This window comes from Aethalodelphis obliquidens, unplaced genomic scaffold (genome assembly GCF_003676395.1).
Source record: "Aethalodelphis obliquidens isolate GAN/ISIS:26980383/991018 unplaced genomic scaffold, ASM367639v1 scaffold66, whole genome shotgun sequence".
Lineage (NCBI taxonomy): Eukaryota > Metazoa > Chordata > Mammalia > Artiodactyla > Delphinidae > Aethalodelphis > Aethalodelphis obliquidens.
Window position 1 is genome coordinate 1348320 of NW_020838010.1, and position 72089 is coordinate 1420408.

The 72089-nt window shown below is 42.4% G+C and overlaps 2 protein-coding genes and 1 long non-coding RNA gene across 5 annotated transcripts in view; 1 reads left to right on the top strand and 2 right to left on the bottom strand.

Moving 5' to 3' along the window:
• The first annotated feature begins 31133 nt into the window (after positions 1-31133).
• Positions 31134-55099, top strand: VSIG1 (V-set and immunoglobulin domain containing 1). Its single transcript, XM_027089529.1, has 7 exons — positions 31134-31151; positions 32193-32396; positions 42537-42735; positions 48513-48668; positions 49061-49180; positions 52711-52858; positions 53621-55099. Exons 1-7 carry the CDS (start codon positions 31134-31136, stop codon positions 53922-53924), a joined length of 1149 nt encoding a protein of 382 aa, XP_026945330.1. The 3' UTR covers positions 53925-55099.
• A 3744-nt stretch (positions 55100-58843) lies between these two features.
• Positions 58844-69680, bottom strand: LOC113610956 (uncharacterized). Of its 2 annotated transcripts, XR_003429306.1 has the most exons (4): positions 68484-69680; positions 67794-67938; positions 66781-66978; positions 58844-58887 (listed from the first exon to the last, which is right to left on the bottom strand). It is a non-coding gene; the product is annotated as an uncharacterized LOC113610956 (long non-coding RNA). The 2 variants fall into 2 exon arrangements; XR_003429305.1 differs by lacking the exon at positions 58844-58887 and having other exon boundaries at positions 66466-66978.
• A 102-nt stretch (positions 69681-69782) lies between these two features.
• Positions 69783-72089, bottom strand: part of PSMD10 (proteasome 26S subunit, non-ATPase 10) — a 7142-nt gene continuing 4835 nt past the window's right edge. For both annotated transcript variants that reach the window (XM_027089508.1, XM_027089507.1), the window contains exon 5: positions 69783-70611. In XM_027089508.1, the coding sequence (XP_026945309.1) occupies positions 70604-70611 (8 nt within the window). In that variant the 3' untranslated portion in view covers positions 69783-70603. The remainder of the gene's footprint in view (positions 70612-72089) is intronic.

The window sequence follows — 72089 nt, forward strand, 5'->3', positions numbered from 1 at the left end:
CTTTGGGAATTATATAGTGGTGATGGTTGAACAACTTTGTGAATATACAAAAAATGGCTGAACTGTTCACTGTAAAACATAAATGTTATGGTATATGAATTATATCTCAATTTTGAAAAAGAGTATGACTCCTTGAGAAGGCAATATGAGCTGAAGACAGAAGCAGCAGTTCATGGGAAGTGAGTCTGAAAGCAGAAAAATGTTGAGTGTTTTTGGTGAGAAGAATTTGAACTGCGTGAGGTACCAGTAGGTGGAAAGGTGACCCCAAGATCAAATGCAGCTGCAGCTGTTGCTCTTAGACAAGTGGGATATGTTTAACTACCGAATAGGGAGAAAGATTGTAATACCAAATGAGTCTCTGATTTCCATTATGTTTCTGAGATAAAACACAAAGAACTTGACCATCCCTTTTATGTTTAAAGAGAAAAAAAGACTTTGTAAAATTTGGGGGTGACCCAGAATGGTAGGGTTGTGGATAGTAGCCTTGAGTTGGTCAAAAGCTAACTCTGTAGTACCCTCTGAAGGCAGAGGTTCAGGGATGTCATTTTTAGTCATGTCATAGATGGTGGCAGGTGATTCAGAAAAGTTGGGAATCCACTAACTGCAATATCCCTAAAGGCTCTAAATCGGCTAAGTTGCCTTTTAGTAATAAGGTGAGGGCGATTTTGAATGGCTGTACTTCTGTCTGCTCAGAGAGATTTGCCTCCCTAGGATATACCATGGCTTAGGTAGTGAATCTGAGTGTAACAAAATTGTAAGTTATCCTTACAAACTGTATGTCCTTTTATAGCCGAAGTTTCTAAGAGATAAAGAGGCCTCTTGCGAAGAGGTTATATCAGGTGAATATAAGAGCAGCTCACCTGTATATTGGATCAAGTTAGAGGAACAGGGAAATTGTAATTCTTCGAGATTATGATTGAGAACCCGAGATAAGTATGAAGGGGCTTCAGTGAGGCCTTGTGGCATCACAGTCAAGGTGTAATAATTTTTGTATGTTCAAGTGAAAAGGTATTGGAAATCAGGATGTAAGGGAACACCAAAGAAGGCTGAAGAGACATCTAATGCTATGAAGTATGTTGAATTTGGTGGTATAGAAACCAGGACAGTGTTGGGCTGAGAACCATAGGGAAATGTGGGACCCTGTACAGTTTGTAGCCTTACATCTTATACAAAGAGGTACCTATGTCCATTAGGATGTTTTTACTGGATGGATAGGAGTGTTGCAGACACTAGTACAAGGAATGATTAAGCCTTTAACTATGAAATCTGTCACAATGGGTCATACTCCTTCTAGTGCTTTGGGTTTTAGGAGATATTGGCCAATTTAGGCAGAGGGATTGTGAGATCAATATTGACTCGTAAGGGTTCTATATCCTTTATTTTTCCCATATCTGTAGATGAGGGGGCCCTGACGATATTGGGTAATGAAGAAATTAAATCAGAAAACTGAGGTAATTTTAGGGAGAAAGTGAATGGAGGACTCAGGAGTAGTCCTCAGGTACTACTCAGGTAGTTGAGGACAGCCAACATAAGATGGCATACTGGGTTATCAGAGTCTAAGAGATCAAGAAAAAGTCCTTTGGGGGTACACCTAATAGTAGTTCCCCATCGAACCAAAAAGTCCCATCTGAATTGGTTAGAGAGGGTGGAAGGACAGAAGAGAAAGGTACATTGAGCAGTTAAGGGTCCCAAAGATATACGCAAAGGGCTAAGCAAGAGGGAGAGAGTGTATTCAATTGGTAAATCCCATCACGGAGATTTTTTATTATCCCAAGGGAGGGTGGTGGGAAACTAGAAGGAATTAATGGTAGAGAGTGTGGCTCCAGTGCCTACTAAAAATGAGATTGAATGACCATTTGTGAATAAACAGTTATTTCTCCTTGTTGATCCAAAGGCAATTGGGGATACTCTAGGATGACTTTCTTGGAGGGGAGGAATCACTTTGTTTCTGACTGAGCAACCTGTATAGGGTTGCCAGGTAAAATACAGGAAGTCTAATTAAATGTGAATGTCAGATAAGAAACAAATCACCTTTTAGTGTACGTGTGTCCCAGATATTTCATGAGATACACTCACACTAAGATATTACTCGTTGTTTATCTGAAATTCAAAATTTCCTGTATTTTATTTTGCTAAATCTGGCAACCCTAGTTCAGTGTCTTGTTTCCTGGCCAAAGTGGGACATTCGCAGGCCCAGTGTCATTTTCTCTGCAATATCTACAAGTATGCATGTCTATCTGTGTTGTATTTGTGGAGGGCCGTTTATTTCCTTCAAACTGTTTAAGTCATAATGACATAAATTTGCAGTGTGCGGTTTTCTCTGTGTTTATTATGCTCTCCTCAAAATGCTGAACAAAAAAGTGCTGGACACAAAGTGTAACTCATGAATGGGTGTAGTCTGCCAGGCTATTTTGTGCTTCTAAATATCTGATATTTCAGGCTTAAGGACATTAACAAAGAATGTGAGAGAGTGGCATGGACATATATACACTACCAAATGTAAAATAGATAGCTAGTGGGAAGCAGCAGCATAGCACAGGGAGATCAGCTTGGTGCTTTGTGACCACCTACAGGGGTGGGATAGGGAGGGTGGGAGGGAGATGCAAGAGGGAGGAGATATGGGGATATATGTATGTGTATAGCTGATTCGCTTCGTTATACAGCAGAAACTAACACACCATTGTAAAGCAGTTAGCATTAATGCCCAACCCTGAATATTCTTTAAAAGTGGTTTCTAATTGGTCCATAAAGTTAGAGACAAATTCATTGCTCCCTTGTTGACAGGTTTGAATTATTCCTCAGTCAGTGGAAGAGGGAAAACCTTCAGGGATTGTCTTGAAAAGAGTTTCTCCTATCTCTATGCCTTGCGCGTATCTGGAGAGTTCTGAAGGTAGGGGTCTAAAGGTGAGAGGAAGCTAAGAAAGGGAAAGAGGAGGAGAAAGAGGGCAGAGTAGAGGGCAGAGAGCAAGAGAGGAGGAAGGCCAGGAGGGAATTGGTTTATAAGGGGCAGGCACAGAGTTAGAAAGGAGAAGGTCTTTGGGAAGAGAGAAGGCTGAGGTTGTTTTAAGAGAGGACTCAGTAGATTGGAATCTTTCTATACTGTTTCTTTTCTCAGCTTCTCCTTACCAGTTAAAGAAAGCTGCCATCTTGTTTCCTTTTATTCTAAGGCTCAAGTCTTGACGGGTCCCAAGAGTCCCAAATGGACCACTGTGGTTCAAAATTGTCTTCCTCTACATACAGATGGCCGAAAAGCACATGAAAAGATGTTCAACATCACTAATATTAGAGAAGTGCAAATCAAAACTACAATGAGGTATCACCTCACACTAGTCAGAATGGCCATCATCAAAAAATCTACAAACAACAAATGCTGGAGAGGGTGTGCAGAAAAGGGAACCCTCTTACACTGTTGGTGGGCATGTAAACTGGTACAGCCACTATGGAGAACAGTACGGAGGTTCCTTAAAAAACTAAAAACAGAGCTACAATATGATCCAGCAATCCCACTCCTGGGCATATATCCAGAGAAAACCATAAATTGAAAATATACATGCACCCCCAATGTTCATTACTGCACTGTTTACGATAGCTAGGACATGGAAGCAACCTAAATGTCCATCAACAGAGGAGTGGATAAAGAAGATGTGGTACATATAGACAATGGAATATTACTCAGCCATGAAAAAGGACAAAATAATGCCATTTGCAGCAACATGGATGGACCTAGAGATCGTCAGACTGAGTGAAGTAAGTCAGACAAAGACAAATGTCATATGATATTGCTTATATGTGGAATCTTAAAAAAGGATACAAAAGAACTTATCTACAAAACAGAAATAGGGTTACAGGTGTAGAAAATAAACTTATGGTTACCAGTGGGTAAAGGGGGGAGGGATAAATTGGAAGATTGGGATTGACACATACACACTACTATATATAAAATAGGTAACTAATAAGGACCTACTGTATAGCACAGGGAACTCTATTCAACGCTCTGTAATGGCCTACATGGGAAAAGAATCTAAAAAAGAGTGGGTATATGTATATGCATAACTGAACCACTGTGGTGTACACCTGAAACTAACACAACATTGTAAATCAACTATACCCCAATAATAAAAAAAAAAACCTAAAAATAGAACTACCATGTGATCCAACAATCCCACTCTTGGGCATATACCCAGAGAAAACCATACTTTGAAAAGATACATGCAACCCGATGTTTATTGTAGCACTATTTACAATAGCCAAGACATGGAATCAACCTAAATGTCCATCGACAGAGGAATGGGTAAAGAAGATGTGGTACATATATACAATGGAATATTACTCAGCCATAAAAAAGAATGAAATAATGTCATTTGCAGCAACATGGATGGACCTAGAGATTATCATACTAAGTGAAGTAAGTCAGACAGAGAAAGACAAATATCATATGATTTCACTTATATGTGGAATCTAACAACTAGTACAAATGAACTTATTTACAAAACAGAAACTCACAGACTTAGAAAAATTATGGTTACCAAAGGGGAAAGGTGGTGGGGGAGGGATAAATTGGGAGATTGGGATTGACATATACACACTACTATATATAAAATAACTAACCAACAAGGACCTACTGTATAGCACAGGGAATTCTACTCAATATTCTGTAATAACCTATATGGGAAAGGAATCTGAAAAAAAATGGATATATGTATATGTATAACTGAACCACTTTGGTGTACACCTGAAACTAACACAACATTGTAAATCAACTATACTGCAATATAAAATAAAAATTAAAAACAAAACAAAATTGTCTTCCCCAAAGTCACTCCATTCAGCCCATAATAAAAGAGATCAACACAGAAGAAGAAAGAAAGGCCTTGCTCAACCTTAGGATCATCATCCCATTCTCTGCTCCCAGAGAACCTGAAAGGCCAGAAAACCTCAAAAGACGAAAAGGAAATAGAGGCAGTGACTTCAGTCATACAATGGGTTAACCCTTTCAGAGAATCAAAGCCTGCAACTTGCGTGCAACCAAAAAGAACATGAGTGGGAACAGGACTTACCATTCGACCCACCAGGGGCTTCCAAGAAGGGAGGAAGAGGTTCCCCAGCTTGCTCTGTCCGTAGCTGAATCTCAGTAGGCCCAAGGGTTATCCAGACCCAATCCGAGTCATAGCACCAGACTGTCAAAAATAGTTACAGTGACTCAAATAGAGGTTACAGACTTATTCAGTTGATATGCATCCAGGAGCACCTCAGCATCAGGTAACTCCCTGAGCCGAAGTAGGATTGGGGTTTTTACAGGACGAGCAGAAGAGAGGGTTATAGGACTGTGGTCTTGTTTCAGGTTGCAATTTTCTTTAACTGTTAGTGCTGCACAACTTGAAGTTGGAATGGTTGGAGATGTTCTGGTTTACGGCAACTCTCTGGGCATTGTTGGTGCAATCTCATTTTGGCTGCTCTCAGAACAGTTCTTTGGAAAGCTGTCTTTTGTAAGCCTGTGGGTCCTCTGTTAACTCTCTAATGCCAGTTAAAGTACAGGGGACAGAGGGCTAGAAAAGAAAGAAAACAAGAAGAGAAATAAAAAGAGACAACATTCCAAGCAAGGAAAAAACTGGGATCTGTTTTACTTCTTTCACAGTTGTCTCTCAGCTTCCACCATTTATGCACTCTCCACTCAGGTACACAGATTCTTAAGTTCAAACCTCAGATTTTTCCTTCCCCCTACAGCACAGCTCGAACCATCCCAGTGCTCCCTACAATACGCCCTTGTACCCCAGGTTTGTTGCCTTCATATCCTCCACCCCATAGCCACCCCATGGCCACAGCCATAGTCACATCTCTTGGGTGAGGAACATGAAATCAGGGAAGGCTTCATGGAGGAGGCCGTATCTGAGCTGGGCTGAGAGATGGGGCAGGATTTGCCTAGGCAGAGACAGTGGGAAAGACTTTCTAGTAGGAGACAGTGGTATGAATTTGTTCATTCTTCAAATAAAGTATTATGGAGGGCCATTTTTATGCCAGGCATTAATCGGTTAACTGGGTTAGAGTGCGGACTCAAACCCCAAGCCTTGCCACTTTCTGGCCATACTAGGGGTTGGGGGATCAGCCATAACATAATCAGTGAAGCAGGCTGAGTGGAGACTGACAAATTGGAGAGCAAAAGCCCTGTTTAATGAGGACAACTGCTCAGATGCTGACAGTCATAGCCATGTGGGCTAGTTGGGTGTGATATTCTGATAGTTCAAGAAAAGCTAAAATTCTGGATTTTTATGTGAAATACTTTAATTTTTAAAATATTGGCCACTACATTTAAAATAATAAGTTTGTAACTCAAACTATATACATCTGTAGGCTGGCTCTCTCCATGGTTGACAAGTTTTGTCCCCTCTGACTTAAAGGCTTAACTCTGTACTTAGTACAGCAGGCAAGACCCTATAGCTAGCACCTCTGCTTCATCCCCTGCCTTGATTCTCCCTACATCTCTCCTTCCCTGCCACTCTGTGGCCCAACACAGTAAAGTTTTTCTCCACATGGTTCTCTATGTTCACGCACATGTTGAAATGCCCTTCTCCACATCCTCACCTCAATTTTCTTCTCTTAACATCTCCTACTCTTCAAGAGCCATCTCCCTTTAAGAAGTAAGCCTTCACCAGCTCCTTCTCTGTGCTTCCAAAAACACTGGGTAGTACTTACTGCACTGTATTGTCATTCCCTGTCTACACATCTTTCTTTTCCACTAGTCTGAATATACAGTGCCTGGGACATAAGGGCATGCAATGAATATTTGTTTGGTAAATGAATAAATGGAATGAATATGTGTTTACAATGTCACTTGCTATATGTAACCACACACCAAGAAAAATATGAAGTCCCCTTTCTAGCCACTCATCCATTTATCCAGCAGATACTTATTGAGCACCCGTTACGTGCCGGGGACTGTTCTCAGTGATGGAGATTCAGGAATGGACATGCCAGAGAAAGTCCCTATCTTCACATATCTGATATTTTAGTGTGGGACGACACTAAATAAGATGTGTAATATAAGGTAAGATGGTGATAAATGCCACGAGGAGAAAATAAAAGCCGGTAAGGCCTTAGAGGGTGTCAGGTGCACTTTTAGAGTAGTTGGGGAAGGGATCTCTGGGAAGGTGACATTTGAGCAAAGATTTGTGGGAAGGGTGGGAGCAAACCATACAGATAGCTGGAGGAGAACAGTAAGTACAAAGGCCCTGGAGTGGGAGTATGGTTGGCATGTTCGAGGAATAGCAAGGAGGCCAGAGTGGCTACAGAGGAGTGAGCAAGGGGTAGAGTGGTGGGAGGTCAGAGAGGCAACGGAGGGCTAGACCATGTTATCATCACCCTCCTCGACCACCCATTGAGCACAAAGCCTTAGCTGAGAAATGGGGTAAGGAATTTCAGACTTGCTGGGTTGTGTGGTGGTAGCACCTGGAAGATATGCATGGGTCAAAACAGCTTCCCCAGAGACACATGCTTCTCTTAGTGCCCTCTCTACCCAGAGTCCTTCCCGCAAGGCTCTCAGATGCTGGTCCCACCTGAGACCAGGCACTGTTTGCCTTGGGAGGGTCATGAAGTAGTGGAGATTGGCCAGAGTTATTTCCTGATGGTTTGGGGCTGGGACCAGGCTGCGTGCCTCCGCCCAGCTGGAAAGGGCTCCCGAGCTGTTATTCATCAGATACGTGGGTGTTTAGAACAAGTCTCGAGTTTCCCACTTCTACACCTTTTCCTCTCCCAGGAAGTCATACCAAAAGCCAGGAGACCTGTGTTCTACTACCTGCTCAGCCTCTACAAGGAGCTGTGAGACCCAGGGCGAGGTTGGTGCTCCATGAAATGAAGGATTTGGACTCGATGGTCCAGAGGTGTCACATCATGTCTTTGTATTAACTCCTCCTGCGTGATGGGCAACAGGACTTCTAACCCTGGAAGTGGGCCTCCTGTGGCCCTCTTCGCGAAGCCGCATGCAGGTGTAATAGCCGTGGCGCTTATTCAAAGGCAGTGGCAGCGGCGGGGTTTGACTGAAGCCCCAAGGTCTCTTTCCCCAATTATCTCCTCCCACAGCTTTTCCTCTCCTGCATGCCCTGACATTCCCACCATTAATCATTCCTCACAAGCAAAGGTGGTGACACCTGGGAGCGGCCAGGCCTGCACACCCACCCCGCCCAAGCAGGACTCAATCACTCAATCCTGCTCCTGGAGGGCGGAAAGTACATCTCCTCTGAGCGAGAGACACACCGACTTCGAGACTGTCGGAAAACCACTGCGGGTGGCTCAGGCCAAGGTCTCTACTGAGTGGTCCTGAGCAGCTCCAGCACACGAAGAGCCAGGGACCACTAGGAAGCCGACTGCCTGGGAATGCTACAATGGATGGTGGCTCTGAAGGAAAACTTGGTTGACCTCGCAGCGTGGTTTGGGGCTAGCTGCTGTGTAAATTCTTCCTGAGTCGTGGAGCTTTCGGACCTTGAGGCACAGTTTAATACTCTAAATGAGCATAGGAGGAGGACATAACTTGTCAAGGCCTGGTCCCTCAGGGGAAGCGTACCCATTCCTGCTTTGCTGGTCTCAGCTTTGTGCTTCCCACACAGTTGCTGCTGCAAAGGATTATGGGAGCCCTAAATCCTTCTTCCCATGAGAAGCGCTGAACTGGGCGGGAAGATCTGAGTCAGTGGAGGAGGCTTTGGGGATGCGGGTGCTGGTGCCTCCCAGTGGCCCAACACCTGAGGCAAAGGAGGGACCCCAGCTGGGGAGGAGGACAGATACTTCCCTTAGACTCTAAGGGTGAGAGCATCCTGTGAGCTCAGCCAGGCCTGGGATCCTGGCCCAAATTGCTTCCTTTATGAGCTCTCTTTGTAAATATAGGGGCTTATTAGGAATCAGGATGTCCCTTTCACTTTAAACCGGGAGTCACAAGAGCACGTGAGGTGGGCCAGGTGTAAGCAGTTGGGGGTGATGGGAACTGTGAGCCCCATGTGAAGGCATCAGCCACTCCTCAGCTGTCCTCAGTTGATGCCATGCTGCAATCTGCCTGGATGGCCTCATCTACCAGTTGTTTTAGGATAAAGATCTTGACACAGTGATTTTAGAAATTTCCCACATATTTCAATGTTGATAAGAAATTACATTTGTATTTATACAAAAATCACATCTATAGTGCTTACTATATGTAGGCACTGTTCTAAGCACTTTGCAAATAATAACCTGTATGATTCTTATAGCAATAACAATCTCATGAGATAGGTCTTCTTTTATCTCATTTTATGGGTGAGGAAAATGAGGCACAAAGAATTGAAATAACTTACCCACAGTCCCTCAGCTGGTAAGTGGCAGAGCCCGGGCTTAAAGCCAAGCTGCCTGACTCTGGAGACTGTGCTCTTTGTTGCTTTGCTATGCTGCCTCATTAAAACTAGCAAACGAGCACACTATAAACAGCAAAAACAAAACACCGCGCAGGTCAAAAAACAAGCAGACAAGCAAACACAAAAAGAGGCCTTTCATTTGCTTCCCTACTTTAAACCAAATCTGACAGAATTTGACACCTTTGCCATTTTTCCTGCTTTTGCCATCTATCTTCTTTGTAAGCTCCTTCATGCCCGACCTCCACTTAACAACCTTTTTTAGATATTCCCAATGATCTTTTTTCCAGCCCTTCCATAAAGCAACCTGACCTCCTTGCCTTATTGTCTTTCTTGCCCTCTGAAACACTACCTCTCTCTTTTCATTGTTCATTATAGATCTTTACCTTCAAAAATCCTACTCAACTCCTCCCAGAATCCCTCTCTCCTGCCATGGAGCTCATTCTGCAAGGAAGATTTGGGGGCTTACCACCATCCCTTGCAGTGGCCCACATTCTGCTTTCTGAACTTGTATTTATTTGTTTTCTGTGTTGCATAATGTGGGCTTTCATAATCTCATACTTCTTAGCATCAATCCCTGTTTGGTGTGTATTTGTCTTGTCTTCCCAGCAAGAGTGTGAGCCATGCAAGCAGGAGCTGTGTTACCTATGTGTTTTACTGTCCCTTGTTCGCGGCTGGGAGGTCACATCACATAATTGGCAAGGGCATGGGCTATGGAGCTGTCACACTTGGGCTCAAGGCCTCACTCTGCCACTTACAAAGTGTGTGACCAATGAAAGCTCATTTTACCTCTCTGAACTTCCTTTCCCTCATTTGTAAAACGAGGAGCATAACTAATACTTCCTTCATAGGATTAGTGTGAGACACAATGCGTATTAAATGCTTAATGCAGGGCCTATCAGCTAGTAAGCCTTCAGCATTTGGCGACTCATTACTATGTCACAGTACCATTAATCGCCTCCCGCAGCTGTGAAACTCTTCAATCTCTCGGCTCCAAAAGGACCTCTGATTTTTAGGGTTCATTTCACTCAGGTATGGCAAATTTAGGAAGTGTTGAATAAGACTGGCTAAAAAAAAAAAAAACAACCAACCAAACCAGGGCCCTGCAATTGTACAGTTAGAATGTGATTTTTCTGGATTCAAGTCAAACTTGACCTCTCCCAACTGGAAGGAATGGGATGGTCTGAGGCCTCTTTGGGTTGGATAGGTGTGTGCCTGTGTGTGCGCTCATGTGTGTGCGCTTGCGCCTGCACATACATGCATTTTCTTTCCGAAGCAGAGCCTAGGACATGTGTTTATACAGTGCGTCAACACAAACTGCCTAGGAGTAGGCTTCCCCAAACACATTAATGTACACAGCAGGTTGAGTCACACTATCGGTTAACATAGGGTTCCTGGTACTAACTCTTTCCAGCCTCCCTACTATCGCTGGGTAAGCAATCCCAGGCTACTCAACGCAATCTGACTCATACTTCTTGTTAAAACATGACTTACCAAAGGAGAACTTTCTACATGATTCTTCCCTCCAGGACAGGAAACAAAGATTTCCCAAATTCGACATGACAGGAACCTCCATAGTCCTACCTAAATATATTCCTGACGTGCCCTTGCTTCACAGCTTTACTGAAAGCTGCTGCTGGCCGTTCTCTGGAGGCCTCTGGGAGGATTCTCAGCAAGGTGGTCAGAGAGCATATTTAGGGGTTGCGAGTTCACACGGGGTTGAGTGCCGAGGGAAATTCCTGTCCTTACACACAGGGATGGGAGGCAGAAGGAGGACTCTTTCACTGAATTACACCATCACGGAATTTCCTTGAGAGTCTCCCTTTCTGGAATCCCTAGTCTGGGACTCCCAGCCTCCTGGTGTGGAGAATTGTAGAATTCCGTGCCACTTCTTTTTATTGTTTTTAAGGCAATTCAGTGTTAACTTGGAATAAGGACGTTTGCTGTTGTTGATGATGTTATTCTAGATTTATCAACAAGTATACGAGATCGTGTACATCCAAATGAATGCTACCTTTCAAATACTCACTTTGATATACCATGAACTTGAAAAAGTGAATTCACCAAACATTACTAGGCCGGTTCCTTTAACTCACAGTCTACCATGAGTTAAGAGCATGTGTCCCAGAGCCAGCTGACTCGGGCTGAAGTCGTCTCTGGCATTTATGTGATCTTTGGAAAAATTCTCTCTGAGCCTCATTTTCAGCCATAGGTGGTTACCAGGGACTGAGGTTTTGACCAACAACAGCTTTGCTTGTGAGGAGGATGACTGGCAGCCATTTCTCAGCAGGGAACTGGTTAAGCAAGATAAACATGGCTGCTCAGTAGATGTGTGCAGTAAAGGCCGGGGAGGGGGGCCAGGAGCCAATAGGTACTGCCCACTGAAGAGGGCAGAAGACCATCTAACTGTGCATGTGAAATAGGATGCAGGCTATATAACAGGAAGATTTGAAGCCAGTTGAGAGGGACGAGAATATGAGTCCTGAGTCTATCTGTTGCTATATGTGAGATTTGTGCAAATTGCTGGATTTCCCCGTGCTTCTGTTTCTTCTGCTATAAAATGGGCATAATAATACTACCTATATATCATAAAGCTTTGAAGAAGATTGTGATATAATACATATAAAGAACTTAGCATAATGCCTGGCCCATAACAATCTCAGTGTGTGTGTGTGTGTGTGTGTGTGAGAGAGAGAGAGAGAGAGAGAGAGAGAGAGAGAGAAATCACCTAAACACAGTCCTTATCCTCCTTCAGAGCTTGCACTCTTAGAAGCATGAAGAGGACCAGTACACGAGTAGCTGCATTAACCTCTAAGTGCTGGGCAAATGGTATTCACTAGTGCTGTAAAGATGAGATCACATCGTATGGGAATCAGGAGACAATCTATGGAGGAGTTAGCATTTGTGATGAGGCTTATAGGATGAGTAGATATTTGACAATGAGACTTGGTGGGGTGAGTGATCTAGAAGGAGGCAATAGCTTTGTAAGGGCACAGGGATGAAAAAGTGAGGCATATGTTCAGGGAACAGAGAGTATTTTTTTTTTTTTTTTTTTTTTTTTTGTGGTACGCGGGCCTCTCACTGTTGTGGCCTCTCCCGTTGCGGAGCACAGGCTCCGGATGCGCAGGCTCAGCGGCCATGGCTCACGGGCCCAGCCGCTCTGCGGCATGTGGGATCCTCCCGGACCGGGGCACGAACCTGTGTCCCCTGCATCAGCAGGCAGACTCTCAACCACTGCGCCACCAGGGAAGCCCAGTATTTTGTTTTGTTTGGAGACTACTCGTAAGACTTCGGCCAGCTCTGACATTCTTTGGTGTTACAAATAGCAGAAAATAGACAGGAAAGGTAGATTGGGTACCTACTGGATGCCAGATAAAAATGTTTATGTCTTGGCAAAAAGATGATGGGGAGTCATGAAAGATTTTTGATTATAAGAATAGCATGATTACATTGGACTTTAGGAAAACTTATCTGGCAGGGTTTTAAAAAATGGATTTGAGAGGAAGATTTGAGGCCAGGAGATGGGCTAGGAGGCTACTGCAACCATCTAAATGAGAGATAACAGTGACTGAGCTGGAGTAAAGCAAGAGATGGAAAGAAGAAGATAGACTATTAAAGACGTTCTCAATAGGATTTGGTACTGGTGGATTGGCAGGGTGAATAAAAGTAGAAGCCAACGAATACCCCAGCGAAGATTTATAATGGGAGCACCAGCAACAGTGGCTGGGAAGTGGCACAGATTTGGAAACAGAGGATGATATGTGTGAGGTAAAGTTTGATGCGCAAGGTGGGGTATCTAAGCAGAGATGCCTGGCAGGCAGTTGGAAAAAGCAATGAAGCTTCAATGGTGCTGTGATTGCACAAGGAATTTTTGAAACAACTTCTTCAGAACCGTTCCAACAGGAATGAATTAAAATCTTAAGACTCAAAGCACTGACTATATGGTGCCCTTCTAAATATAATTCAAAATTTTAAAAATCATACAAAAGTGTAAAGAGTGTATAAGGAACTCCAATAAATTCTGATTTTCCCATGTTGACTACTTCAACTATCAAAAAATATATATGTCCCAGGGAGGCAAGGATTCTTCAATACATGCAAATCAATCAATGTGATATACCATATTAACAAATTGAAGAATAAAAATCATATGATCATCTCAATAGATGCAGAAAAAGCTTTTGACAAAATTCAACACCCATTTATGATAAAAACTCTCCAGAAAGTGGGTATAGAGGGAACCTCCCTCAACATAATAAAGCCCATATACAACAAACCCACAGCAAACATCATTCTCAATGGTGAAAAACTGAAACCATTTCCTCTAAAATCAGGAACAAGACAAGGATGTCCACTCTCACCACTATTATTCAACATAGTTTTGCAAGTCCTAGCCACGGCAATCAGAGAAGAAAAAGAAGTAAAATGAATACAAATTGGAAAAGAAGTAAAACTGCCACTGTTTGCAGATGACACGATACTATACATAGATAATCCTAAAGATGCCACCAGTAAACTACTAGAGCTAATCAATGAATCTGGTAAATTTGCAGGATACAAAATTAATGCACAGAAATCTCTTGCATTCCTATACACTAACAAGAAAAATCAGAAAGAGAAATTAAGGAAACAATCCCATTCACCAGTGCAACAAAAAGAATAAAATACCTAGAAATAAACCTACCTAAGGAGGTAAAAGACCTGTACTCAGAAAACTATAAGACACTGATGAACGAAATCAAAGATGACACAAACAGATGGAGAGATATACCATGTTCTTCCATTGGAAGAATCAGTATTGTGAAAATGACTATACTACCCAAAGCAATCTACAGATTCAATGCAATCCCTATCAAATTACCAGTGACATTTTTTACAGAATTAGAACAAAATATCTTAAAATTTGTATGGAGACACAAAAGACCCCTTATAGCCAAAGTAGTCTTGAGGGAAAAAAACGGAGCTGGAGGAATCAGGCTCCTTGACTTCAGACTACACTACAAAGCTACAGTAATCAACACAATATGGTATTGGCACAAAAACAGAAATATAGATCAATAGAACAGGATAGAGAGGAGGTGTGGAGAAAAGGGAACCTGCTTACACTGTTGGTAGGAATGTAAATTGATACAGTATCTATGGAGAACAGTATGGAGGTTCCTTAAAAAACTACAAATAGAATTACCATATGACCCAGCAATCCCACTACTGGGCATATACCCAGAGAAAACCATAATTCAAAAAGACACATGCACCCCAATGTTCATTGCAGCACTATTTACAATAACCAGGTCATGGAAGCAACCTAAATGCCCATCGACAGATGAATGGATATAGAAGGTGTAGTACATATATACAACGGAATATTACGCAGCCATGAAAAGGAACGAAATTGGGTCATTTGTAGAGACATAGATGGACCTAGGGACTGTCATACAGAGTGAAGTAAGTCAGAAAGAGAAAAACAAATATCGTATATTAACGCATGTATGTGGAACCTAGAAAAATGGTACAGATGAACCAGTGTGCAAGGCAGAAACAGAGACACAGATGTAGAGAACAGACATATGGGCACCAAGGGGGGAAAGCAGGGTGGGGGGATGGTGGTGGTGTGATGAATTGGGAGATTGGGATTGACATGTATACACTAATATGTATAAAATAGATAACTAATAAGAACCTGCTGTATAAAAAATAAAATTAAATTTAAAAAACATATATATATGAAAAGCTTTACTCCCAGATCTCTCTGTCTGTCTGTTTGTCTCTCTCATAATGGTGCCATAAGAATGGCCTTGGTCTGTCTTTTGGAAACCTGAGATTGACTTCTGAGCCAGCTCCCAAGCCACACGAAGACAGCAGGCTCATTACCTTATAATTATGCCTCATTTCTTGACCACAAAACAGCATTACTGAACTTGATCACCTACCTTCACTATTAGAATTAGCCTCAAATGAACTAGCTATTTTCAAAGAGAAAATTCCCTTAAAGGGTAAGGATTTGCTCTAATTTAGGACATTAGGGCGTTAAAAAAATATTTCGCCGTATGTCACACAATACACAAAAATAAATTCCAAATGGATTAAATCCAAATTCACAAATTTGTTCTTTTAACAAAAAATTATTGAGTACCTGGTACGTGTAAGGCACCATTCTAGGCCCTTGGTAAAACAGACAGAAATTCCTGCCCTCTTGAAACTTACTTTCTAGTTGGGTGAAAAAGTAAACAATAAGTAAGCTGTATAGTATGTTGGACGTTAATGAGTGCTATGAAAAAAGGAAAAGCTAGTGGGGACTGGGAGGGCTGGAGTGGAGACAGCTGCAGTTTTAAATTGTGTGAATAAGGGAGACGTTGAAAACTGACATTTGAGCAAAGACGTGAAGATGAGGGAGTTTGCCCTGTTGATATCTGGGGTTAGAGTGTCACAGACAGAGGCAACTGCCAGTGAAAATGCCCTAAAAAGTGGGAGCATGCCTGGCTGGTGTGGAAGGTCAACAAGAAGAGCAAGTGGCTGGAGCAGAGTGAGAGAGGGAAGAATGGTAGGAGATAAGGTTGGAGAGGTGTGGAATGGGTGATGCAGATCACCTTAGGGTCTTCTAAGTCATTTTAAAGACTTTGGCTTTTACTGTGAGAGAAATTGGGAACTATTGGAGGATCTTGAGCAAAAGTGAGACGTAATCTGACTTACATAGAAAAGAATCACTCCAGCTGCCGTGAGAATAGACAAGGGGGACAAAGGCGAAGCAAGGAGACCAGTTAGGGACCTATTGCAGTGAGCCAGGCAATTGATGATGGCGACTGAGACTCAGATGGTAACAGTGAAAGGTGGGAAAAGTGGTCAGAGCCTGGGTATATTTTGAACACGAACCCAGAAGAATTTGCTGATGAATTAGTTGTGGTCCATGAGGGAAGCAGAGGAGTCAAGGATAACACAAAGGCTTTTGGCCTGAGAAAGTGGAAGGGGAGAATTGCCATAACTGAAAGATGGGACAAAATGATAGAAACACTAGAAGAAAGTATAATATTATATATTAATATTAACATTATATAATAATATTTCTATAGTCTTTGATTAGAGAAGGATTTCTTAAAGAAGACATGAAACTCAGAAGCTGCAAAGAAAAAAAATTGCTAGATTTAACTACGACAAAATGCAAACTTCTTTATACTTAAAGACAAATTTTTTTAAAAAGTGATGGGCTGGAAGAAAATATTTGTAATGTATGTACCAAACTCAGATTAAGATTCATAACTGTAAAGAGTACTTCTACAATATGCAAAGATAACTCAGTGAGAAAATGGTATAAGGTCATAAAACGGCAGTTTACAGGAAAAGGAACAGAAATTAGGCCAGTAAATCTATGAAAAGAGGCTTAACCTCATTAGAGAAATACAGATTAAAACAACAATGCAATACCAGTTTTCATCCATGATACTAATAAAATTAAAAGACTGATAAATTTCATTGTGGACAAGGCTGTGGAGAAACGGGCACTCTCATACGCTCTTAATGGAGGTGTAGATTTGTAAAGAATTTCTGGTGAGCAATGTTTCATAATCTGCCCCAAATTAAAATGTTCATACCCCTTGATCATCCAGCAATTCCATTTCTAGGTACCTAATCTACAGAAATAATCACATAAGTGGGCAGAAATATAAGCAAAAGGATGTTCATTTCACCATTGTTTATAATAGTGAAATACTGGAAATGACCTAAGAATTCACCAAGAGGAGAATGGTAAAGTAAGTTGTGGTATTGTACATTCATACTATGAAATACCATATAGCCTTAAAACGGATAAGGTAGATCTATAGATGTACTTGTACATGGTGACATAAAGAGATAACAAAAGCGCTTTCTGGGGGGAAAAAAACCAACTTAATAGAACAATACATATGTTATGATTACCTTAAAAAAAAAAAAAGAAAAAACCCACCTTATGTGCATGTGTGTAAATTCATAGAAAGGCTGAGAAAAATGAAAAACTCCCATTGCTTGGGAACATGGCATGAGATTACACATGTGGGTGAGAGAATGGAGACTTTCTTTTTATCCTCTGTATGCTTCTTTGTTCTTTGAAATCCCTTTACAGTCAAAATGTATTACTTTTGTAATTTTTAAGTATAAAAAAAATGAGGGATAAGTCAGATAGTGCACGTTTCTGAAAGTTCCCAGAGAAGAACCCTGAAGGCAGTGGCATGTTTGTTACGATACAGTTACACTGTGCAGTGTGACAGGAAGGACAGCATCTAATCCGTGCTCTGTGGCCTTGGGAAAGACACAACGTTTCTGAGCCTCTGTTTTCTTATACAGAGAATGTAGATAATACCTGCCCTATTTTATTATCAGTTGTGAAGATAAAATGGAAAAGCAGTTTGAAAATTGTAAAGCTCTGTAAAACTCTGCAAGATATTTGATAATATTTCACATGCCAGTTAATGACTCGCTTCTTCTGAGCAATAGTCAATGACATCAAAATTCAGTCCGAAGTGGAAACTTTAGATGATCTCTTATTTTAACAGAGCTCTACCTGTCCAAGTTAGTTCCCACATAGCAACAGTGTAAGCATTTTACTTAAATTTTCTAGAGTGTTTTGTGTTTGTATGAGAGGTTCTGGTGCAGATGGATTTTGGCAATAGCTTTAAGCTATACCCTCCACTCCCCATCTCAGGGCCAATCACCCTGGACATACTGAATTAATCAGCAGCCTCTTATTTAGCACCTGCTTTGTGCTTAGCACTCTCCTGGGGGCAGGAGGCCAGACGTTCAGGTTTGCCTGGGACTGTCATGGTTTACACTATCTGTCTCATGTAATTGCTAATAGCACCACTTTCACTCTCAAAACTGTCCTAGTTTTATGATTAATTATATAATCACCCTACTATATCATCTATGGCACACGGAAGGAAACACAGGAAGTCCTTAGCTGATAAACACCGGACTCAGAGATTTCTTTCCCCATTCCAGCTCCCCACCACTGGAAAAGCCAGTATTACTTCCAGAGGAGCCATTATGAAAACTATGGGTCTCTCGGAGGCTTGGTGGCTCAGAGGTAAAGGCAGAACCAAGGCTGAGAAGAGCTGGTGTGGACCTCCAGAAGGCTGCCCTACAAGTTGTCCTCCTCTGCAAAACCTCCCTCAGACCATTTGTCTTTATTCATTGCCTGATACTCCTGTTCAGAGATTTACCTGGGGGAAGACAAGCGTTCTATTTTCAATAGTGTAAACAGGTTGGTGAATGTTCATGGCAATTGATTTTGTTCCCTCCTAGTATGGAGCTGATACCTGCTTATACAGAGGAGGGAGTGTGTTTCTTGGAGGAATAGGATTGGAAAGAAAACAGTAATTTTTCCGCACAGGATTTTGGGGGAGTAAGACCCTCCCTTAGGGAAGCCTAGGTACACAAGGGGCCAGTGGACCACGAGGGTGGGGGGCAGAAGGGAAGGTGGGTGACAAAGACATGTAATAGTTATTTGGGAAAAAACGTTGCCTTGTGCTCAACCTGTGTCTTGGGAAAGGAAAGGAATGTTCTTTCTCTGCCACCTGCTGCCCCTTCTTCTCCTCCCCTCCCCTACATTGCCCAGCACCCAGAATTCAAGCCAGCGCTAGACTATGCTCTGCGTAGGTTTGGGAATGAGACTTCATTTATAGCATTGCTTTAGCAGGAATGTGTACTCCTGGGTTCAAACAATGGGCTTACCAATACATTCTGGGGCATACCCTTTCTTAAGTTGGGAACTCTTTGTATAAGACCTGGTCCCTGCCCTGGAGGGGCTCACAGCCAGTGGATTTAGGGGAGACCCCATTAATAAACAGGAGACTACTGAAGAGTAATCAGGAGCCAACTGTAGGGTATTGGATCTAAGTACAATACAGATTTATCCAAGAGGGAGCCCAGAGAGGGGCGGTTTGCGGGCTCTTCAAAATTTTCACATAGGACAGCATGACTGATCTGTGCTAAGAATATGCTTAGAGAGCAAAAGCAGGGAGGAGAAAGTTCTAAGTAGTGATGGAATTCACCTGAAGCCAAAGTTTGGCATCAGACATGAACATGGACAGAGAAGGCTTTGAGAAGGTATCATACCTGATGAGAGCAAAATGGCTTTCTGAGGAGCAGTGGGAAACCGGCTTGGCTGAGATGAGATGGTGTCAAATATTTCCTGTGAATTAAAATTCATAAAACATCTCACTGCAACTTGCACATATTTCATGGGACTGAACACTTTGAGGCAATAACCTTTGACAGCATTTTTCAGGTGGATGACTTAACATGACTTAAGCTCAGATGAGGTGAGGACCAGAGGCTGGAAGGCTGGGAATTCAGAATAAGGACTTTGGACTTGATGAAAGAGTCCATAATGGTGTCATTGAAGATGCGTGATCAAGATTGGAACATTGGCATGTGGCTGGTACACGGAGTGAAGGGGGAAGGAGTCAGGGAGACCATTTAGGAAGCTGCTACAGTAGACTAGAGGTGAGGAGCTGCGTGCCTGGACCGGGATGGAAGCAGCAGACTGGAGAAGGGACAAATCTGAGAACTACTGTAGAGACAGAAACACCAGCATTTAGAGCTTGCAGGTGAAGAGCCAGAGGAAGCCCTTATGTATCTCAGGGTAACATAAGCATGAGAGCAACTTTGTTAGAAGTTCATGTTCAATTGAAGGCCTCTCATCTCTGCAGCCTGCCATTCCTTTCTAGTGAACCCCCTTTCCAAGTTAACTCTGTGGTACCTATTCAGTATCCTAATTCTGCAAAAATTCAGGCTCATCCAATGGAAGTCTTAAAGCATTTATTCATTCACCTGATTTTGCAAAATTAGGTGGATGAATAAATGCTATAGGGTTTCTAACTTGGAAGACAAAAGCATGCAATTCATCCTACTGCTAGGGCTTCACAAAAGTGTGACATGTCCAGAGTTTGTTCTCATAGAAATGAATGCTTTCTTACTTCATGTCCGCTGTGCCCTTCCTGTGAACCCTGTCCCTTGAGAAAATCTTAGAGCACCAATTTGCTAACTTAATTTGTAAAAGGTTAGTGAATCAATGCCCTGAGACTTTTATAGAAGTATTTGAAATTAATTAGCCTTGTCAACTTTTATTTATATAGGCTCTCTTCCAATTATATCTTTCCCCCCCAAGTATAACTTTTCAATAAGATTGATTTTAAACAATAAAACTTAGAGAATCTGTGTAAGATTGAAGAATTTAAATATGTGGGTTTATTATTAACACAGTAGCAAATATGTCAAGGAAACACGCCCCATGAAAAGTGTTTCAAAGAAACACACATCTGCTCTGAGAAAGGTCTGTACCCAATAAGTAAGCCCGAAGAGGCTTGTTTGCTTGGTGATGCCAGCAGATAAGACTGGCAAACCTCGGTGTGACTGAAGAAGCCAGTTTGAGACTCAGCCTAGCCCAGGAGAGCTACTGGACCCTGGCCGCGCTCAGCGAACCTTGGCACGATGGTGTTCACATTTTGGAAGGTCTTTCTGATCCTAAGCTGCCTTGCAGGTAAGGAAAGGATCTCCAACCGACCACAGATCATTGGGAATAGAGTTTCTTTTTAAACTGAAATCACAAATTTTTACATAGACTATTCCCCTCCTGTGCTTAAAAGGAACTATGATTCGTATGCTGAGTAAAATAATTTTCGGAAATCTTGCTCAGCAAATATGTATCATGCCGATATTTTGGGGGCCCAGCCTGTAAATAGAATTGTTTTATGTAGTTTCTGAATAAGGATTTCTTTCACAGGAAAATCACAGTATCTCCCTTTTTTTCGTTTGAAAGTTGAACAGATGAATTTACTCAGAAGCTGAAGTTTGTGCCAAGGATACATTTTTCTCTGTTTTACTTCAGCATTTCCTTCAAACTCATTTTGATTGACTTGCTAAGCCTGGCCGGGAGTGCCTGCCATGCTTTACTATCTAACATTTCTTAAGAGTTGTCCTTTTCCAAACATAAGACTGTGTTTAGGAAAATATGTGAGTGTTTTATCATTGTGCACACTATGGGTGTTCTTAGGGGTTTGAGTGGAACAAAATTATTTTTAGAGTCAAAATCCTAATGTTGGTAGGCCCAGGAGAGATCACTAATTCAGAAAAACCCCTTGGCCAGTTTTTTCAAATACCGGATACATTTTGAATCTGTTCTTATGATAAATTAGGTCCATGGTAGATACAAGAAGGTTGTTTACCCAATAAATGATATTTTTAAGCCATCAGTAATATTAGGCAGTTATTAGAATGAGGTTTACTAAACATATTTAATGACATAAGAAAATGCTCAGGATAAAATATTGAGTGAAAAAGCAGGATATACCCACATTCCTAGAATAAATTATTAGAAGGTTATATACCAAACTGCTCATGGTGATTGCCTCTGGCTGCTGGGATTATAGATGTTTTTTTATCTTATTCTCTGCCTTTTTCATATTTTCCATGGTTTCTACAAAGAATATTACATAATTTTTATAATCAGAAAAAAGTGTTACTTTTCAAAACTATATGGTATTTAGTAATAGCTCTCTAAATGTTCGTTACTGTTTAAACAAACGTGTTCCGTGGAGTCACCAGAAGGCAATACTGCATTTATCCAGTGATCTAACCAGGACTTAGAGCTGGAAAAAGCCGCCTTTCTCAATTTCCATCCTGGTGGGAACATATGTTACTATTTTCCCTTTCCCCCAGGGATATTCATTTTAAAACCTTAACTTTAGACAGTGAAAGTCTTTGTTCCTTTTAAAGAGCTTCCAGTCATTAGCTAATTGGGTCGCCCCTGGGCCTTCTGCACTAGCCCTCTAAAAATCACACCTGTAGTCAACACCTACTTCCCTATGTGACGCCTTTCTCTGGCCTATACTAGATGCCAGTTTCAGAACAGTTGCAAGAGTGGTTGTTCACTCTAACAAACATATATATATATATATATATATATAATTTTTACCGATTATAAGTGTAATGTATGGTCTTTGTAGAGAGGTTGGAAATACGGAAATGTATAAATAAGAAAATAAAAGTCACCAGAAATCTTACCAGAGATTTGGGTGAATTTCTTATTTTTTTCCTTTGCAAGTGTATGTATTACATTACAAAATTGGGTTTATACCTTGTATACATTTTTTTTTATTGTTTAAAACTTACTTATATGATGTCAGGATCTTACTTGATTATGACTTTTGGAACAAAGCCCAATCAGAGTGACCAATAAATACTTCAGAGACTTTGTTTTTAAATTACTGTATAACTGGTTTTGTTGGTGTATAGTGTACATATACAATTTAGGTAGCCCAAAGCAAAATGTGGTACTGTCAGTCTAGTAGATAGAATGGAAATATGGTATAATATATGGTACAATATATTGTTGTTTGCTTACATGAGTATGGAAGTCAGAGAAAGAAAGAGTTCAGTAATGTATGCCTGGCGTTAGTAGTGTCCATCAGTTGATCCAGAAATGGCTGTGAGGTAATGTTTCCATCCATGTGTAATTTGATGTCCTACTTGGACTTGTTCCCTGGTCAGGAAGAATGTCACATTTTTGGTGTCAAGCATGGTGCTTGGCACATGGTGGGCACATAGGAAAGGTTTACTGAAAGAATTAACTACCTTCCGAAATCTTGCCATTCGTGACATGGATGGACCTTAAGGGCATTATGCAAAGTGAAATAAGTCAGAGAAAGACAAACACTGTATGATCTCACTCGTATGTAGAATTGTATCTAAAAACAAAAAACTGAATTCATAGAAACAGAGAGTATAGCAGTGGTTACCAGGGGTGGTGGGTGTGCAGTAATGTGGAGATGTTGTTCGAAGGGTATAAACTTCCGGTTAGAAGATGAATAAGTTCTGGGGATCTAATGTACAGCATGGTGACTATAATTGACAATACTGTATTATATGGTTGAAAGTTTTTAAGAGGGTAGATCTTAAATATTGTCACCACAAAAAAGAAAACATAATTATGTGATGTGATGGAAGTGTTAGTTAATGCTATGGTGTTAATCATTTTGAAATATATATCAAATCAACACTTTGTACAGCTTAAACTTACACGATGTTATATGTAAATCATATTTGAATAAAGGTGGAAAAATAAAAGAGTGGATTACCTCCTTAAACCCCAAGCATCCAGAAATGATTTTCACTTACATATATAAAATGAATTTTTTGTACAGGTAAGCATGACTGATTTTATTTAATGAAAACCTTTCTGCTGACTTCTAAGGAAGTTGGGTTAAATTCTACTTCAGGAAAATAATGTTAATCAACAATGTCTTCTGTAAAAAAAAAATGTCTTTTGCAAAAGTTCAAGCATATCATTTTAGATGCTTGTAATATATATTAGTCACCTGTTGGAAAGATATGTTAATGTTGTTTCCATTCTCGGAAGGTACGTGCTATGCATTTTAATGCCGTAATATATTTGAACTTTGGTTTTGCAGTCAGATCCATAAAGTTAGTGATCATTTGGTTATATTATTCCCTAACTCAAAAATGAAGCAATTTTGCATGAAGTTGCTGGAAATTAAATCACTTCAAATGCATCAGGTCAAATATGGCTATTTGGTATAATAGGAGAATAATAATCCCCCTACAAGCAAAGTGCCTTCCACATTGTAGGCATTAAATAGATGAATGAACAATCATTACCAAAACATGAGGCATTTAAAATCTTTCTAGAGTGTTGATTAACTCAAGTGTATACAACTTGGATTATTTTCCTTTAATAGTATTCACTGATTTTTAAAAGCAGTCACACATATTTCAACCATGTATGTGTTTTTTTTGGGGGGTGTTGTTTTTAATTCAGCCAGGTCAGTGAGTGAAATTGCAATTCTGAGTTTTGTTTAAATCAGGTACTAATCTTTATTTTGCTGTTTATTCACAGTCTTGTCAATGTGGAGATTTTTTCTGACTTTTTCAATTTTTAAATAATTTCTCAATTTAAACTAAATGAATCCAAAGGAAGGGAACATTTTTTTTTCCTGACACACACAGAATCACTTTCAGTTTAAGACTAAACTTGTACTGTTCACTATCCACATGTGGCTATTTAAATATAAATGAATTCAAATTAAATAAAATAAGAAATTCTGTTCTTCAGTCACACTAGTCACATTTCAGGTGTTCCATAGCTACACGTGGGTAATGGCTACTGAACTGGACAGCACAGCTGTAGAACATTTCCATCATCACAGAAAGTTCTATTGGACAGTGCTGGGATAGACAGTGGTCTCAGAGGTTTAAGTAGTGAGTGTGCACTAATTGAATGATGTGACATTTTTTTTAAAGTTCATCTGGAAATATATAACTCAGCTCTGAAATGTATTGTCATTATATTAGAGATGGACAGTTTCTGAAAACTGTCTTTTCTTCAGAATTTAAGGATTGATTATGGTGCTGAGTATTGGGAATCAGGGCAATAAAAATGGCCTGGAAATATTGCCTTGCCAATTGTTACCTATTTACAGAACAATGTGTCGTATTCTTAAAAATATGTTGTCTCACAGTAGATCTGGAGGTTACCATACTTATTCCGAGGTGATATTGTTGAGCTTTTACAGATCTCAATTTACATATTTATATGTCTTCTATTAAAAATACGTTGAAAATCCCAAATCCTTGATTTTCATTTGCCTCCATTCTGGTCTGTACTATAAATGGTTCCTCATGCGTTGACATGGCAGGCAGAGATTGTGTCTGTCTTGTTCATTAGTATTTCCCCAGTGTTAGCACTGTTTGTGGCAGAAAATAGGTGTTCAACAGATACTAACTGATAGGCATCAAGACTTCTTCCATGGCTTACCTTGTGTGAGAATTGTGTTTACTCTGCCTTCAGGCACTTTTGTCGAGGGTAGCCCTTAAAGGCTTTTTTGGTTTGTTTTTGGTTTTTGTTCTTTTTTTGCCTTACCTATCATAAATTATTACCTTTAGCCAATCCCATAATAGATACTGGGACATAAAATAGAGGACAAAAATGATGGCCAAATAATACCTTCAAAACCCCTTTTTTAGGGGAAAGTTTATGGGAACTTTAATGGTCACCGAATCCCCATTCTATCCCTTTAATTTTGGATGCTTTAAAGACATTTGGAAGTCACTATTTGGGCATAGCCAGGGATGGATGTGGCTAACTTCCAGGAGAAATGAGATGGGCCTCTGAGGGCAGGAGAGAGTCACTTAGCTTTCTCCAGTGAACTTTCCATCAGAAAATGTAGCTGATTTCTGCAGGCCAATTTTGTTTTGGGGATACGCATTATGGGAACCAGAAACACATAGGGAGGAGAACATTGGGAAAGGGAAAACTGCATGGAGTTAGAAGGTGCTGCCTTGGTGTCTACCCTAAAACACTTCTCTCAATTCATCAAGACATTGGTTGCCATGTAAACAGCCAACTCTAACAGAGAAGCAGCTGGACCAGATGGCCTGGCTGTGACAAAGGACATGGCTATTGAATCCAGGAAACCAAGGGTTATCAGTACCATGGTTTGCTTTTTCTTTAAAATTTTCAAAATGTTTAATTCTCTGAGTTCCTTTTGCCTGACCACTGTCATTAAGAAAAAATAAAATTAAAGTCGTCTTTGGGAAGGGGGCCAGGAATTTGTCTTTCTGTACTATTTCCTCTGATCTTCCCACCATCTTTGTATCCTCATCCTGTCCCAACCTGGAAGGCAGCTAGCATTCTCACTCTAGCCCCCCTGCAGCATAGAGAGCACCTCTTAAACTTGACCTTTTCTAATACTTGCCTGACAGTCTTATGTTCCATCCGGGAAAGCTTCTATACTCTGACTTCGCAATGGATAATAACCAGTTATTATGATGAGCCAATGCCTCTATAGTGTTACCCAAAATATTGTCCCCTATAACATCCCTTGGGAAAATGTTTACATAGTACTAAGGATTTCAAGTACAGTGGTAGGCTGGATTTTGGGGTAGGGAGCTCTTTGGTATTCCTCTAAATCGTATGGGAAGCAGATCCTTTTCTAAGGCCAATAGTTCTCTTAGGCCCCTTTTACAGTCTTAAATCTTGAGGGAGATTTCTGGTTTGGGCAAAATGACATAGATCTGTGTCTCCTTGCTTCTCCTTACTAAGCACAAGTGTAAAGCCTCCCTGCAAATAATGCAAGAGACAACCAAGGGAAAACTCTGAAAGATAGTAAGAAGAAAGCAAACTGGCTTGGACCCTGGGAACTACAGAGAGGCAGGGTATCTTATGCCTGTTTACCCAAAGGAGGAAGGGGCCCCAGTCCTGGCATTTCTTGATCCTAACATAGCAGCCCACAGGGAGACTGATTCTTCCCCCAAACTGAGTGGGAGTCCCTCTAACATCAGATGAGCTCAACACCACTGGCAAGGGGCAATCATCAGGAGACCCACCAACGATAGTAGACAAAAGAAGCGATTTCCTTCCTCACTGGGCCTGAGACTCCCTACTTTCACCTAGCGATACTGAGGAGGGAGGGTGGAACAGATAAGAGGGATGAAACCACAGAAAGTATCTGGTTCTAGAAGGCTCTTTGTCTCTCCTCCCCCACAAAGAGACACCAGGGCAGCTGGGGGTTCCAATAGGAGTGTCCTGCCATACCTGTCTCCCACTGAGAGATACGCAGAAACCTGACCTAGGGAAATGCTTCCACGTGCTCAGGCGACGGGGTCAGGGATAAGTAGAAGCCCTGGTGACCCCAGATAACCAAACAGACCAAAACAACACCACAAAAATTAAACTGGCATTAGAAATATGCAAAAATAGGCCAAGACCTGTGTGCAAAACATAAAACAAAAGTGACTGTCTGCTAAAATAAAAGATTTAAGTAGGAGTTTTCTAACACAATGCCTGTAGGTTTTGACAAATGTATAATCACATGTATCTACCATTATATTATTGTACAGAGTATTTTCACTCCCCTAAAAATCCTCTGTGCTCCACTTATTGATGTCTTCCTCTACACCAACCCCTGTCAACCGCTCATCTTTTTACTGTCTGCATAGTTTTGCCTTTTCCACAATGTCATATAGTTGGAATCATACAGTGTGTAGCCTTTTCAAATTGGCTTCTTTCACTTAGGAATATGCATTTAATGTTCCTCCATGTCTTTTCATGGCTTGATAGCTCATTTCTTTTTAGCACTGAATAATATTGTCAGTGTCTGGATGTACCACAGTTTATCAATCCATTCACTTACTGAAGGACATCTTGGTTGCTTCCAAGTTTTGGCAGTTATAAACAAAGCTGCTATAAACCTGTGTGCAGATTTTTGTGTAGACATAAGTCTTCAACTTCTTTGGTTAAATATCAAGGAACACAATTGCTGGATAGTATGGTAAGAGTATGTTTAGTTTTGTAAGAAACCACCAAACTATCTCAAAATGCCTGTACCATTTTACATTCCCACCAGCAACAAATGTTGCTGGTGCTCCACATCCTCATCAGCATTCAGTGTGTCACTGTTGTGGATTTTTTTTAAAAATTTAAAAAAAATTTTGGTTGCGCCATGCGGCATGTGGAATCTTAGTTCCCCGACCAGGGATCGAACCTGTCCCCCCTCCATTAGAAGCGCAGAGTCTTAACCACTGGACCACCAGGGAAGTCCCCCAGTAGTGTTGTTTTAATTTGCATTTCCCTGCTGACATAAAATGTGGAGCATCTTTTCATATGCTCATTTGCCATCTATATAGCACCTTTGGTGAGCTGTCTCTTTAAGGTCTTTGCCATTTTATAATCTGGTTGTTTGCTTTCTTATTATTGAGTTTTAAGAGTTCTTTGTATATTTTGGATAATGGTCCTTTATTATCTTTGTCTTCTGTAAATATCATGCTTTTGGTGTCATCATCAAACCCAAGGTCATCTAGATTTTCTCTTAAGTTATGTTGTAGGAGTTTTATACCTTTGCTTTTTACATTTAGATCTGTGATCCATTTTGAGATAATTTTTGTGAAATGTGTAAGTTCTATGTCTAGATCCTTTTTTTTTGGCACATGGAAATCCAGTTGTTCCAGAACCATTTGTTGGGAAGATTTTCTTTCCTCCATTGTATTGCCTTTGCTCCTTTGTCAAAGATCTGTTGACTATATTTATGTGGGTCTACTTCTGGCCTCTCTATTCTGTTCCATTGATCTATTTGTCTATTCTTTCATCAGTATTACACAGTCTTGATTACTATAGCTTTATAGGAAGTCTTTAAGTTGGTTAGTGTCAGTCCTCCAACTTTGTTTTTCTCCTTCAGTATTTGTCTTGGTTATTCTGGGTCTTTTGCCTCGCCATATAAACTTTGGAATAACTTTGTTGCTATCCACATAATAACTTGCTGGGATTTTGACTGGGATTACATTGAGTCCATAGATGAAGTTGGGAAGAACTGATATCTCGGAAATATTGAGTCTTCCTTAAACATGGAATATCTCTCCATTTATTAATTCTTGTCTGATTTCTTTCATCAGAATTTTTTAGTTTTCCTCATACAGATCTTGTACGTATTTTGTTAGACTTACACTGAAGTATTTCATTTCTGGGAGTGCTAATGTAAATTGTATTGTGTTTTTTTGATTTTAATTTTATTATAGTATAGTTGATTTACAAAGTTGTGTTAGTTTCAGGTGTACAGCAAAGTGATTCAGTTATACATATACATATATTCATTCTTTTTAAGGTTCTTTTCCCATATAGGTTATCCCAGAATATTGAGTAGAGTCCCGTTTATAGATAGGAAAGCGATAAAGTTTTGTACATTAACCTTGTATCCCGAAAATTTGCAATAATCATTTATTAGTTTCAGGAGATTTTTGCTGATTCTTTTGGATTTTCTACATAGGCAGTCATGTCATCTCTTGTTTCCTTCACAATCTGTATACCTTTTATTCCCTTTTTATGTCTTATTGCATTAGCTAGGCTTCCAGTATGAGGTTGAAAAGGAGTGATGAAAGGGGATATCCTTGCCTTGTTCCTGACCTTAGTCGGAAAGCTTCTAGTTTTTCACCATTAAGTATGATGTTAGCTGTAGGGTTTTTGTAAATGTTCTTCATCAAGTTGAAGAAGTCCTCTGTTCCTAGTTTATTGAGAACTTTTATCATGAATGCATGTTGGATTTTGTCAAACGCTTTCTCTGAATAAATTGATATGATCATGTGATATTTTTCTTTAGCCTATTGCTGTGATGAGTTACATTAATCAATTTTCAAGTGTTGAACCGGCCTTGCATAGTTGGGATAAACCATTCAGTGTAATCTCTCATATCAACAGGCTAACTTAAAAAAAAAAAGAGCATATCAATTGATACAGAAAAAGTACCTGACAAAATCCAACACCCATTCATGAAAGAGAGAAACCAAAAAACCAAAACAAAAAACCCAAAACCTCTTAGCATGTTAGGAATAGACGATGTGTTAGTTTCCAAAAGCTGCTGCAACAAATCGCCATAAACTGGGTGGCTTAAAACAGACAAATTTATTCTCTCACCGTTCTGGAGGCCAAAATTCCAAAGTCAAAGTGCTGGCAGAATTGATTCTGGAGAATCCATGCCATGCCTTTCTCCTAGCTGGCTGCTAGCAATTCTTGGCGTTCCTGGCTTGTATATGCTTCACTCCAATTTCTGACTCCATCTTCACATGGCCTTTCCTTCTATGTATCTGTGTGACAAATCTCACTCTCCTTGTTCTTATAATGACAGCAGTCATTGGGTTTAGGCCCCACCTTAAATCCAGGGTGATCTATGTCATCATTAATTACATTGCAAAGACCCTGTTTCCAAATAAGATCACATTCACAGGCACCAGGGATTAGCACTTGTTCGTATCCTTTTGGGGGCCCCAATTCAACCCATGGCAGAATTCCCTTAACTTGATAAAGAACATCTACAAATATCCTATAGCTAACATTGTATTTAATGGTGAAATACTGAATGCTTTTCCCCTAAGACTGGGGACAAGGCAAGGATGTCTACTTTCTCAACTCTCTTATTCAATAAAATACTGGAAGTTATAGCTGCTGTAATAAGGCAATAAAAATTAATTAAAGACATACAGATAGGAAAGGAAGAAATAATGTTCGCTCTACCCAACAAAAGACTAGCATCTAGGTTGTATAGAGAACTCTCAAAATTCAACAGTAAAAAATTAAGCAATCAGAAAATGGGCAAAAGACATTTTGCTGAGGAAGATATACAAATGGCAAATAATCACAGGAAAAGTTATTTAGCATCATTAATTTGCATTAGGGGAATGCAAATTAAAATCACAATAATATATTACTACGCACCTATTAGAATGGCTAAATTAGAAAATAGTGACAGCACCAAATGCTGATGAGGATGTGGAGAGGCTGAACCACTCATACACTTTGGAAAACAGTGTGGCTGTTTTTTGCTTTTACTTTTAGTAAAACTAAACATGTAACTACCATCTAACCCAGCAATTGCACTCTTGGGAATTTATCCCAGAGACATGGGAATTTATCCTCATACAAAAATCTGTACATGAATGTTTGTTGGAGTTTTATTCAACTGCTAAAAACTAGAAACAACCCAGATGTCCCTAAATGGGTAAATGGTTAAACAAATGATGGTACATACATAACATTGAATGTTACTAAGCAATAAAATGCAATGAACTACTGATACACAGAACAATTTGGATGAATTCCTAGGTAATTATGCTGAGTGAAAAAAAGCTAATCAGCAAAAAGGTTACCATGCTTCCATTTACGTAACATTTATGAAATGACAAAATTTTAGAAATGGAAGACAGATTAGTGGTTGCCAATGCTTAGGATCAGGGATGGGGTACAGGAGGGAGGTGAGTGCGATTATGGAAGGGAAATATGAGGGATCTTTGTGGTGGTGGACTGTTCAGTATCTTGACTGTGGTTGTGGATACACAAACCTACACATGTGATAAAATTGTGTAGAATTAAGTGCATACACACACAGGAGTACAAGTAAAACTGGAGAAACCTGAAATGAATAAAATCAGGGGACTGTATCAATGTCAGTGTCCTGGTTGTGATATTATACAGTAGTTTTACAAAATAAGTTACCATGGGGGTGCTGAGTAAAGTGTACATGGGATCTCCATCTTATTTCTTAGAATTGCGTGTGAATCTACTATTATCCCAATAAAATTTTCAATTAAATATTGTTGAGGGCCCAAAAGACTTTTTGCTATGTAGGTTATTTCTATCTATATTTATTGTATTAGAAAGTAAAACTAAAAGAAATTTAAACACAAAAATACACAAACATGCATTCCATTAGCCACTAGAGGAATATCATTACTTGTCATGTAACTGCTGGAACACTCCGTTGTACACTCATGAGAAGATGAGAGTGAAAAAAATAACAACTTAGTATTATTATGAACATCATTTTGATCTTGTAGCCTCCCCAAAATGGTCTCAGGGCTAGGATGACCAACTCATCTAGTTTTACTGGGACTTTCCTGGTTTAAGCAGTGAAAGTCCTGGCAAAACCAGTATAGCTTGCCTGAGACTCACCTGGTTTTAAAACTGAAAGTGCCATATCTACAGAACCTCATCAGCCCTGGGCAAACTGAATTGGTTGTTCTCCATACTCATGGACTTTTTGGGTCCTTGGACAACGCTTTAAGAACCTCTTTGTCAGGCCATCCTTACACAGAAGAAATTCCCAGTTCAGTGTTATTACCTCACCATCACGTAGGAGTTGAACATCTTCACATTGTAATTTGTTAGAAACTCCCCTACCCCATGCCAGTTGCTTGCTCGACTTTCCTATATGGTTCATTCTACATTCTCCTTACCTTGGATTCCCCAAATAAGATGTCATTGAATGTGCTTTGTAATGAAAAAAATGTCATCAGAATGTGAGTGTGTACCATCGTTTTTTGATGATTATCTTTTCAGGTCCAGTTCGTGGAGTGCAAGTGACCATCCCAGACGATTTTGTGAATGTGACTGTTGGATCTAATGTCACTCTCATCTGCACCTACACCACCACTGTGGCCTCACTGGACAAGCTTTCCATCCAGTGGACATTCTTCCATAAGGAGTCACAGCCAGTTTCTGTAAGGACTTCTTCCCCCTAAACTCCTCTCCTTTGGTAGTTCTGACATAAACTGTTGGGGTCAGTGTGAGAAGAAGGAATGGTAAGCCAGTGGCAACAGGAGCAGAACCTCAGATGCAAGGTGTTTGAAGATAGCTGTTTAGGGAAGATCATCATCTAAGTGACTTGGCTTTTGTCCTCTCCTCATATTCAGTTACAGCCTGTTATCTCAATTCTGTGTAGGTCAACATCAAGTATATCATGCATTCTAGAGTAGACAGGAAGGGTCTTTCTCACAGGTGAAATGAGCAGTAGTTCTGAAAGGGCTTCTCCCATCCCCCAGATCTCTCCCTATTATTTCCAGAAAACCCCAGTTCAAATATATGTCCTAGTTGATCTGCAAATCTCTGTCAAACTTAATATCTGGGCTCTGCCTGTCAAGTGAGCTAGCTCATTGTGACAGACTGAGTCCTGATGGGATGAGACTCTCCAGGTGGGTGGATAAAGGCAAAGTAGTAATGAACCTTGGGAAATAAAAGGCATCTGGAGGCTAGAGGATAAGAGACAGGAGGGGAGGCTAGGGTCTGGGGAAGAGGTTGCTGGAGGAGGGTGGGTGAAAGTCAAAGGAGGAGGATGATTCTACTTGCAAGCTGCCTATTCCTAGATTTTTTTCATCTGGCCCTAAGGGTAATGCCTTCTTTAAATTAGTCCAGGGACTAAAATGGTATACTCAAAAGTATGTGTGTGTGTGTGCATGTATATACACGTGTACGCATGTGCATGCACTCACGCATGTGAGTGTGCAAGCTTGTATGCCAACACATATCCCTTGAGGGAAAAAGTCTGTAGCTTTCATCAGGTTTTCAGAAGGATGTATGATCCAAACAAGGAGTTCAGAGAAGAGACAAATCAGTGTGGTTTGGATATAGTGGAGTTGGGCCTTAAAGGAAAGCAAGGGTTCTGATTATAGAAAGACAGAGGGAGAGGCGAGTTGAGCGGGCTAGAGGAGGCCCAAGGGCAGACGTGGAGAAGAAGGAGGGCCAGTGTCTCTTCAGCCATCACTGGTCTTTTGGTCTTTTGTCTTTACCAAAGGTCCTGAATATTTGTTTAGCAGGAAACATCGTTCAAGGGGAGACTATCAATGCCACCCTCTAATCAAAGTTCAACAATTTTGCTCAGTACTGGTTACCTTAGACAAGTATCTGAATCACTCTGTGCCTCTCTTCAAAACATGGTAGAATAGTAATATTCTTCTACATGGGCAGTACACCATGTAGCATTCAGTTCTCAGATCCGCCCACATTTTTTTTTTTACATCTTTATTGGAGTATAATTGCTTTACAATGGTGTGCTAGTTTCTGCTTTATAACAAAGTGAATCAGTTATACACATACATATGTCCCCATATTTCTTCCCTCTTGCGTCTCCCTCCCTCCCACCCTCCCTATCCCACCCCTCTAGGTGGTCACAAAGCACTGAGCTGATCTCCCTGTGCTATGTGGCTGCTTCCCACTAGCTATCTATTTTACATTTGGTAGCGTATATATGTCCATGCCACTCTCTCACTTCGTCCCAGCTTACCCTTCCCCCTCCCCACGTCCTCAAGTCCATTCTCTAGTAGGTCTGTGTCTTTATTCCTGTCTTGCCCCTAGGTTCTTCAAGACATTTTTTTCCTTAAATTCCATATATATGTGTTAGCATACGGTATTTGACTTTCTCTTTCTGACTTACTTCACTCTGTATGACAGACTCTAGGTCCATCCACCTCATTACAAATAGCTCAATTTCGTTTCTTTTTATGGCTGAGTAATATTCCATTGTATATATGTGCCACATCTTCTTTATCCATTCATCCGATGATGGGCACTTAGGTTGCTTCCATCTCCGGGCTATCGTAAATAGAGCTGCCATGAACATTTTGGTACATGATCCTTTTTGAATTATGGTTTTCTCAGGGTATATGCCCAGTAGTGGGATTGCTGGGTCATATGGTAGTTCTATTTGTAGTTTTTTAAGGAACCTCCATACTGTTCTCCATAGTGGCTGTACCAATTCACATTCCCACCAGCAGTGCAAGAGTGTTCCCTTTTCTCCACACCCTCTCCAGCATTTATTGTTTCTAGATTTTTTTGATGATGGCCATTCTGACTGGTGTGAGATGATATCTCATTGTAGTTTTGATTTGCATTTCTCTAATGATTAATGATGTTGAGCATTCTTTCATGTGTTTGTTGGCAGTCTGTATATCTTCTTTGGAGAAATGTCTATTTAGGTCTTCTGCCCATTTTTGGATTGGGTTGTTTGTTTTTTTGTTATTGAGCTGCATGAGCTGCTTATAAATTTTGGAGATTAATCCTTTGTCAGTTGCTTCATTTGCAAATATTTTCTCCCATTCTGAGGGTTGTTTTTTGGTCTTGTTTATGGTTTCCTTTGCTGTGCAAAAGCTTTGAAGTTTCATTAGGTCCCATTGGTTTATTTTTGTTTTTATTTCCATTTCTCTAGGAGGTGGGTCAAAAAGGATCTTGCTGTGATTTATGCCATAGAGTGTTCTGCCTATGTTTTCCTCTAAGAGTTTGATAGTTTCTGGCCTTACATTTAGGTCTTTAATCCATTTTGAGTTTATTTTTGTGTATGGTGTTAGGGAGTGATCTAATCTCATACTTTTAAATGTACCTGTCCAGTTTTCCCAGCACCACTTATTGAAGAGGCTGTCCTTTCTCCACTGTACATTTCTGCCTCCTTTATCAAAGATAAGGTGACCATATGTACGTGGGTTTATCTTTGGGCTTTCTATCCTGTCCCATTGATCTCCATTGATCTATCTTTCTGTTTTTGTGCCAGAACCACACTGTCTTAATTACTGTTGCTTTGTAGTATAGTGTGAAGTCAGGGAGCCTGATCCCTCCAGCTCCGTTTTTCGTTCTCAAGATTGCTGTGGCTATTCGGGGTCTTTTGTGTTTCCATACAAATTGTGAAATTTTTGTTCTAGTTCTGTGAAAAATGCCAGTGGCAATTTGATAGGGATTGCATTGAATCTGTAGATTGCTTTGGGTAGTAGAGTCATTTTCACAATGTTGATTCTTCCAATCCAAGAACATGGTATATCTCACCATCTATTTGTATCATCTTTAATTTCTTTCATCAGTGTCTTATAATTTTCTGCATACAGGTCTTTTGTCTCCTTAGGTAGGTTTATCCCTAGATATTTTATTCTTTTTGTTGCAGTGGTAAATGGGAGTGTTTTCTTGATTTCACTTTCAGATTTTTCATCATTAGTGTATAGGAATGCCAGAGATTTCTGTGCATTAATTTTGTATCCTGAACTTTACCAAATTCATTGATTAGCTCTAGTAGTTTTCTGGTAGCATCTTTAGGATTTTCTATGTATAGTATCATGTCATCTGCAAACAGTGACAGCTTTACTTCTTCTTTTCCGATTTGGATTCCTTTTATTTCCTTTTCTTCTCTGATTGCTGTGGCTAAAACTTCCAAAACTATGTTGAATAAGAGTGGTGAGAGTGGGCCACCTTGTCTTGTTCCTGATCTTAGTGGAAATGCTTTCAGTTTTTCACCATTGAGGACGATGTTGGCTGTGGGTTTGTCATATGTGGCCTTTATTATGTTGAGGAAAGTTCCCTCTATGCCTACTGTCTGCAGGGTTTTTATCATGAATGGGTGTTGAATTTTGTCGAAAGCTTTCACCCACTTCTGATCAAACACAGCACAGCCCATGCCTCGATAGTGAGGGTATGAAGGAAAAGGCAGTCAGTCAGTGTCTAAAAATGATGCATGCAAGAGAAGCTTGGGAAAGACGTAGTTGGACCTGTCAGGCAAGAACACCTGTACTGGACCCCTTCATTGTTTGGGGTCTCTAGGACAATGGCACCAGCTTTTAGGAGTAGGATGGGAGGGTCTGAGTTTGGTAACAATTCAGATCAGCACAAGCCCCTGGCAAAGCTGGGACAGTCTTGAGTTTGCCTTCTCATGCCCATGTCTGGAATTCCTTTCAGCTTCCTCCAAAAGGCTTTGGGACCTGTGGCTGCCTTGAGCAGGGCAGTGGTCAACTCTTGTCATAAGTTCATCTTCTTTTCCTCCCCCAAGATCATTGTGTTAAAGGAGCAGTTGATTCCAAGACCTAGTATTTCTCAGTACCCAGGAGAGAATATCATCTCTTACTGACTATCCCCCCCATGGGGTCCCTTTGTGAATGGGGGCTATGGAAGTATTCCATATGTCTTCTGACCAGGAGCCAGGGTATTCATTAGCATGGTATTTCTCTTAGAGAAGCCCTCCTCTCAGAAGACGTGGACAGATTCAGATAGTCAGTCCCTCAGCAGGGAGTCACAGCTGAAGCTTCTAGGCCCCAGAACAGGCAGGCTAGCATAGAAGTTTTGGTTCCCCTCTGATCACATGAATGGCCTCCTCTACCACCCAGCTAGTCGCTGGTAAAAGTACAGAGACTTCACCTGCCCATGAACAGAACAGGCATTGACCCTACTTAGCATGAGTCTCTCAAACAACACTTACTCTTCCAGAATAGCCACAGTGGAAGAAACCCTGTGCCATCTTCACCTTTCTAACACACATATAATGTGGACAACCTCTTTCTAGAACCTAGTATCTTTATATTCCATGGCCGCTCAGATTCTTCCAACTTGGCCTCTGCAGATAGCATTATATCAAATGCTTTTCAGATGTTGGTGGAGTGAGGGTGCTTCATCTCCTCAGGGGCATTTGAAAATGAGAGGAATATTGGTTTAAGTGTTATAAATGGGAGTCACTACCAGCATTTAGTGGGTGGTGGCCAGAGAGGCTTATAGTCTTGCAATATGTAGGAGAGACCCACACAGGAAAGAATTGTCTGCCCCAAATGCCAGTGTGGCTCCCACCAAGAAACACTCCAAGTTCTTCTCTTCCCACCACCCCTTCCCATCAAAGTGTATCTATTCTGTGTCCCATTCCCTCAGGTGTCTATCCTTGTTAAATCTGATAAATTAGTGTAATGCTAAGGTGTTAAGGACTGGTGATCCTTCACTTTGTTGTCTCCTGAAGAAAATAATTTAAGCCGAAACCTTCCATGCTTCAAAGAAGCAGTTCAGTTGGTGGGTGTCTCAGGCAAATGGCAGGCTGGGAAGGGAGTGGTTTGGAGGCAGGGAAGCCTTCCTTTTGGTGTTATATTCCTTCCACGTGCAATCCCAGCCCCACTATGCAGTCTAGAGAAAATTCTGGGCTTGAGACCATTGCCACTCTATGCTCCTCACCTCCCATGGCTAGCGCCTTTATGAACAGTGCAGGAAAGCAAGAAGCTGGAAGGGAAAGAATGGGTGGTTTGCTGTGGACTTCCATGCCCTCCTCATTTCCAAAATGTACCCACAAAGCAGCTCTGGAGGCTAAAGGCATTTATTAACTCCAACTCAGACTCAAACAGAAAGCAGACTGAATTCTTTCAACCCTTCTTGTTTATACTCCAGCTTCTAGTTAGAGAGCAGTGTCACAAAGCTGAGGGGAAAGAAATCTTTTTGGACAAATCTGGCTCCCAGCTGCATGGCCTCCTGTGAATAGGAACTTGGCACAGTAGGGAGAGAAAGGCTGTCATTGCAGCTGGCAGCCGTCGAAGGCCTCATGTGGTGAACCTACTCGGCATGGGAAGCATCATGCCAATGAATAGCAGCAACTGGCAGAAGTGTTGGGTTGGAGTAGCGGATGGGATGGCCCCAAGAGGGGAAGGTTGCCTGGGAATCATCTTCCTCGTCTAAGGCAGGGCTATGAGTGCCGTGTTAAGGTATTCAGAGGGAATTGGGAGGTCTGGATTCTAGGTCTGACTACAAATTGTGTGACCTTGGGAAGATCACTTCCTCTACTGGGGCCTCAGTGTCCTTTTCTGTAATAGAAGAGGATGAATCAGAGGTTACAAACTGGCAGCCTCTGGGCCTGATTTGGCCAGTGGATGCATGTTGGTTGGCCAGCCCAGTATTTTGTTCATTTCCACAGTTTGAAAGCCTTGTTTGTCTTGGCTCTCCAGTTCACCACAGTTCCCACTATCCTCCATGATCTTACCACTATCCACCAGCCCCTCCCAGCCATTTCCCATATGTCCAATATCCAGCTGGTTCCTGAAGGCTCTTCAGCCTTAGCAACCATGAGCTAAGTTATCTCTAAGGGGCTCTTATAACTAATGTGCTATTATGTCTCCACATGTCAGCCTCTAATATCACCAAGGGGCAGGCAGAGAGGACCTTGGGGGGAAAGTGGGGCAGTCTGTCATGAACACAGCCACAAAGGGCAAGTGGGCAAAAGAATGAACAAGCACCACTTAAGGGAACACTTGGATGGGTTTTCTTAAAGCTGACTTGTCAGCCCCCAAATCACCACCCCCGAAGGATGTGGCCTGTTGAACAACCATGACTTTTCCTGGACCTCAATTGCTTTGATTTCTAAATTGACAATATACGTTCTTTGAAAAGTGTACAAGGCTCACAGGATCGTGGGCCGGGGTTTGGCCATCGTTCAGCTTTGATTTCTAAAAGGGTTATTCTTTTGTGGAAAATCGAACCAAGTTTCAGTCCTTCCTGTGTGATTAGATAAGTGGTTTCAGGAAAGCGTTTCATTTTGTTTCTCTTTACAAGGACAGTGTGACAGTGTGGACTTCCCCTAACAGAAAGTCCCTCCATCTGTGTGTCTGGCCGCTGACCTGCCCTGGGGACTTTCCTTCTCACACAGCACCCTGAGGCCAAGGCCTTTCCCTTTTAGGTCTCCATGTTACACCTCCTTACCTCCATTTCTCTCCCAGACACCTCCAGTATTATTTGTGCGACGGCAGGATATATCAGGCTACAGTGCGAGGAGCAAGGATAGAAGGGCTGGTGAAGGTCCTTTTTGTCGGGAAGTTACAAGTCCGGGGCCTCCTGACTTATTTGCTCATTGATTCCTGGCCAACCGTGAGACTTTTACAATGTGGCTTCTTTTCATGTCCTAGTGCTGACCTAAAACACATTCTCTTGGCCCCGTTTTCTGCGGTAATAAAGTCCTTTCAACTAGATCCTCTGGGACTTACTGTGGGCCGTAAGCAGGACTGATGTATCTCCCTGTGATGTCATCAGGCTTCAACATAAAACAGGCCGACCTACCCTCAGTCCTCCTAGGAGCAGGGGAAGCGGCCAGATGTCTAAGTTGTAAAGGGCTTCCTTGATAGACCACAGGCTGCGTTCCAGGTAAGAGTCCACAGGACAGCAAATTGTTAATTAGAAAGTAAATAAGGCTAGCGCTGGCTAGTGAAATGGAAAGCCGGATATCTTGGACGTCAACTCACATGAGGGTAATAGACCTTTGACAAGTTGAACTTCCTCCTGGCCTACCTGAATACCTTAGGTTACACTGACTTTCCAGTTTGTAAGTCAAACAAGACCCCTCTGGGGCAAAAGTTTGTGATTTCAGTAGGTGTGAATGGACGAATTGAATTATAAATGATTCATTTAGGGCAGAAAAGAAAGCTAGTTGATGTTAGAGAACTGGAGGAGAGAGACAAGTTGTTTTCTCCTTAAATATACTCTTTTCTTTGAATTTTCCATCAGAATCTCCGTTTCTGCTTTAGTTTAAAAGTATATTGGCTTTCTACCTGAAGGAGAATACACTTGAATTTATCTAGACAATATCTTTTGGTTTACTGATTGCCTTCCTTCTCGTTAGCCTGTTAATGTAAAAAGCACTGGACAAGGAATTAGAAGAACGACGTTCTTGACCCGGCCCAACTGTTAACTTTGTGTGTCTTTTTTTTAACCTCTTTGAGCTTCAGTCTCTTCTGTAAAGTGAGGAGAGTGAATTAAATGAACCGTAAGTCTCTTCTAGTAGATTTTATGCAATATTAATTGCCATTGGACTAGGCAATCCCAGTTTACTGAATAATAAAAAACAATCACTGGAATTATACACATTTATATGAAACTAGCAAAGAGTGTAAATAGGCTTTGTGTATTATGAAGGGACCTCAGGGACCACCTAGTCCAGTGATTCCCAAAGTTTAGTCATTCATGTCTCATCTTCATGATTGTGTCATATTTGTGTATTACCAACACTAGTAATTATTTAATGCTGTTTTCTCTATTGACTTGGTTTTTTTTGTTGTTGTTGTTTTGTTTTTGGTTTTTTTTGGCCGCACCACGCAGCTCGTGGGGTCTTAGTTCCCTGACCAGAGATTGAACCCGGGTCTGGTAGTGAAAGTGTTGAGTCCTAACCACTGGACCACCAGGGCACTCCCTGACTTGGTTTTTAAAAGTCTTAAAAATGTCCGCCTTAGTTTCACTGTAAGCAATAACATCCATGAAGTCACAGATCTGATGTGATAGCTATGTCTCTAATACACATTACATTTTTAAAGTTTTCAATTTCTTGCCACCTAAAATCAACTTGTCAGCTTACGCTTAGGGAGTACATACCATACTTTAGAGAACACTACTCTGGTTCCTCATTCAGATGTGGAAACTAAAGTTTGGAGAGATTAAATAACTTTGTTTCTTATTGCAAAGTAGGTTGCCATGTAGACATGAGGAGAGGCTACTTCCCCCATGTCACAGTCAGAGGTCCAGCATGGCTAAAACCCAGGTCTTATGGAAGCAACCTAAGTGTCCATCAACAGAAGAATGGATAAAGAAGATGTGGCACATATATACAATGGAATGTAACTCAGCCATAAGAAGAAACGAAATTGAGTTATTTGTAGTGAGGTGGATGGACCTAGAGTCTGTCATACAGAGTGAAGTAAGTCAGAAAGAGGAAAACAAATACCGTATGCTAACACATATATATGGAATCTAAAAAAGAAAAAATCATTCTAAAGGACCTAGGGGCAGCACAGGGGTAAAGACATAAAGACGCAGATGTAGAGAATGGAGTTGAGGACACGGGGAGGGGGAAGGGTAAGCTGGGACGAAGTGAGAGAGTGGCATGGACTTATATATACTACCAAATGTAAAATAGATAGCTGGTGGGAAGCAGCCGCATGGCACAGGGAGATCAGCTTGGTGTTTTGTGTCCACCTAGAGGGGTGGGATAGGGAGGGTGGGAGGGAGACGCAAGAGGGAGGAGATATGGGGATGTATGTATACATATAGCTGATTCACTTTGTTATAAAGCAGAAACTAACACACCATTGTAAAGCAATTATACTCCAATAAAGATGTTTAAAATAAATAAATAAATAAATAAACCCCAGGTTTTCTTACTCCTAGACCAGGTCTCTTTCCATCACACCATACTGCTTCCACAGTTGCCATTATGATCTGAATATCCATATTCTTTAACAGAGATGGGACTATAATCAAGATCTTTCTTAAATCTAGTAAATTATAATAATAATAAATAAATCTTTATGGATTTGGGTGAGTCGTTTAATCTCTGTGTTTGAGTGTCCTTATTTGTCTAAAAGCAGTAATAATTCCAGTTCTGCCTCCTGCTATGTGGGGAGAAAGGTAGCAGTTACCATTGACCAAGCACTTCCTAGGCCCTTGGCTAAGTTACTTTGCTTCATTCTCGCACCACCACTATGAAGCGATGGGGCCAGATGGTTTCTCAGGAGCCTCTCTGCTCTGAAATGTTATTCTTCTAACAAACAGGATGAACTCAGTTTTGCTTACCCAAAGGAATATGCATGTAAGGAGCGTGAATATTCTTTTAGGGAAATCAGATATTCTAGATAATCCCATTGGGTAAAGTAAACCGAAATCAAAAATGTTTATCAAGTAGGAAAGACGATGCTTTTGGTTTTCCCATCAGATGTTTGTGTCCTATATAATGAGTTTCCTGATGAGTAGACTCATCAGGTGAGCATCTTGATCTGTTAGCCTAAGCTTAGGAGTTGAATTCTGTCAGCTCCAGCTGCCTACTGTCTATAAGATATGCATATCTCCCTGCCCTGATGACATCACAGAGCTGCTTTGAGCACAAATGAGGTCGTGGCTGTGCAATGCTGTGAGAAAGCTAAAGTGTCCCACTGAGCTGAGAAACTTTTGCCACAGGGACCTGTTCCTTACCGGGGGTGGGAGGGGGATACTGCTTCCTTTTTTCATTCAATGTCAAAGTAGGTAACATTGGATAGGGGGAACTTCCACGTAGCTTACCCTAGCCCCGGACACTGTCCAGTTCTCATTTCTGTCATTTTCTGTCCTAGATTTACTATTCTGAAGGTGGACAAGCTACAGCCATCGGGCAATTTAAAGATCGCATTGTAGGGTCCAATGCTCCAGGTAACGCCTCCATCACTATTGCACATATGCAACCAGCAGATAGTGGCATCTACGTCTGCGATGTTAACAACCCCCCTGACTTTTTCGGCAAAAATCAAGGCACCCTCAACGTCAGTGTGTTAGGTATGGACAATTTTTTCTGCTTTTTCTCTTCTTGCAGCAACTCAGGAATTGAATGAGCTAGGGCAGTGAGTTATTGGTACCAATTAAGCCCCAGGGTAAATATCCTCCCTGCTCCTTTTATTATCGGGAAAATAAAGACACACCGCAAACCCAATCCACAGAGTAACACTGAGAAATCACTCATAAAACATGTTGAAACAATTGTCAAACCCAAAGGGCTGCCAACATGACAGATAGCAATAGATGACCACTTCCTGGATCCCTATCTCTGAAGGATGCGATGAGAACAGATGGGAAAATGCACAGTCCCACTATATGATCACTAGCAACTCTTTCCGAGGGAACCTCCAATTAGGGCCAGTCCTACCTGGGGGAAACAACTGTCAGTTTGTTACCTCTTCAAAGCCAGCCACAATTCCCACCATTAAATCATTCTGTGGCATAAAGGCAGATGGATCCCTTTCTAAAATATTAATGCTATTTGGAAAAAAAGAAAGAGTTGAGAATTAATTTATTTATACACAAATATTCAGTATGTGACATGGGGCAAGTCATATCTGCTCTTAAATGAATTTGGAGTGGTTCACTTATGCAGCATTTATTGAGTGCCTGCTTTGTGCCAGGAGCCAGGATGGAGGCGTGGTTTCTGCTCTTGGGGAAGTTCACAAGTTTGGTGATTCTTAGGGATCCTTCCAGTCTCTGTCTGAGAGGACAGTGGGAGTTTTGCCCCTGTCTATATGCCTAGCAGGTCCTGTCTGCAGGCCTTCAGATGTACTGAAGGGAGGGATGAAAGGGCTGTCAACCTTCGCCAACTAACCAGTGAGCTAAGGGCTCTCCCACTTCTAAGTAACCCAAATGGAGCTTATCTAGCCGTTGCTGCTCTTGAGCTGTGTATATCCATCGCGGGAAAGGAGGAACTAGATCAAACCAGTGACTTGATAATTGAGTAGCTTTGAAAAGCCGCAATTGGTAACAAGGTGCACACCCCAGGAGGACTGCCCAGAACTGTCTGAGCTTGCTGCCCAGGTGATGCCTAAAAAGAACCAGCTATTTACTGTGAGGTTTGCCACTGCATCTACCCACCTGGAAAAGAAGAAAAGGTAATCAAGAGCTGATTTCTAGGAACGGGATGACTCTATCATGTTTTTATTTTGCTGTACCCTGTGCTAGGCTTTGGGGTAAAGGGGATGACAAGAGAAGTATACACAAGCCCTTTACTGGGAGAGTTGATGTTCCAGTGTGGAATAGATGCTAGCACATCAGGCTGGGAGTCAGAAGACCTAGGTTCTAGCTCTTACTCTGCTACTCAGTGGCCTCAGACAAGTCAGTCCACCTTTCTCTGGCCATTTTGAGATGGGGTTGAAATTCCTGCCCTGTCATATTATCATTATGAGAATCAAATGATATGCTGGAGATTCAGTGTTCATAGAAATTGAGGGATTAGTCCTCTAATGTTTTTCTCTTACTCCCTGGCTCTGGGTTGTCCTTCTGACCAGAAACAACCTAAAGAAGCCAAGCCTCTTTTTCTCTGAGCTTGGAAATAGCCCTGAGGTAAAGTTAGGGTGGTTAATATTCTTAAAGTTCAGAGAGTCCCCAATCAACTTCCATAAGAAGTTGAGGGTCATTTCCTCTCTAAGTTGTTTTTTCCCATGCGTCTTTGGGTCAGTTGTTCTTGCAATGACTGTGCCATGACTTTTCTTTAAGCATCCAGTATCCAGGCAAGATAAGAGACAGAAGGCTCTGTGGATTTCTTTGTTTGGGAACTCTCAAAATCCTATTTTTATTAATTAGGCTAAGAACAAAGGCATTCCACAAATTTATGCTTTCTGGAAATTTTGAGACTGATATTTCCTCTAAAAATTGCAGAGGCTGCTTGCAGTTCTCAAATTCTATTGCACATGAGTGCCTGTTCTGCTTGCCCTGACTGAGGGGTGGGGCATGGTAGCGGCAAGTGTGTAAGGGAGACCAACTGAGGAGAAAGGTATTGATATTTCCTTAAATATTGCTCTTCCTAGCAATGCATCTTTCGGAGACTTTTCATAACCCAGTGGTAGACATAGATCCCATGCATTCACTCATTTATGCATAAATTCATTCGGCAAACCCTGAACACATGTTCAGTTACCATGGTAGGCAATGGAGATGGAAAGATGTCAAAGTTCAGCTCCCAGCCCTCCTAAACTTCAAAGTCTAGTGGGGGAGGCAGATATATAACATAAGCTTACAGTGGAGGGAGGAGAGGAGAGCTGGGAGATCACAGGGGAAAGGGCATAAAGCCGTGCAGGGGGAACTGGAGAAGGCTTCCTGGAGAAAGTGACTTCTGCATTGAATGTTGAAGGATATGCAAGAGCGTGTCAGGCAGAAGAGGGGCTGAGGTGGCAGGGCACGATTTAGGTGAAGGAAAGAGCAATGCACAAAGGCCCAGGTGGTTTGGGCGACCATTCAATTGAGAGACTTCCATTAGGTATGATAGCCTTAGAAAATGAATCTCTGAAAAATACCCAGCAGAAGTTTGAATAATTATTTTGTATGCACTTGGAAGGAGCATCATCTTCCTTCTGCAATTTGGCACATAAAAAGAAAATGATGAATTTAGAGAAGGTTTGAGAACACAGTGAAGCATTTTCATTAATTTTCTGAGGTGAGCCTCTTCTTCCCATCCCAATTCTGTAGAAAGCAATAAAGCTAAATGGTAGATCAGTGGCTTTGCCAGTAAAACATCCAAGTTCTGTCGGGGACTTTAACTGGATGAAATGTCAATTCAATACTGAATCAGTAGTCTTAGAAAATATATGGATTTGGGATGTGGTTCAAAGTGATTTACTAAGTGTTTGGTTAATAAAAAATAAAGAAAAATGTGTTCAGCAAAATAAAAAAATGCCTATCTGGGTTTGATTCTGGGCTCAAGAAATGAATGCAAGTAATTCCAGGGTTTTGTCCATAATTAGTTCAAGTCCTGGGGTCTGGCTTCGTGATGAAGCACCCCCATTTAATTTTCGATTCAGATTATTCTATTCCACTTATAGTGGAATAAAATCACCATGTTTTTAAAAAAGGCAATATCTAAATCTAGTGATAGGTGCACTGGATTTCTGGTTAAATAGCCTAGTTTATTTAGGGTAGGCAAATCCAAGGAGTTATCTCCATCTGAGGAAATCAACAGTAAGAAAGAATAAAGAGGGACTTCCCTGGTGGCACAGTGGTTAAGAATTTGCCTGCCAATGCAGGGGACATGGGTTCGATCCCTGGTCCAGGAAGATCCCACATGCTGCGGAGCAACTAAGCCCATGTGCCACAACTACTGGGCCTGCGCTCTAGAGCCCGTGAGCCACAACTACTGAAGCCCGTGTGCCTAGAGCCCGTGCTCCGCAACAAGAGAAGCCACCACAGTGAGAAGCCCATGCATCGCGATGCAGAGTAGCCCCTGCTTGCTGCAACTAGAGAAAGCCTGCGCGCAGCAATGAAAACCCCATGCAGCCAAAAATAAATAAATAAATTTATTTAAAAAAAGAAAGAATAAAGAGCTAAACAGAAAAATACTTCTTTTAATTAAAAGACACCTGTTTAAAAGAAGGGATGGCACAACAGACAATTGGCTTAAGAAGGTATGGTACATATACACAATGGAATATTACTAAGCCATAAAAAAGAATGGAATACTGCTGGTTGCAGCAGAATGGACAGACCTAGAGAATATTATGCTTAGTGAAATAAGTCCAACAGAGAAAGACAAGTACTGGATCTCATTTATATGTGGAATCTAAAAAATAATACAAATGAATGTATATGCAGAACAGACTCACAGACATAGAAAACAAACTAGTGGCTATCAGAGGGAAGAGGGAAGGGGGAGGGACAGATTAGGGGTGTGGGATTAACAGATACAAACTATTATACATATAATAGATAAGCAACAAGGATATACTGTATAGCACAGGGAATTATACCCATTATCATAACCTATAATGGAGCATAATCTGCAAAAATACTGAATTGCTATGCTGTACATCTGAAACTATAACAGAATATCACAGATCAAGTACACTTCTATTAAAAGACAAGAAGGGATTGTGAAATTTTCAGAGAACTATAGCTATATCCATCTGTTTTCCTGCTCACATGTACAGTGGGTTAGAGTCTGAGATTGGAAGATTATCAGTGGCAAGGTCGGAAATGTGGCAGCAGGAGTTCATTCCTGCCTGTGGCCAACAGCAATTCCACGTGTATGATACTATATACATTATTTTATTTATATAAATACAATATATTTGGATTAGCTGGAGGCCAGGTAATCTCTTGTTCACATTTTACAGATGAATCAACTGAGGTTTGGCTATGTTAGGTTACTTGCCTAAATACGTCTAGGGTAAAGTTGTGGAGCAGTGTTCGGTGTGGATCCAGAGCTGTGCTCTTAACTGCTGCCTCCCAAGTAAGAGCCAGAGAGCTGGGCATCCTGGAGCATTTAGGGTCTAACTAGCCGAAGGCAGAGAATCTATGCCTTTGGAGTGTTTTATATCCAAATTAAGGAAGGTGAATTGGAAAGTATCGATTCAGATCCTTGTCTATAAGTCAGACTGAGGATAGAATAAGCTGTGAGCAGTAAGATAAGTGAGGAGAATCAGATTCTCAGCTTCCCACAGGAGTTCCCCATACGCAGATGAAACTCAGTATATCCCAAACTGACCTCATCATCGCCCCTTCCTCCTCCTCACTACTTCCCCGAAAACCTGCTACTCACCCTAACCCTCACCCTCACCCTAACCCTAACCCTGTATTTATCTCAGGGGATGGCAAGATCATGTACCCAGCTGTCAAATCAGGAACCTGGGATTAATCACTGAGCCCACCCTCTTCCTCATGCCACAGATCCAGCTGGTCCTCAAGCCCTCTCGACTTCTTAATACGGCTTGAATCTGTCTCCTCCTGTCCCTTGGCTCAGGAAGCCCTGGAGTCAGAGCAATTCATCTAAAACGTTAGAATGATCATCATCCCTCCACTGCTTAAATTCCTTCTGTGGTACTGCTGCTCTCGGTATAAAATACATGAAACACGAAGCCCCCTAATCTATGGCCTCACTGCTCTCTAGCCTAATCTCTTACCACTCCCCCACCCTACTTCAGAACTGTGTCAAGAGTCACTTTTGAATCTCTGGTGCCTAGTCCAGTGCTGGGCACACAGAAGGCACTCAAGTAAGTGCTTGTGGCATGAAGGATGAATCAAGATTTCAGTGCCCTGTAGCACACCCCCCCCCCCCGCAACGGGTTTCCCCTCCCGATGAGGGTCACGGGCAAATTCAAACCCTCTATTTTGTGTCACCCCCAGAAGAATAAATGCCAAAAAATGACTCACAAAGGAAAAATATGGCATTAATAAAACAATGTTTTAAAAAGAATAAGTAACCAGTTATCTCAAAGTATTTAAGGGTTCTGTTTTCCTTTAAGACTGTGCTTCCAAAGTATAAACTATGTTCCTAGTTGTTTTGTAATAAAGGCATATTTTAAGGCACAATGCAGAAATTCATGGTTATGAATCTGGGGAGCAGGCAGATAGAATGGATGCTATTAGAATATTAATGGCCCAGTGACAGAAGGTCTTTGTACCTGAAGTGCTCTACTCCCACCTGGTGGTACAGCTAGAAAACTGTCAAAATAAGTTTTTAAAGATTAAAAACAAATAAGTATACATACTCTACAAAAGGAAAGTGAGGAAGTGACTAAAATTGGTACAGACTGCCATTCGTCATGCAGGATTTTTTACTCTTTGTCATTGCCTTACAGTCAAACCTTCTAAGCCCTTTTGCAGCATCCAAGGAATACCAGAAACTGGCCATCCTGTATCTCTTACTTGCCTCTCTGTGCTTGGAACACCTTCCCCGGTGTACTACTGGTATAAACTTGAAGGAAGAGACATCGTCCCAGTGAAAGAAACCTTCAGTGAGTATAGCCCTCTGCTGCCCCTGGCAAGGCCTGGTGTGTGGGCTTGGTCGACAGCATGTGTGTGTGACTGGATGTTGTCCTTAGAGCACAATCTTCGAGTTTTCTGGGAGGAGAATGTACAAAGAATGTCAATCTCTCATCAAGATGGCTGTCCTCCGGTCTTCTCCCCAACTTCTAGAAACCAAGACCATTTTTGGCTCACAGGTGGTGGGTATGGAGAAAATAGGCATCGTCCCAGATGGGAGTCTCCAGGGGTCTAGTTGGACCCTGGACATCTCAAGAAAGAGAGGCCAATGTGAGGAAGTGGGTGGGCATTGAATGATCTGTTACATTCACATGATCTCTACCCACATAAGAGATTTCAAAATGCTATTTCCTGGTTTTGACAGACCCAGCCACCGGGATTTTGTTTATTGGAAATCTGACCAATTTTGTACAAGGTTATTACCAGTGCACCGCTATCAACAACCTTGGCAATAGTTCCTGTGAAATTGACCTAACTTCTTCACGTGAGTTGATCATATATATAACTTTAACAGTTTCTCCTTAAGTCAAGTATGCTGGGCCTGCCAATCAAGTAAATTAATTAGAATTCCTGGTTAGTCCTTCCCGACTGGAGACTTTGGTGCTTTATTTATAGGTTGACATGGTGGATGACCATCCTAATATCTAATGCTTACATAATACTTAATATATGCCACATGCTGCTTCAAATTGTTTACAAAAATTAATTTGCTTAACCCTCACAAAATCTCCAGAAAGTAAAACAACAGCCTCATTCATAGTACAAGGCTGAATTTTCTTTGTGATGCTGTTGGTAGATCCAGGTGAAGCTACAGCAATCTGCGTCAAACATGGAGCTCACAAACTTTCCAGTTATTAACTAATTTGCTGAAATCTGCCTCTAATAATAATAGTAATAACGACACTTGCACCTACATTCAGAGCAGCTAATATTGCGGAGCACAAACTATGTGCCGGACGCTTGGCCGCGTGCTGTGAGCATTATCCCGCTCAGTCCTACAATCACCCCATCTAGGAGGCAGAATATACTGTTAAGCTTCACTTTACTGAAAAGGAAACTAAAGCTCAGGGAGGTAAGTGACTTGCTCAGGGTCATTCAGTTTGTAACTGGCAGAGTCACAATGCCTCTAAACCTCAACCTTGCAGTTCAAACGTGCCTAGTTACGAAGCATAGACTTGAGGGCCTGAGATTGTCAAATTGGGCCAGTTAGGGGGCAAGTTCTCACAAGGGATATCTTGCTACACCTCTCAAGGATCACTTCATTACATTGCAGATCCTGTCATTTATTCATTTTTTCAAACTTCCTTTGAATCTGTGATTTTAATATATTCCATAACCAGGGGGCCCAGTTCCATTGGATTATTATTCTCCTATGAAGCTGGGCTTTCTTCCTTTTATTTGTCCGGAATCAGACATTTTCCAACTCCAGTTTGCTCCTTCATTTTCGTATCACTTTCAGCCATTTTTTAAACATCTTTATTGGAGTATAACTGCTTTACAATGTTATGTTAGTTTCTGCTGTATAACAAAGTGAATCAGCTATACATATACATATGCCCCCATATCTCTTGCGTCTCCCTCCCTCCCACCCTCCCTACCCCACCCTCCCTATCCCACCCCTCTAGGTGGTCGCAAAGCACCGAGCTGATCTCCCTGTGCTATGCGGCTGCTTCCCACTAGCTATCTAGTTTACGTTTGGTAGTGTATATATGTCCATGCCACTCTCTCACTTCGTCCCAGCTTACCCTTCCCCCTCCCCATATCCTCAGGTCCATTCTCTACGTCTGCGTCTTTATTCCTGTCCTGCCCCTAGGTTCTTCAGAACCTGTTTTTTCTTTTTTTTAGATTCCATATATATGTGTTAGCATACGGTATTTGTTGTTCTCTTTCTGACTTACTTCACTCTGTATGACAGACTCTAGGTCCATCCACCTCACTACAAATGATTCAATTTCGTTTCTTTTTATGGCTGGAAACGTCATCTTTTTGTGTGTCCTTTTTTGTGGTCCCATTCTGTCCCTGCTCCCTTGATCATTTCTGCTGTTTTTCTCCATATCTTCCCCAATCTCTTTTTGCCTTTCTAGAGGTACAGTCATATTGCAGATATAGAGACTCCTCAGATTTGTACTTGAGCCTTGCTTCCTTTTGAATCCTCTTTTCAATGATGTCTAGCATTTGGCTTCCTTCCTGCCTTCCTGCCTTCTTGACTTCCTGCCTCCCTCCTTCCCTCCATCCCTCCCTTCCTCAAACCTTCATTGACTATCTACTGTATGTCAGGGAATGTCCTAGGCGATGGAGATTCAGATATTAATAAGATATATGTCTTACACTCAAGGAGCTCACAGATTAGCTAGAGGCACAAACACTAAAATTTGTTAAATGTTATAACAGAGGTCTGCACAGGGTCTATAGGATGCCAAAGAAGAAACAACTAATTATGATTATAGAACCAGGGCCAGCTTTACCAATGAAGTGCTATTTGAGATGGAGCTTGCAAAGCCTGTTTCTTTAAAATTAGGATGAGGGTAAAAGGAGGTTGAAGGATGACAGCAGAGCAGCAGGCTTAGGAGGGCAACCGGTCGACGCTCAGGGAGGAAGGTGGAGGACTCCAGAAGGGATGTCTCCAAGGGAGGAAACAACAACAACATAAGAAACTGATAGATTAGCTGATGTGTTTGAACTACCGAAAAGACTTTTGCTAGAAATTTTGGGGATTAGTAATAATACATTAAAAAACCCATAAATCCCCAAATGAGGCAATTATTAACCTTGGGGAAATTTTTAAAATGTTGTACAAGAAAGAGTCATACTATGTTCTGCAGCTGTGAACAATATTTACATGGTCATAATACTGCAAACATTGATTTAACGATACCTTATGTTATATTAGGAGAATATGGCGGGATGTGAGGGGAGTGGTGTAAGAGTTAAATCTTCAACCTCCAGAGTAGGAAGCCAATAGAAAGTGACAAAATTTGGAAAAGGCAGAACATATTACAACAAGTGTAATAGAAACATGGCGGCAAATTCCTCTTGTGAATGGGACTTAGAGATGGGAAGGAGTGGAGAAAGGAACTGCTGATTTTTGTTGTTGTTGTTAGAAGCCTAGTAGAACTGTTTGACTTTCTAAATGATGCACATGTATTCCTTTAATCATAGAAAGTTAAAAGAATGATCAGGCAACTCAACTAGCCTTTCATCTCAGAGTATAAGATATTCATCCTTGCTTGAAGGGAGGCCGATGGGGATGGGCCCACCTGGAATCCAGACATGGTCTCTTGGGGACAATACCTCAGTGCTTGAAGGTCTGGCGCTCAGCTGGATCATTTCACACTCATTAAGTTTTTCCATAGACTGATCTAATAAACCAGATGCTTGTTTATGGAAATGGGCATATCCCTTCCCAGTGGCCAGAATGCATGAGGCTCTTTGGTGAGCATGGAATCTATGGAAGAGAAGGTTTTTAGGGAACTACTTCACGCATGCTTTGGGAAAGCCTGGTGAAATGTCCCTGCCTGTAACAGACGTCATTTCTCTGGTGACCGGATTGCAGCTCCATCGTGTCTCTCTCACTGCCCAAGCAAATGCACGGTGAAGACTTACTTCTCCAAACCGCATTTTTTAGTTCGGGGGGGCCGTGCCACAGGATCTTAGTTCCCCGACCAGGGATCGAACCCACACCCCCGGCGGTGGAAGCGCAGAGTCCTAACCACTGGACCGCCAGGGAAGTCTGAAACCGCATTTCTAAAGCGACCCCACCTCCCCCAAGTTGGCATATTCTTTTCTCTTTATGTGTGTAAATGTGAATGGGAAGGCTACATAGTCAAGCCAGTCACCTTTCTTCTCCCACTACGAGTCCAGCTGAAAGAGTTCTAAGGGTTTCCATGCTCTCAGCCTATACAAGGCACCTTCCCACTATATGAATGCCCTGGATATTCCCCACCGGTCACGAATGCACGTGGATGAGGCAGACACTATGCTCCACTTTACTAACCAGCTGCTTGTGTCCTCCAGATCCAGAAGTTGGAATCATTGTCGGGGCCGTGGTGGGTACCCTAGTAGGTGCTGCCATTATCTTCTCTGTGGTGTGCTTCGCGAGGAACAAGGCAAAAGAGAAGGGGAAGAAAAGGAAGAGAAATTCTAAACCCACCACAGAACTCCAGTAAGACCTTACTTTGTTGCCTTTACTTGAATAGACATTTCTCAGGCCTGTCTCTTTCAGTCAGCTCTTCCTAAGCACTCCTTTTAGCATAAGATATAGAGGCATCTTTCTGCTCACCCTCACTGCTTTTATAAAAGAATGGTGATGGCTATCATGTACTGAGCGCTGCGTGCCAGACTCTGTGCTAAGCATTTTATGTGTATCAACTCATTTAACTGCCACGACAATCCTTTTAGGGTTAAGAAAATGTTTTAATATATTAATATACTTGTCCTTCTACCAAGAGTGATAAAATGTAACTTTTAATGTTTATTTTATGGAACAAGGGGCCCATGGAAGCAAAAGTGCTGAGGGCCCAGGCTCTTGACCACTTTGTTATTTCTTATCAAATGTTATTTCTTATCCATTTCTGTGCTTCCACAACCAAGTGCCAAGCATTGTGCTAGATGGAGTGGGTGCTAGATATGCACCAGAGCCATGAATTTGGCCAAAGACCTTATTAGAACTTTAGACCCTTTCGACCTCATAAGTTTTCTCACCTCTTAAACACTGGTTTGTCTTTCTTGAACTCTCATTATATTGTTGAGACCTAACCTTTCTGCACTCCAAATGGAGACCCGTGGTCTGACAGTGAGTCAGACTATCAGAAATCACAGAGGTCCTGAACAGATTGGGACCTATGGTCACGGAGGCTACAGAGCCTATGTCTCCATGTGAGATGTCAAACCCTAACTTGTTCTTCCCTGGGCCTTCTTCCTGCAGACCAATGACAAATGTAAACCAAAGTGCAGAGTGTGAGACAATACCAGATGAAGATATCATCCAAATAGAAGCAACTCTGCCATCTTCCATCCATGAGGCTGAGCCTAATACTACCCTGGGGCCAGATGACAAGCCTCTCCCCAAGCCTGAGCCTGCCTTGCAGCCTGCCCTGGAGCTGGTCTCAGGGCCTGAGCTTGCCCCAGCGCCTGAGCTTGAGATCAAGCTGGAGCCACAGCAGGAACCGGAGCCCTCGATTGTAGTTGAGCCCTTCTGTGATAAGGGAGAGGGGGTGATTAAGACATAGGCCCGTGGCCTGAGTAGTGTTCATCACTAAGGAACCCATTACTGGCGTTTGGAATTCAGTTGACCTAACTAACCCACAACCTCCCTCCATTCTGACCAACCCTCTTCTAACAAGGTGCTCCTACCATCAATCCAAAGCAGACAGGTCAAGATAACTACTAAATAAATGCAAGGGTTCCTGCATTACCAGTATAGAGTACTTACAATTTGACTAACATGTAAACGCAACTAATTAAATGACAAATGATTTTGAACTCAGTTGAAGGTGTTTTACAACATGTGTGTCTTATTTCAGACAATCTGACTTCTCTATTTTTAGCTACTCTTTGAGATTCCACATGCACACATGACAAGGTGGCATTAACTGGATTCAATATTATTTCTAGGATTTGTTGTTGACAGAGCTTCCCTATTCATTTTCACATTGACCACTAAGAAAAGAATTCACCAGCATTATCTCATAGATTGGAAAAAAATTCCTTAAAATTCCAGAGGGAAATAAAGGGTACATATTAATTGGTACATAGCATTTAACACTAGGTCTTAAAATTAATGCTTCATTTATCATATTAGATTTCCCAAAGAACCACCAGCTATCCAATATCTGAGCACAGCAAAATTTTAAAATAACCCAATTTTTAAATGCAAAATAACGTACAGGCAAACAATTCCAAATACACTTTTCCTTCAATGAATACAAAATATTGATACTACAGGTGATGTACAATTTAGCTTTGCATGAGCTATTATGTTGTCACACTGTCTGATGCTATCTACTTTGGAAGGGCCAGAGTAGGAAACTGTTCTAAATGAACACTTAAGATCTATTTTGGATAATCGGAACTAATTAATCTATTTTACTGTTGGGATATTTCACATTAATAAAGAGATATCAATCTTGTATACATGCTTAATATTAACTAAAATGCATTGACATCACCTCTTCACCTGTTAAAAAGCTTTTCTATTGATCCTTTTTTACCCACATCTGACTTTGAAGAAATTTACCGGTAGACTTTTTCATCTGTGTAATCAATCAGATTTTAAATCTTATTTTAAGGTTCAATAAGTAATACTCAATAAAAATCTTATTTTAATGATCCTAAGGTAAATCTTTTATAAACAATTTTATTGATATATACATTATGTACAATAAACTGCACCTATTTCAAGTGTAAAATTTGATGAGTTTTGACAGATGTATACACCCATGAAACCACCGTGGTAATCTACATGGAGCATTTCCATCATCCCAAAGTGTTTCCTGTGTCCCTTTGTGCAATCCCACCATCACCCTGGACCCAGGCAACCACTGATTTGTTTTCCATCCTTAGAGATTAGCTTTGCCTTTTCTTGACCTTCATATAAATAGGACCATACAGTATGCACTTTATTGTGTCTGACTTCCTTCTAAGTGAAGTCTTTTTTTAAAAAAAATTTTATTTATTTTATTTTATATTTTATTTTTGGCTGTGTTGGGTCTCTTGCTGTGCACGGGCTTTCTCTAGTTGCGGTGAGCCGGGGCTACTCTTCGTTGCGGTGTGCGGGCTTCTCATTGTTGTGGCTTCTCTTGTTGTGGAGCACGGGCTCTAGGCGCACAGGTTTCAGTAGTTGTGGCACGTGGGCTCAGTAGTTGTGGCTTGCGGGCTCTAGAGCTCAGGCTCAGTAGTTGTGGCGCATGGGCTTAGTTGCTCCGCGGCATGTGAGACCTTCCCAGGCCAGGGCTCGAACCCGTGTCCCTTGCATTGGCAGGCGGATTCTTAACCACTGTGCCACCAGGGAAGCCCCTAAGTGAAGTCTTTTAAAATAATGAATCTCTAACTTATCACATTCAGATTTTCATGTAGAGGAAACTGTGAAACCATTTGTATATAGATCATACCTATACACTAATTGAGGTAGAGTCTTAGAAGGTTTTAGGGTAGATTGAAATTAAAATTAATATTACGCTTGTCCAGAGTCATGGAGAGAAGAGATAGCAAGTTTTTACTTATGCATTTTCCTTGATGTGTTAATTTTCAGCCAATCGCAGGGATTTTTGAAGCATCTGTAATTCCATTCAGACCAAATACAATATTATGACATACGGTATCTGATGGGTTCAGGAAGCAAAATGATGAAGGTCTTAAGAATGATCTAACATTTACAGCTTAAAAATTTCAATTACCAGAATGCCAAAGTAGCTGGAATTCACCTTCCCTTCTACTCTTATGACAGAGGTAAATCGCAAGAGACTAAAAATATATAATAGTCAACACCGCCCCCAAATTTCTGCTGAATTGGTGCTGAACAGGAAGGCAGGCACTCTTGGTGGTCTTATAGAGCTCTGCTCTTATTAGCACTGTTCTGATCAAAATGCCGATAAATAGTTGGATTAGTGGTTTTTAACCTTTTTTGAGGCCATGGATCACTTTGAGAATACACTGAAAACTCTGGACCCCTCTCCTTAGAAAAATGCTTATACACACAAAATGTCAAGTACAGTTTTAGATAAATTACAGACTCCCTGAATCCAAGAATAAGAACTAGTGAATTAGATAAAAACACAGAAGGTACACTTAATAAATCATGCATCCTGGGGTGCGTGGATACTCAAAATGATCTTGATAGTCTGGAAGGTGAGTTGAAATCAACATAATGAATTTGCCAGGAATGGAGGGTATGGTCCAGATTTAAGGATATAGAGTACATGTTGCCAATGCAGAAACCCTAGCTGGGCAAGGTTGGGAAGTAGGTGAGGTTAATCTGAAGTGGTATCTTTGGGTCTCTCCTTTCAGTTCCCTTCTTGGCCTTCTGGCATTATTTTCCAGACACCCAGGGTTGTCATGCACCTACTGGCTCAGTGACCCATTTGGATCTGAGTCCCTCAGGCAGGATTCATTGCTCAACCTATCTTTACCCTTGCCACCCTTTCAAAAGGTAGCTGTTCTGTGACCTGTTCTTGTCCAGTGAACATGATCTTTCATCATCCGGTGATGTCATTCAGGTTGATAATAAACTAGCTCTCTTAGGAAAATTTATCTTTTAAGAGGGGACTCTTTAAAAAATTTTTTTTTTATTTTTGGCTGCATTGGGTCTTCGTTGCTGTGCGCAGGCTTTCTCTAAGTTGCAGTGTGCAGGGGCTACTCTTCGTTATGGTGTGCGGGCTTCTCACAGCAGCGGCTTCTCTTGTTGCAGAGCACGGGCTCTAGGCACATGGGCTTCAGCAGTTGTGGCATGTGGGCTCAGTAGTTGTGGCTCGCGGGCTCTAGAGTGCAGGCTCAGTAGTTGTGGTGCACATGCTTAGTTGCTCCACGGCATGTGGGATCTTCCCGGACCAGGGATCGAACCCGTGTGCCCTGCATCGGCAGGCGGATTCTTAACCACTGCACCACCAGGGAAGTCCCTAAGAGGGGACTCTTGAAGACAGATAATTCTTTAATCCAACGATACTAAAAATGGTGGAATTTCAAGCACTGGAACAATCCAGAGGGGAGATATTCCTGAAGAAAGAAGCTTTCTCAGCCCCTCTCAAATCAAACCATGTGGGTTACCATCTAACTACTCCACCTACTTATAAGGCCACTCTGGGTCAGTGAAACTTTTATCCCAGTCTCCTTAATTTTCTATTAGTACATCCATAATATACCATATATTTATGTTTGTGATGAATCCTGAGACTGTATAAAATACAGAATCATAACAAAATTGTGTTCACTAAATTTTACTTGGGCAGGAAAATGGACTCCTATGTTCAAGAGATTTCCAATAAGGGAACAAAAGAAAGTTTTTTTTTCCTGCTTATTCATCAGTGGATCAGAAGATAAGTAATGGAATAGGTCATTACCCAAATATTCTGATAGCTTAAGCTTCGACCAAATTGTTTCAGCTTAATTCTCATTCAGATAAGGTACCACCTGATTTATTTTGCTACAGGTAGTTAAAAGTTAAGTGGGTAGTGTAAGGCCAACTGGCCCGAGGCAGGGGAACACAATCAGATTCACAGGTTGCATCAGAACGAAATTCTCCGGACCACCCAGTTCCAGAAACTGCCCTGGAGACATTCCGGACCACCCAGTTCCAGGAACTGACCTGGGGACTTTGAAACCAGCCCAGCCTTCCCACCTTTCGAGGGGCAGGACTAACGGTCCCCCAGGATACCCGAAAAGACCACCAAATAAGGAATACCCTGCGCCCTCCCAGATTCACCACACCCCTTTCCCTTCTTCCCCTATAAAATCTTGCCCAACCCTCGCCCGGGCGCGACTTCTCTGGCCCCCTTTCTCTCGGACCAGTGAACCTCGCCCGGGAGTGCTCCCTAATAAAGCTCACTTGAAGCATTCCTGTTTCGTGGTGCCGTTTGTTTTTTTTTCTTTCTTTTATTTTTTTTTCATTTTAACATCTTTATTGGAGTATAATTGCTTTACAATGGTATGTTAGTTTCAGCTTCACAACAAAATGAATCAGTTATATATATACATATGTTCCCATATCTCTTCCCGCTTGCATCTCCCTCCCTCCCACCCTCCCTATCCCACCCCTCCAGGCGGTCACAAAGCACCGAGCTGATCTCCCTGTGCTATGCGGCTGCTTCCCACTAGCTATCTACCTTACGTTTGGTAGTGTGTATATGTCCATGCCTCTCTCTCTCGCTTTGTCACCGTTTACCCTTCGCCCTCCCCATAGCCTCAAGTCCATTCTCTAGTAAGTCTGTGTCTTTATTCCTGTTTCACCCCTAGGTTTTTCATGACATTTTTTTTTCTTAAATTCCATATATATGTGTTAGCATACGGTATTTGGCTCTCTCTTTCTGACTTACTTCACTCTGTACGACAGACTCTAGGTCTATCCAGCTCATTACAAATAGCTCAATTTCGTTTCTTTTTATGGCTGAGTAATATTCCAGATGTGCCACATCTTCTTTATCCATTCATCCGATGATGGACACTTAGGTTGTTTCCATCTCTGGGCTATTGTAAATAGAGCTGCAATGAACATTTTGGTACATGACTCTTTTTGAATTATGGTTTTCTCAGGGTATATGCCCAGTAGTGGGATTGCTGGGTCATATGGTAGTTCTATTTGTAGTTTTTTAAGGAACCTCCATACTGTTCTCCACAGTGGCTGTATCAATTTACATTCCCACCAACAGTGTAAGAGGGTTCCCTTTTCTCCACACCCTCTCCAGCATTTATTGTTTGTAGATTTTTTGATGATGGCCATTCTGACTGGTGTGAGATGATATCTCATTGTAGTTTTGATTTGCATTTCTCTAATGATTAGTGATGTTGAGCATTCTTTCATGTGTTTGTTGGCACTCTGTATATCTTCTTTGGAGAAAGGTGCCGTTTGTTAAGATCCGACCTTACATTTGGTGCCGAAACCCGGGAGGGGTACCAAGCCCCGCGGGTTCCCGCGCGGGCCGCTCCTCCCCCCCCCCCCAGGAGACAACCAGGGAACCTCTACTCATCCACACGATCCGGCAGAAAACGGGGTAAGCCCCCCTCCCTTGTTCCCTCCGACCCTCAGAGTCCCTGCCCACCGGACTCCCTGTCCTTAATCGCGGCCGCGTCAGGGATCCCTCCGTCCTCTCTCCGGGCCTCGGGCAACTGTGGAGACGTCCCAATCGCCTGACCGCTCTCCGACCCGCCGGGCCTCGGGTGATTGTGGAGACGTCCCAATCGCCTGACCGCCCTCCGACCTGCCGTGAATTGGAGACTGAGACCAGGGACGCCTCTCTCCCTCTCCATTCACTCAGGGACAGACTGGGGGTCATGGGAACCTCACAATCGAAACCAGATCCTAAGACGCCCCTGGGGTGTCTCCTAGCCAATTTTACAGCCCTCGGTTTCTCCCAAGATCTCCGTCGCCGACGGCTTATTTTCTATTCCACTGTGGCCTGGCCACAATATCCTCTAGACAATCAATCCAAATGGCCTCCTGAAGGGACTTTCGATTTTAACATCCTCCGTGATCTAGATAATTACTGCCGCAGGACGGGCAAATGGTCCCAGGTCCCCTGTGTTCAGGCCTTCTGGTATTTGCGCTCCCGCCCTTCCCTCTGCGTCGATTGTTCCACTTCCCAGATCCTTCTTGCCAAACAGACATCTCCTACATTCAAGCCTTTAATTTCCTTTGACGATGACCCCTCTCCACTAGCCGACCCATCCGAATCTCTCGCCTCTCCCCGCTCCAGAGCTCCTCTCCAACCTCCACCCTACCCTGAGGCGGTCCCTCCTCCTCCCGAACCCTCTCCGTCCCCTCCAACCGGTCCCCCGCCTCCCTCGACGGTTTCTCCTCCCATGCCCCTTGCTTCGCCAATTCGTGCACATACACGCTCTCACGACTCCCAAGATTCAAACCTCCTCTGCCCTCTGAGGGAGGTAGCAGGAGCGCAAGGATTAGTTAGAGTTCATGTTCCCTTTTCTCTCCAAGATCTCTCTCAAATAGAAAAGCGATTAGGCTCCTTTTCTGCCGACTCTTCCCTCTACATCAAAGAATTTCGCTCTCTCTCTCAAGCTTACGATCTAATCTGGCACGATATCTTTGTGATCCCATCTTCTACTCTGACCCCTGACGAGAGGGAAAGAATTCAAACTGCTGCCCGAAACCATGCAGATCAGGTTCACCTTACCGACAACTCCATGCCTGTCGGAGCGACTGCCGTGCCTGGCACCGATCCAGGCTGGACTTATCAGGATGGCCAAGATGGCCACCGTAACGCGACCTCATGATCCAATGCCTCCTGGCTGGCATGCAGGCCGCCGCTCATAAGGTAGTCAATTTTGAAAAACTAAAAGAGAGAACCCAAGAACCTAACGAAAATCCAGCTATCTTTCTCAATCGCCTTACGGAGGCCTTAACTCTCTACGCCCGGCTGGACCCCGACACCCCGGCAGGGGCAGCGGTCCTAGCCACCCATTTTATCACCCAATCAGCCCCAGACATCCGAAAGAAATTATAACGGGCAGAGGACGGCCCTCAAACCCCTATTCGAGATCTGGTAAAGATGGCCTTTAAAGTCTACAATGGCCCTGAGGATTTGGCAGAATCCAGCCGACAGGCTCGGATGCACCAGAAGGTGGCCCTCCAAACCCAAGCTCTTGTAGCCGCCCTAAGGCCGGCCATCTCCCATGGATCACAGCATCCACGGGGTCCGCAAAGGGCAACCCCGCCGGGGTCCTGCTTCAAATGTGGAAAAGAAGGCCACTGGGCTCGCCACTGTCCCAATCCCCGACCTCCTTCTAAGCCCTGTCCCAGCTGCGGGCTCACGGGCCACTGGAAGAGTGACTGCCCTACGACTGGCCCTCCCTCAGCGGCTCCACGCGGGGGGCAGGCCGACCCTGCGGCATTGCCACTCGAACTGCTGGGATCGGCTGACGACTGACGGCGCCCGGACTCGAAGACCCCCATCACCCTCGCCGAGCCCAGGGTAACGCTACAGGGAGCGGGTAAGTCCATCTCATTTCTGGTGGACACGGGGGCTACCTATTCGGTCCTGCCTACTTATTCCGGGCCAGTTTCTCCTTCCCAGATCTCGGTCATGGGTATTGATGGCAAACCATCCTTCCCACTCCAGACCGGTCCACTCCCATGTCATATCGAAGGACTCCCTTTTACTCATTCCTTCTTAGTCATACCATCCTGCCCAGTTCCCTTGCTAGGCCGAGATGTCCTTTTCCACTTAGGGGCCTCCCTCCAGCTGGTCAGACTTGACCCTAAGGTCCCCTCCTCCCAACTCCTGCTTCCTCTTCTCGGCCTGTCTCTAGAACCCTCCCCCTCTTATCCCCCTCTTCCAATCACACCGAACCCAATCAATCCCCAAGTCTGGGATACTTCTAAGCCCATAATAGCAACACACCATTCCCCCGTTCTCATCCGCCTAAAGGACCCCTCCAAATTTCCATCAAGGCCCCAATTTCCCATCTCTGAGACTCACCTTAGGGGCCTACAACCTATTATCACCAGACTCCTAAACCAGGGACTCCTTATCCCCACTGACTCTCCCTGCAACACCCCCATCCTGCCTGTCCGCAAGGCCTCTGGGGATTATCGCCTGGTCCAGGACCTCCGAATAATCAATGAGGCCATGGTTCCTCTCCACCCAGTAGTACCAAACCCATACACCTTGCTCTCCCATATCCCCCCATCCACAACCCACTTTACGGTTCTGGATCTCAAAGAGGCCTTTTTCACTATCCCCCTACATCCCGACTCCTATTTCCTCTTCGCCTTTACCTGGACGGAGCCGGATACTCATACTTCCAGTCAGCTCACCTGGACAGTTCTTCCCCAGGGCTTCCGCGACAGTCCTCACCTCTTCGGTCAGGCGCTGGCACGGGACCTCACTTCCTGCTCCCTTACCCCCAGCACACTCCTTCAATATGTAGATGACCTCCTCCTTTGTAGCCCGTCTCTCAGCCTCTCAAGACAACACACTGCAGATCTCCTCAATTACCTTGGCTCTCGCGGTTATCGGGTCTCCCCAGCCAAGGCTCAGTTATCTGTATCTTCTGTAACCTACCTGGGGCTCCACCTTACCCCTACCACAAAAGGTCTAACAGCCGACCGCACCCGGATTATCCGTGAACTCCAGCCTCCGGAAACAGCGGAACAAATTCTCTCCTTTTTGGGCCTTATAGGATTTTTCCGACACTGGATCCCTAACTTTGCTCTCCTTGCTAAACCCTTATATCTAGCCGCTAAAGAACCCCCTCAAGGACCCCTCACCTCTCCTTCCGCCGCGGTTCGACAGGCCTTTCTCACCCTCCATAACGCTCTGATATCTTCTCCTCCCCTTTCTCTGCCCAACCCAAACCGACCTTTTCACCTTTTTGTGGATGAACGGGCCGGAATAGCCACTGGACTCCTTGCCCATCCTGTAGGGCCTTCCTACCGCCCCGTGGCTTACTTCTCCAAACAGCTAGACCCAACCATTTGGGGATGGCAACCATGCCTTCGGGCCCTAGCAGCGGCAGCCGAACTGACCAAACAAACACTCACACTGACTCTGGCCCACCCACTAACCGTGTTTTCCTCCCACCGGCTGGTCGACCTCCTAGGCCACAAGTCTCTCTCCCTCCTGGGCCCCTCCCGCATCCAGGAGTTCCACCTACTATTCATTGAAAACCCAGCTGTTTCTCTTGATCTCTCCCCTCGCCTGAACCCGGCTTCCCTCCTGCCTATCTCTGGCACTGGGGGTTTTCCATCCCATTCCTGCCCTCATGTCATAGAAGCCTTCAAACCACCAAGAGAGGGACTCTTTGACACCCCTCTTTCAAATCCGGACCGCAATCTCTTTGTCGACGGTAGTTCGATACTCGGTCCTGACGGGCGCTGACGGGCAGCCTACGCGGTGGTAACTATCTCAACTATTATCGAGGTTAAAAGCCTCCCAGAAGGAACGACCTCCCAAAAGGCTGAACTAATCGCACTTACACGAGCCCTTAATCTTTCCAAAGACCAAAGGGTTAACGTCTACACAGACTCTAAATATGCCTTTCTCATTGCACATAGCCACTCAGCACTATGGAGGGAACGCGGACTTCTGACCACTAAGGGATCCCCAGTGGTCAACGCTTCCCTCATTGCAAAACTCCTGGAGGCCCTCCAGCTTCCTAAAGAAGTAGCAATTATCCATTGCAGGGGTCATCAACTCCCATCCAACCCAATAGCACAAGGTAACTCGAAGGCCGATTCCGTGGCCCGAGAGCTTACAAAAGGGGGTCCTCCAGCTCCACTCCTATTTTTTACCAGTCCTACCCAACCCACATAGACCCCGCACGAGGAAGCTGCCTTACTATCAAAAGGGGGACACAAAGACAACAAAGGATGGATTTTTATAGACAACAAAATTGCCCTTCCTCTGGCCCAAGCAGCCAGCCTCCTATCAGACATCCATAAATCCTTACACATTGGTCCAAAAGCAATGTTCCGTGTTTTGGACCCCCTCTTTCATCTGCCAGGACTTAGAGAGGCCATCTCAAAGACTCACATGGCCTGCCAAACCTGCGCATCCGTCTCCCCACAAGGAGGCCTACGGCCCCGAATTCCTGCACACCAGGTGCGTGGACATCAGCCTGGTGAAGACTGGCAGATCGACTTTACCCATATGCCCCGCTGCAAACGCTTCCGATATCTGCTCACTCTCATTGACACCCTTTCAGGTTGGATCGAGGCCTATCCAACAATTCGAGAAACGGCAGACACAGTCGCCACCATCCTGCTTCAACACATCATCCCCCAATTTGGTCTGCTGGTCTCCATTCAGTCGGATAACGGACCCGCCTTTGTCTCTCAGGTGGTTCACAGGTATCACAGGCTCTCCAGATCACCTGTAAACTCCACATCCCCTACCACCCCCAATCATCCGGTAAGGTTGACCGCGCCAAGGGGATCTTAAAAGACCACCTCACCAAACTGTCCCTTGAGGTCCGTGTCTCATGGCCCGACCTGCTTCCTCTAGCCCTTACCCGAATCCGAGCCTCACCTCGGACTCCTACTGGCCTCAGTCCATTTGAACTACTTTACGGCCGCCCTTTCCTCCTTCACAACCTACCAACCCAGAGTCCACCCCTAGCCTCCTACCTTCCCTACCTCTCCCTGCTTCGCCATCTTCTCCGCGAACACGCTGACCGTCATCTACCGACAGTGACTGTCTCTGAAACTTCCTCTCTCCCTCTACGACCCGGCGATAGCGTCCTCCTCAAAGAATTACACCCTCAATCTCTCAAGCCACGGTGGACAGGCCCCCGTACGGTGATCCTCACCACTCCCACGGCAGCTAAACTCTTGGGACACCCTTCCTGGTACCATGTTTCCCGCCTTAAAATGGCCCCAACTCCAGAGACTTGGACGGCCCTACCGCTGGGTCCCACGAGACTACGGCTTGTCCGTCACCCTGTCTCTCCTCCTGCTGCTCCTCCTGCCACCCAGGACTCACCAGATGTCCCTATGGCGCTTCGATGTCCACGGGACATGGCAAGCTAAAGGTCGGACCCACACCCGAGTCCTGGGCACGGGAGACTGCCAACCAGATGGGTGCCAGGCCTTGGTAACAGTCCAGATCCCCATCTCTTAACATAGAAGGTGTTCCCTTGGGATGGTCCACCCCCGCTGTCTGCTTCACTTACGATCAGACCCGAGACTACTGTCAATGGTGGAATGAGACCTATGGGGGGTGCCCCTATCACTCATGTAACATCCATGTGGCAAAACTAGATACCAGGAGCTCGCTCCGACAATCCCACCTGCTCACCAGAAATGGCAAGGGTCAATTATTCATCAACATCAAAGATCCCTGGGACACAAGATGGGTAAAAGGGGTACAAGGAAAAACCTACCGATGGGCAACTGATGCCTACCCCGTGGGCTCTATCAGGGTCTTTCGCTCATATATCAGTTTGATTCCCAAAGTTATCCAACAGTTGAGCGAACAAGCCACTGCCATCCAGGGAACAGAACAAGCCCTAAGACACCAACTACCTCACCCCGAACACAAAGAGGATCCTTTTTCTTGGTTGACCCTCGTCCGTCAAGCAGTACAGATACTCAACCACACAGGAACAGGTAATATCTCTGACTGCTTTCTATGTGCCTCGCCTGGCCGGCCGCCCTTGGCTGCTGTCCCGCTCGACCAGCCCTTCAATTCTACTTCCCACACCTCCCTAACACATAGTGTTTCAACATCCCGCGACTTAGAACATAAACTCCAGCTAGCCATTGAAGCCTCCGCCGGCTCCATCTCCTCTCTCCAGCGCCAAATCACCTCCATAGCCCAAGTCGCTCTCCAGAATCAACGAGCCCTGGATCTCCTGACGGCCGACAAAGGAGGTACCTGCCTCTTCCTACAGGAGGAATGCTGCTATTACATCAATGAAACAGGACTCGTCGAAGACAACGTAAAAGCCCTCCATCGCTTAAGAGAAGAACTCCAACGCAACACCAACAGTCCGCCTCGCCTCCCCAATTCCCGATTGGTGGCGATCCACCCTCTATACCTGGCTAACACCAATCTTAGGCCCCTTAATTCTCATCTGTATCTTGCTCATGTTTGCTCCCTGTTTTCTTAGGTTCCTTCGCAGGCGCATGGAGGAAGTCTCTCGGGTGGCCACAAACCAAATGCTCCTCGGTCCTTAACACCTTGCTTCCTACAGAACCCCCCCACTGGTCTCCCCTAAGCCTCGGACCTCTGGTCGCCCGACTCCCCTTTCGACGCCCCCATTCAGCATGAAGTAGCCAGAGATCAGAACGCCGCCCCATTACACCAAAGATGTCGGGATGTAAGGCCAACTGGCCCGAGGCAGGGGAACACAATCAGATTCACAGGTTGCATCAGAACGAAATTCTCCGGACCACCCAGTTCCAGGAACTGACCTGGGGACTTTGAAACCAGCCCAGCCTTCACGCCTTTCGAGGGGCGGGACTAACGGTCCCCCAGGATACCCGAAAAGACCACCAAATAAGGAATACCCTGTGCCCTCCCAGATTCACCACACCCCTTTCCCTTCTTCCCCTATAAAATCTTGCCCAACCCTCGCCCGGGCGCGACTTCTCTGGCCCCCTTTCTCTCGGACCAGTGAACCTCGCCCGGGAGCGCTCCCTAATAAGAGCTCACTTGAAGCTTTCCTCTGTTTCGTGGTGCCGTTTGTTAAGATCTGACCTTACAGGTAGTCCCAACGAAATTCGAAACCAGCCTTGGCTTCTTAACCATTCACTTCTCACCACCCAAAAAGACTTCCAGGAACTTCTGTCACCTCTTTGTTTCAGCATTTAGCAACTAGGATATGCTAAAGTCAATGGAACAGCTTTTGGGCTGTCTGTCGGTCCTTATTCTCCCCAAATTCATCTGTGTATTCAGTCACCCACTGGACACTTACTGAATGGGTACTATGGACCAGATACTGTGGCTGATGACACAATGGTGAGCAGAATCAGAGCTAGCTCTTGTCTTCATGTAATATACAGCTTTTCTAACTATGACAAGTTCTTGCACGTCATTATCAACAGTAGTGTGCTGACTGAAGGGAAGGCTGGAATTTGTACGGCACTGTGGAGGGCCTCCAAATAATAGTGATCTATGATAAAAAAAAAAGGAGTAAAACATAGTAATTCTTGACCAACAACCAAGAAATTATGCATTTGAGATCTCCCATGTCCTTTAGAGTACCAAGTGAACTTTCCCCGCAATATTGTGTGCTGAGAAGTTAATATTTGCAGCTTTTACACTGGTCTGTAACTCAGGTTTGATGAACTTTCAGTAAGAAGAACTAGAAAGGAGCTTTGAGATCAATAGTACTTGAACTTTTTCAATCTCAGTGCACCTGAGGGTAGTAACGCACACAATGGCCCACTCCTGACAATGATGGGGTGGAAGTGGGAGATGATGCAGAATTATATTCTTGGTGGGGGAGACAGGAAGGGGTAAGTGTAGTTTAAAAAGCTGGGTCATTCCTATAGAACCCCACCCAATCTCCAGAGGAGAATCCCTGAGTGAAGTGAGGTAAAATGATCTGCCTAAGATTTTACAAAGTCAATACTAGATCCCAAGTTCTCTGATTCCCAGTGTAATGCTCCTTCAACTGCACCAAACTACTAATTTCAATGAAACAAACCCAAGTTTTAGTAATAAAAGGTGGTTTTACAACCTTTAACCTGTAAAACAGGTTAGAGGGTCTCATAAAATGTTCAAACCAATCAATGAAGACTCAATCCCACTTGTCTTTGAAGCTTTGGTCTAAAAACAAAAAACTCGGAGATGATAATGAAGGTTCGGGGAAACCAGAAAACAAACAAACAAAAAATCCCCCAAACCCACGAATTTAAAAAAAAGCACAGGGTTTGGTCGGTGGGGTGTTACAACTAATGGGTTATTATCAAAATACCACAGTACCTTCCATTTGGCCCACTGTTTTTGAGTAGAGGCAGAAAGAAAATGGATCAGGATCCAGGAAAGCTAGATTTTAGTGTTGGCTGTAGTGCTAGTTCTCAGTGTCTGCTCATCTGTAAAATGGAGATGATTTCTATCGTCTTAATGCCTGCAATGGAGAATGGATATAAACATTTATAAAGTGTGGTACTCTACTTTTGTAGAACCCAGGTCTACTGATAATTGATTCAGCATTCTTTTTTCTCTCAACCAGGGATCCTTAACCTTTTAGGAAGTCACAGATCCCTTTGAGAATCTGATGAAAGTTACTGAACCCTCTTCCCAGAAAAATGAACATAAAAATTTCTGCATTCAATTTTAGGCAGTCAATAGAACTGTGAAGCTAGAGTCATACACCCAAAGGAAAGCTCCCACACTATATCAAACTTGCTAACAGAAGGTTTTGGGGGTTTGATAGTGTAAAAGGATATGGCAACAGAAAGTAGAAGACGCTGCCATGTAATGAACTCAGTGTAGTTGGTATAGTTAAATTGGGAAATCAAAACACTGGGGTCATACAGTTAAGCTGTTAAGTCAAAGATTACAAAGTAAAATGCAGAATTATCTTGAATCTCACTCATAGAACCTCACTGAAACTGTGGATTCCCTCCAATAGATAGTTGAGAATGTAATTTTTTCCACTCTTCTATTTACCTGTTTCTTCCATCTTATATTCTCAGTTAAGCTCTACAATTAAAATTGTCATCTTTCCTGAGTTCATCTTGAAAGTAACTGTAAAACCTGCTGAACTTGAATCAGCTTCATCTCTATTGGGTTTCCTACAGGGAACAGGTAACAATCTGATCAATATCCGAGGCCATCAATATCCTTAGTTTACACAAATCAATGATTGAAATGTTAAGCCACTTCATTTAAAATGCCAACAGCCTACAAATTACCTGAGGCCTGGTTCCATCTGTATTATAAAGAACTAAGATGAATTTTCTTTTGCATTCACAAAGCCTATTACCTCAGACAATAAAACTCAGTACTTATGAATACCTTCAGCCCTAACAGGCCCTATTAGATATAACTTTACTCTTTGATCATGCTAAAAAGCATTAGAAACAAATTATTTCCCCTGTCATTAGTTCTATCCCTGGCATTCAATAAACAAAGTTTAGTTCCATAAGAATATGCTTCCCTGATTAATAATCGTAAAGCTCAGCACTCAAAATACTTATGTAAAAGGGTCTGAATATCAACAACACGGTTTGCGTTTACAAAACTCATTTTAGATACTGGTCATTAAGTCTCTGACCCCAAATTAATTGAAGTTTGTGGACTCACTTGGATTACTTATTTCAAGCAATATTTGCAGCATAAAGTTCAAATTAAAAAATAATTTGAAGAGTCACCTACAGTTCATTAGCTTTTATGACTAGTAATCATTTAAAATGTTTCCCTAAATTGAGATCAAGTTTACACTTATTCATTTTCTTTTGCTCCACATTTAATTAGCAATTCAGAAGATTACTATTTTTAAAGATTTTAGCTGCAGGTCAAGCTTCACTGATTTTATTGACTTCAGAGCTACCCAGAAATTGTCTTTATAAAGAAATTGTCTTTATAAAGGATTTAAAGGCTTAAGTGGGTGTCTGATTTGCAAAAAGAATTGGGAGATTCTCTCAACATTTTATTTTTTTAGTTTCTGAAATACAAATAAAAACACATTTTTGTTACACATCATAACAAGCTTGACATTCTTTTCAATACAGGATGACTTAATATAGGTACTTTAAAACTTCCTTTATAAAAACAATAAACTTGGGCTTCCCTGGTGGCGCAGTGGTTGAGTCTGCCTGCCGATGCAGGGGACACGGGTTCGTGCCCCGGTCCGGGAAGATTCCACATGCTGCGAAGCAGCTGGGCCCGTGTGCCACGGCCACTGAGCCTGCGCGTCCGGAGCCTGTGCTCCGCAACGGGAGAGGCCACAACAGTGAGAGGCCTGTGTAAAACAATACACTTTATTTTGGAGGGAAATAGCTCATCATTAAAAACATACATTGGTACACAGGCTATTATTTTTCATTATTTTAGTGTTTATGAATGCCAAACTTGGATAGCGTGCCTGCCCTCTGAACTGAAAATTTCATCCTCACAATATGTAAGTATTCCTCCTATAACAAAAACAAATTAAACCATACTGTTGGAAAAAACAGAAATATTTGGCATAGGCCTCTGAGTGGGCTTGAAAAACGAGTTACGATGTGTTTCAACTGTATGGAAGAACATTCTAGAATCCACCTAGAAACATTTGGCAAAACAATTGGCCTGGTGCTATTGGGGTTGTTCTGCCTCAGAGGGGGATAAAGGGTGCATGGCAGGGTGCTGAAGACTCACAACAGCCACAGAATCACTGACTCAAAGTTAACCAAGATTCAATACAGAATAATATACAACAATAGAACAATCTCAATTATTATTATTGTTATTCAATGCCTGGAAAGCAAGTTGTAAGCTAAGAAAAAAATACCTCAGCAGGAACAATAGTCAACATGTTTATAATACTTGGAAGATGAAACAACTTCATAATTCATAGATGACATCTTGTGCACAAGTACATTAGTTTCTAGGACAGTAGGGGACAACCACAAAACATACAAAGTAAGAGTAAATCCAAGCTGCTTAACTTTCCACCATTCTCTTGAGTATTAAACCCAGACCACCTTTGGCCACTTGCAGGGGTGTCTTTTCTTCTTTATTCTCAATGTAAATACTTGCTCCGTGGGACACCAGCAGTTTTGCTACTTCCACTCTCTCCTCATCACAGGCTAAGTGTCTGAAATCAAGGACCACAAAGATGGATTAATCATTTGCAATTCTATGTAAAGCTTAGGATTTCCTGACAGGTAGTCTAAACTGCATATTATTAGGTAGTGTAATATCGGAAAGTTACTTAATCTGGAAAGGAAAATCGATTTTCATGGGGAAGACTGTTTATAAGTTAAAATTCATTGGAATAGTCTTATAATACCAGATCATAAATCACAATTCTGGTCCTACTACAACAGAAGTGATGTAAATGCCGGCCTAAGGAATAACGTCCTTATTTTATGAAGATTAGTGGTTTACACCAAACACATGCAATAATTCCAGGCTAGAACTTAGAAAAACCTCCATACACAACCTGCTAACAGCAATTTGTGTGGTTTAAATTTTGGAAAAGCAGTTTAAAGAATTTTATATTATCTGATTGTTACAGACACCTTGTAAGTTAGCAAGGTACTATTATCACCATTTTACAGTTGAAATTGTGACAGAGGTTAGTCTTTGCCTATGATGACACGGCTGAGCAGTAAGTGAGGGGGAAACCTTGTCAGGCACTTAACGGTTTACCAGGTAGGGTATTAGACCCTAACATGTTATTTTATTTAACCTTCACAACAATCTAGTGAGGAAGGAATTATTATCCTCACATTACAGATAAGGAAATTAGACTCAGGAAAGTTAAGTAACTTCTCTGAGTTACTTAATACAAGTATTTAATATAGTTGTTTAAGTGGCTGAGTTTGGATTGGGTAAACAGCATGTAGCTATTCCTTAATCGTAGGCTCTGCTCAGGACCCGATACTGCCTGACTCCTAAATTTCCTCCAGGCCACCCTGCCTTTCTTATTTGGAGAAAAGGGATAGAATATGCATGTTTTTCTAGACAGAGTCGCTCAGAACTACAGAAAAAAAATTGTAAAACTAAGAGTTAAGAAAACAATACTTAAAAAAAAATTGAATCCTACTTTGGACTAAAAAGAAGACTCACAGAATTTCTGGTTCAAAAAAGTCACCATTCGATAAGGAAGAATAGTGGCCAAGTACTGTAGAAAAAATATCAAGGTAGAGGACAGCTTCAGGTCAAGCATAAATCAATTCCAGATGGATTTGAGTTAAATGAAAAACAATAACCAAACCAAACCAATGCAATGTTTTAAAAAAATATATAATAAAATACAGGTGAATAGTTAACTAATTTCAGGGTGAGGAAGCACTTTCTAGTTATGAGGGAAGATTAATAGGTTTGACTGTATAGAGTTGAAATCTTCGGTTATTTCAAAAAAATCATAAACAAAATGAAAAGACAAACTGGGAAAAATATTTTCAACATGGCAGAAGGTTAATATTTGTACTATGTCAAGTCAAGGGTACATAAAAAAATCAGTAAAAATAAATTAATTCTCCAAAAGGAAACAGAGAAAGGGACACAAAATGTTATAATTTAGAGAAGGAATATAGTCATAGCCATTAAAAAATGTTTAGCTTCATT

Excerpts from the sequence above, each read along its gene's own strand:
- VSIG1 (XM_027089529.1), top strand. Across the intron at positions 42,736-48,512 it reads CCTCAACGTCAGTGTGTTAG|TCAAACCTTCTAAGCCCTTT; the intron begins GTATGGACAATT and ends ATTGCCTTACAG. Across the intron at positions 52,859-53,620 it reads AAACCCACCACAGAACTCCA|ACCAATGACAAATGTAAACC; the intron begins GTAAGACCTTAC and ends TTCTTCCTGCAG.